The sequence below is a fragment of the Aulonocara sp. 'chitande type north' Nkhata Bay genome, linkage group LG19, assembly GCF_057382095.1.
Source record: "Aulonocara sp. 'chitande type north' Nkhata Bay isolate Kocher_YH1m ecotype deep benthic linkage group LG19, A_spYH_male_GT1.1, whole genome shotgun sequence".
Taxonomy (NCBI): Eukaryota; Metazoa; Chordata; class Actinopteri; order Cichliformes; family Cichlidae; genus Aulonocara; species Aulonocara sp. 'chitande type north' Nkhata Bay.
Genome location: NC_141362.1, coordinates 23,311,189 through 23,383,277, shown reverse-complemented (window position 1 = coordinate 23,383,277; position 72,089 = coordinate 23,311,189). Strand labels below are relative to the sequence as shown.

Here is a 72,089-nt window from a genome sequence, read left to right as displayed (position 1 = left end):
AATGCAGTAAAAAAAAAAAAAAAAAAAATTGCAAGCTAAAATGTAGCTAGAACATAAACAAGGCTGAATTTCTCCAAATAATGTTACTTTAACTTTAGTTTATTGACAAGAAAACTACACACAGCAGCTTCAGTTTCATAATCTTGTTGAAAGTATAATACAACCTTTTTATAAGTCTAATGTTACCAAGTTAGAATCTAGCTCTATTTGAGTAAAGTGATAGTTTAAGTCAAGCTAGTACATCAGTTCCAGTGTCCTATGTAAACTTCTTTAACCTGCCTACAGATGCTGTTGCTCCTGCAAGCCACTTTGTAACCGACTTCTGTTTATTGTGAGGCCTTTCTGCTCATCTGCTTTAGACTTTCCACGCGTATACATAACACGGGGGAAACAACCCAGAACAAAACAGAGCCATATCGTCAAACACAAATAAGCATCCTTTGATTATGGTGATTCTAACTGAAATGAAATGGTTTCAGTATGCATACAGAGAGAAATTCATGCATCTTCATTCAGCCCTATGAAAGCTTATGAAAGCAAGCTGTCAAGCTCTTGTAATGTAAATTGAGTTGCATATAATGATAAACTCAGAAAATGAACATTCATTTTAGGGAATAGCTTTTAGACTGCGTTCCATCATTGTTTTAGTTTTTAGCCTGCAATTTTCTTATTTATTTTAATATTGTACTTAAGCATTTTTCTTTTTTAATGCCATATATTGCTGTTGATATCTTCATATTAACTTTACAACTTCGTATGTTTACACAGATCATCTAATGGTGACAAACTGAAACAGAAACAAAATTACAAACAAAATTTATGGTTGCAATATATATCTACAATATAGTTGTACAAATTTATGCAATGTGCAAAAACAAAAAATCTTTTGGCACCTAAAGTTATCCTAAAGAGAATGAAGCTCGTTTCCAGCAAGTGTCCATCCTTATTTTTCTCATTGATAGCAACAAAATCAGCATTGTGTTTACATTCTGTCTAGGCCCTTAGTCCCTCACAGATGCAGGCTACTGTATATTAAAACCATTACTTAACCTTTAATATTCAAAGAGGAACTGTATTACTTACTTCAACGAGCTCCTAATGACTTAAATGGTTGGATGCTTTGCATGACATGCTACTTTAGGGAGCTCTTGGAATTTGTTTGATTAATACATAATGTGCCATGATAGGCTCTTTGCATAGCATCACTAAAGTTTGCATGGCTGGGAGGGAAACAGTAGCTGTAGCTGTATACAGGAATTGGAGAATACCAGTGAAGTCTTTTGTGGCTGGAAAGGGAGCTGTTCAAACTGATAAATTTCCTTAAGTGATCCTACATCGTCAATGGTGCTCAGGGAGTAAGAAAAAGCTCAATGGAAGCTGATAAACAGCCCTCATGAGCGTGAGCTCTAATAAGACACTATTAACATAAACAAAATCTCCAAAAGAACTTCTCTTCAAGTTACGTTGTTTATTATAAAGACAATGGGTTTGACAAGGAAAGTAACAGGATAAAGAAAGACCTCACATATGGTTTTGGAAATTTTCTCCATGTTCTCCTTCATGACCTGTACACCTCCAGGACACTGCGGCGTGCAGCCCGGATCTCAGCTGACCCTTCTCACCCTGGACACAGTCTGTTTGACCTGCTCCCCTCAGGCAGGAGGCTCCGGTCCATTCGCACCAGAACCTCTCGCCACAAGAACAGTTTCTTCCCCTCTGCTGTTGGACACATGAACAATAACCACATGATTGTCCCCGCCACTAACATATGACCCTACGCTGTGTAACTGCATCATTTCATGTTTGGCACTGATCACCACCTGCACTCATGTATATATCTTTCTACGTAGCACTCATAATTCTTATTCTCATGTATATATCTCATGTATATCTCATGCACATATCTTTCTTTCTACATAGCACTTTAATTCTTATTGTCTGCACTGAAGCACCGCAGCAATTTCCTAATGTTGTAAACCTCAACATCTGGCAATAAACCCATTCTGATTTCTGATTTCTGATTAGCACTTAGCTAATAGCAGCACTAGCTAGCTAGCCAGATTCTTCACTTCCATCCCTTTGCTCTTCATTTTATTGTGTGTCACACAATCTGATTTGCTAGTGGCATCTACAAATTAAAATCTGATTGAAGTGACATTTAATATCAACTTCAAATTTGGTTTGGATCCAGTATGCAAACATTGTTGGGTGCATAAAGAGACGTTAAGTAGATCCTCAGCTTATTAAGAAGTGACCTTCTGGAAAAAGAGGTATTGTGATCAGTGAAACAATCAGCTCTTTCCTGTAACTGCGATCAGGAATATAAAAGGTTATAAAAGGTTGGTTTGAAGGCTGTTAGGCTTAGCACTGAAAAGACTGCTTACTGCTGTAACTGGAGTAGCTGTAGCATTTGCTGTGCTTCATTTCTCTTGCATCAGATATGGTAGAGTTGCTGCTGAGAATGTTCAGAACAGGTTCATTAAAAACAGTGTTTACTTACTCATTGATATAAGGTTGTTATTTTACTCTCTAATTTCACTAGGTGGAATTAAAATTGTAAGTTGCGGTTGAGTTTTCTAATCTCCCCCTGGCCTTGTGATAAGGATAAGAAGACTTATTGTATTTCAGAACTCTCCCATGTGTCTGTTATCCATAAAGCCGAAGGTCCCTCATTTTGCCTCGTGGTTTTGCAGCTGACACTCACTAATTTTTTTTTTCTGGTAAAAAAAAAATAGCCTTAGGTTTATGGAGGTAATGAGGATGTGCATGTTCTCTCATTTTTTAGTAGGAAGCACCATGCAGAAATAGAAGGTACATGTAATAGCTGGGAAAAGCTTGCTTTAGTAGAAATGGCAGAAAAGTTTAGTGCAGGTTCTCATTATAGTTTTTCTGATTGCTCAGGCAATCTCTTTGAAAATATAAGCAATTTTTGCAAACCTTTATACACTAACCACTAAACTTTGCACATCAACAGTGAAATATTATCCAGCTCTTGGAAAATCAAGCAATTGCTGGAAAAAGTGCTCGAGCTCTTGGGGAAAAAAACAAAGCAAAAAAAGCATTGTTTTTGCATCAATATATCACACACAAACCACAACAAAACATGTGGCTTTTGCTTTTTCTGTGTGCTGCAGCTTTTAATAAAGTTTTGGGATACAAAAAGTAACACGCAGGTATCAAAATGTGTGACATGGACATGTGTGAATGTGTATTTCAAAATGACTCAGTATCACTGCAAACGGGGGACAAAGACATCAAATATTTGTAGAAAAAAAGTATGTCAAAATGTTGTAAAACTCCTTAAAAAGGCACCTAAGAAAACCAAATTATGAAACTATTATTATTACATTTTTATTATTCATTTTGCAACAGCGGCTTACTTTAGATAACCTTTAATAAGATTAATGAACTGCTCAGGAAATTTAAAAGAACACTCTGAAAACACATCAGATGTGAGAAAAAATATCATGCAGATATCTATACTGATATGAACCAGGTAATGTGTTAAGAACAAAAGAATGTCACATCACTGGATAGAAATGAAAATGATCAACCTACAGAGAGCTGAATGCTGACAACCAAAGTGAAAAAATTATGTGGCAGACTAGTCCATTTTGCAGCAACTCAAAGTGCCTGATAACATCAGTGTATGCTCCTAATGAGACGACAGATGGTATCCAGAGAAGGGCATCACTGAGTTTCTGGACAGTCCAATGTGTAACCTGATGGCGTTGGATTGACCAAAACATGACATCCCAGAGGTGTTCTATTGGATTTAGGCGAGACAAGCCTGGGAGGCAGTCAGTGCTATCAATTCCTTCATACTCCAGGAACTGCCTGCATACTCTCGCTACATGAGGACGGGACTTCACAAGGAGGAACCAAGGATTCTAGAAATGGGCCCAAAGATTTCATCTTGTTACCTAAAGGCAGTCAGGGCGCCGTTCACTAGCCTGCAGAGGTTTGTGTCTCAATCCACACAGCATCATTAACCCACCACCCAACCAGTCATGCTGAGCAATGTTACAGGCAACATAACATTCTCCACAGTTTCACGTGACCGTGTCTGTCACATGTGCTCAGAGTGAACCTGCTCTTATCTGTGGAAAGCACAAGACGACAGTGATCTACATACCAATTCTGGTATTCTATAGCAATTGGACTCAAAGGTGCCTGGCTGTGAGCCCAGGGCCCAGTAGAAGGTGTTGGGTGCTGTTTCTAATTCTGTTTCTGATTGTTTGATCAGAGGCATTCATACCTGTGGCCTGCAGGAGGTCATTTTATAGAGCTCTGGTAGGGCTCAGCCTGTTCCTCCTTGCATCCTTGTCCCATCCTGCTGATGAGTTAAGGACCTTCTACATCCATGTCCAGCTCTCCTAGAGTAACTGCCTGTCTTCCACATATTGACGTGCTATCCTGGAGGAGTAGGACTACCTGTGCAACCTAGGTAGGGTCCAGGTCATCTCATGCTACAAGTAGAGACACTTGCAAAACAAGTGAAAAAAAACAGTCATAAGCATGAGGAGGAAAACATTTCAGTGGCCTCCATCTGTAAAACCATTTATCTTTTGGGGGTTGTCAAATCAAATCAAATCAAATCAAATCAAATCACTTTTATTGTCACATCACATGTGCAGGTACATTGGTACAGTACATGTGAGTGAAATTCTTGTGTGTGAGCTTCACAAGCAACAGAGTTGTGCAAAATACAATAACATAAACACGCAAAATATACGAATGGCTAAATCTGAAACTAATAAATATATGTACAATATATAATAGTATATGTGCACCTGCTGTTTATTTTTATGAACACCAAAGCAGCTGAAACTGATTAACAACCCCTCTGTTACTTAACTCACAGGATCCAAATGCCAGAAGTTCAACTGACTTGATGCTATACTCTGATTAAAAAGTGTTTGTTTAATTATTCTGAGCAGTGTATATTTAAATGGCTGGTTGGCTGTGGTTTCTGTGCTGGTTTGAAATCAGTTTTAGATTGAAACTGAAAATCACTCAAGCAAAACTCAACGACTTCTTTTCAGACTCTTCAGGAAGTGAACTTTGTGTACCTACATTTAATATTGATAAAGCTTTCCGCCCATGCTCAGAGTATTCTGACTGAGGTGAAGCACACTATATAATAGGTTCAGACCATGCAGAAATGCTGCTCACACCATGCACTGTATTAGACTGGACTGTTTCAGCCAGTAAGAGCAGAGAGAGGAGATTACAAAAGAAGTACAGAACTTCCTCAAATGTCTTTACTTCAAGGATTCTGCTCCCTAAAGTTTCTCTATAATTTTTTTTTAAATCAAAACAATGTGTCACGTTAAAGTAGTTAATAGTGACAAGCCCACAAAGGGCCTTCTGTCTCCCTCCCCACCACCTCAGTTTTTTAGAGTGTCTGAAGTTTGCTTCTTTTATTAGCATTGTTTCCAGCTACAGACAGATGTTTTCAGGATTTAAAAAAAGCTTTTGAAAACCCAAAAGTTACTATACTGGTTCATGTAGCAGCCCACAAGTCAAATATTTTCAGCAGGACTATAGAAGATAAAAAAGAAGTCTAATTAAATAAAAGCCTTTTGGCTCACTTGATCTATGACCTCATGAAACATTTACTGATGTTGCTAATTTTAAGTTCAGTTAAATACAACAAGATATTCATTTTGTTAAATAATGATGCCACTACAGTTAGTGGCATCATTATTTAACAGGCTTTGGAACATGTGCGGACACGGGAAGCAACATGCAAACACCACACAAAAAGGTCCCAGGTAAGATTTGAACCCAGGAGCTGCAACACTGCGCTGCCCATAGTGGATATATCGTTCTTTTATATACTGGACATGATTAGGACTCAGAGCTTAAAAGAGAACTATTACCACTTATTGTCACCAGTGAAATGTATGTTAAATCCTCACACAAGCCTAGAAATGAGTGTGTATTCCATGACCAGTTGGCAGATAGTTGTTGTCACAATAGGTACAATAGATTGAACACCTCCTTGCGATTGCTCCAGTCACTAGTAGTTAGCCCTAGTTTGCATGGCAGGCATCAACTTGGCTATCAAAGTTAAAGTTGTGCTGGTTAACTTGGTCATGGGGGCCTAGAGATGAGTTAGCAACCATGTGGCAACAATCATTGGCTGGTGAAAAATGTTGATTCCCTTGAAAAAGTGCAATGTAATATGTAAAAGCTGCACCTTTTGAAATGTCCTCCAGCACAAGGACCAGCTTTTACTTGAAGAGCAGTAGTTCTCCAGTTTGGTTTGCATCACACTTTTTCAAGTTTCACTACATCTTGGAGAGTAAAATAACAGACAAGTCATTTATGCGAACTACAGTTAGTTGTGGGAATCTGTTTGCAACCAAAGCAATCACAAGGCACAGCACCCTCTTTCCAATCAATTTCGCCCAGCATCAACCAGCAACTGCTTGCAAAAACCCATACTTGCCAGATGGTTGCTAACTGGTATCTAGGCTACTGTAAATGAGGCCTTAGACAGATATGAATAGGAAATCAAATGTTTCCTAATGTTGTATCTGCTGTTTTGCTGGTACGTTAACGTGTTAACATAAAATAAATAGAGGAAATAGCTCTTGAAAACCAGCTCCTTAACACTGTGAGAGTGACCATGTTTTACATGTTATTATATAATTGCTTTTGAATTTTTTTGCTTGTTATTTTACAGTGCTACGGGCTAAATAATAGCTCTAGGCTAAGGAGTTAGTAGAGTTAGTATATAGTGTTCATGTGAAATCACAAACATAAAGCAAAAAATGCATGGTGATACTTTATAAAAATGAAGTTTTGATGTTATTTATAATGTGTTTTGGGATTCAAGAAATGGAGCACAAAGAGTGGCTACTGACAGCATTACATATATTTAAATATGTCAGACAGGAAGACAGGAGCACGGCACAAAGCAAACATATAGTACACGAGAGACATACCTGAGCTGGAAATGAATCTGTGTGCACACATCCTACACATTTGTAGACATTACATATATGACTACTTGGCTCCATGTGAGAAAATAATTGTCCTCTAAATCTGAAACCTGTATTATAAGTGTGACAAATATACAAAAAAGGAAATCAGGAAGGAGGCAAAAACTTTTTCACACCGCTGTATACACAGCCTCAAATTAGGTGCATTCATGATATGATGACGTGGCCCCTTAGTGTTGAGCGTCACCATTTCAAAATCTGGTTTTAAGACCTTAATATTTTTAAATCATATTATGCTGACGGTAAACACATTCACAAATAATGTTCTGTGTAATTAAATTCCCACAAGCTAACACACACAAAAAATTGCTAGGTTTTCTAGCATAAGAGTGCTGGTTATAGTCTCTAGGCAAATAATGAAGCTGCCATTTATAGGTTGCTGTGTGCTCTGTACTAGATGGGCAAATACAAGAATGGGGAACAACAGAAGATTTTCATTCTGGTCCTCCCTAATATGGATAATCCAGTCATGAATGTTTCCTTTATAGTCTTGCAATAAAATTCAGCAGGGAAATAATGAGTGACTTCAAAGAATAGAGGGAATGGAGGAATCTAAGACTGGTGTGGATTCCCAGTTTCATGTGCATTTACAGTATACAATGTATTCACTCACAATCCATCACACAGCTCACATCTTACAGTGGAAATCCACTTTTATGGAATAAGAAATATTTTTATATTTCACAACAAAGATGGCTTTTTAAAGTGCCATCTGCCATCCTGAGAGAGCAACTAACTACAATGCAGCCAGGCCCAGACAGACACAGGAACAGACACGTTATTATTGCTACTGGTTAATTGTTGCTCTTTGGTGACATCTGCTGGTAGAAACAATAAATAAAGAATGAAGAAAACTACAGGGTGGGCCATTTATATGGATACACTGTAATAAAATGGGAATGGTTGGTGATATTAAAGTCCTGTTTGTGGCACATTAGTATATGTGAGGGGCAAACTCCTCAAGATGGGTGGTGACCATGGTGGCCATTTAGAAGTCGGCCATCTTGGATACAACTTTTGTTTTTTCAATAAGAAGAGGGCCATGTGACACATCAAACATATTGGTAAAGTCACAAGAAAAACAATGGTGTGCTTGGTTTCAACGTAACTTTATTCTTTCATGAGTTATTTACAAGTTTCTCTTTGTTCACAGCCATTGAGATGTCGAAGAGGTTAACACGTGAGGAGCGGATCAAAATTGTGTTGATATCTGGTGAAGGCAGTAACCGGGTCATTGCAGCAGATTTCAATGCAAGACACCCATCTCCCATGCTACAGTCAGCAAACTGCTTGCTAAGTTTCGTGAAACTGGTTCAGTGTTGGATTTGCCAAAATGTGGATGCAAGAAAACTGTCACTAATGAAGAAACATCAGTGGCTGTCCTAGCTTCATTCAGCAAGAGCCCACAGTGTAGCACTCGCCGCATGTCACTGGAGAGTGGCATTAGTCGAACATCCCTTCGGCGGATATTAGCTACTCACAAATGGCACCCTTACAAACTACAGCTGCTGCAGCATCTCAACGAGGATGACCCAGATCGGCGCACAGAATTAGCAGAATGGGCAAAACAAAAATTGGAACAGGACCCTCAGTTCACGCAGAAGATTTTGTTCAGTGATGAGGCAAACTTTTATGTGAATGGTGAAGTTAACAAACAAAACCACCGCTATTGTTCTGACACTAACCCACATTGGATGGATCCCTCCAAGACTGTTAGAACAACAAAAGTGATGGTTTGGTGTGGTATATGGGGTACAATGATAGTGGGTCCATTCTTCATCAATGGAAACCTCAAGGCCACTGGATATTTGAAATTGCTACATGATGATGTGTTTCCCTCTTTATGCACTGAAGCTAGATGAACAGTTTCCTGGAAAGTGGATTGGTCGTTGTGGGCCAGTTGAATGGCCCCCAAGGTCTCCCGATCTGACCCCCTTAGACTTTTATTTTTGGGGTCATCTGAAGGCAATTGTTTATGGCAGGGGTGTCGGACTCCAGGCCTCGAGGGCCGGTGTCCTGCAGGTTTTAGATCTCACCCTGGGTCAACACACCTGAATAAAATGATTAGCTAATTACCAGACCTCTGGATGACTTCAAGACATGTTAAGGAGGTCATTTAGCCATTTAAATCAGCTGTGTTGGATCAAGTACACATCTAAAACCTGCAGGACACCTGAGGCCTGGAGTTCGACACATGTGGTCTATGGTGTGAAGATACGAGATGTGCAGCACTTGAAACTACGGATACTGGATGCCTGTGCTGGCATTTCTCCTGAGATGTTGCTATCAGTGTGTGAAGAGTGGGAGAAGAGGGTTGCATTGACAATCAAACACAATGGGCAGCACATTGAACACATTTTATAAGTGGTCAGAAACTTGTAAATAACTCATGAAAGAATAAAGTTACGTTGAAACCAAGCACACCATTGTTTTTCTTGTGACATTACCAATACGTTTGATGGGTCACATGGCCCTCTTCCTATTGAAAAAACAAAAGTTGTATCCAAGATGGCCGACTTCCAAATGGCCACCATGGTCACCACCCATCTTGAGGAGTTTGCCCCCTCACATATACTAATGTGCCACAAACAGGACTTTAACATCACCAACCATTCCCATTTTATTAAAGTGTATCCATATAAATGGCCCACCCTGTAGAATTACTGCCTTAGTTTAGAATTCAACCAATCAGCTTCAACATTAAAACCAAAGCTGTTAAAGTGTGTATTGATCGTGTTAAATGTGTGAGAAGTCTGAAATTAATCAACCATAAAATGCTTTTTTTATTATAAAGAAATAAGAACAACTTTATTGATCCCAAAGGGAAATTCATGCTGGTTTTATTATTATTATTATTATTAGTAGTAGTAGTAGTAGTAGTATTAGAAACTGTATACATACTTCTGATTGCACTACCTATGTTTAACACCTGCAGATACAAGCTATCCTTGCAGTTTCCTTCTTCTAATATAAATGATATATCCAGTAAAGAACTGCTAAATAGGGCATTTCTGCCTTGTTGGCTTGTGACCTTTTAAGGCAAAAGTTGTTTCTTGGTGGTTTTATAGTTCTGCCAAAGACACGGATCCCCTCCAAACTTCTGATGCTTTTATTTGAATCATTTCTTTGGGCTACAAGGACTAGGGTTCCTGGTCGGAGAATAAGAATAAGAGGTTATAGAAAAATCTAAAACTTAAAATCGTGTTTAAGCGGGCACGTTATGCAGCAGAGTTTTGTTTTTGTTTTTTTCTTTCTTCTTCCATACCCCATTAATCATCTCATTACCCCACAAATTTGTCATACGACCCTTGGGGAAGACCAGATCTCAGAGCTGTATTTATCTAACTGCACCTGAAACAGTTCCAGCAGCAAAAGGTTACTCTGACACATCTGTGTCAACAGTGTCTAATTGGCAGATGTTTTGACATGTCAAGAACAAGCATGTTAACCTCCTAGGACCTGGCATCCACATATCTGGACATCATATTCTGGGTTGTCTAGACCACAATACTAAATTTTGCTCTACAAGGGCCTGATATATACTTATGAGGACATTATACTGCCACTGTTCTATCGAAATTTAAAACCAATATCCTCATATGTGGATATCAGGCCCTTGTAGAGCAAAACCAGGTAAAAAGATAATTCTTTGTTTTCCCATTCATGAGCCCAAATAGCAAAGGGAAAATAAAATGAATGCCATGAAAGAATTCAGGTCTCGGGAGGTTAATGATCTTTCCATGTAGATCACAAAAGTGGAATGTTTTGAATTTCAGTTACCTGTCTACGTGGACGTGTGTAATAAACATTAATCAGGGAATCTTTTTTACACAATCTGATGTTAATCAAATTGGTTCTCTTTGACTGTCTTGTACTTTAACAAAGCCTCCTGCTAAAGTCTGTTGATCTGTTCACCTTCCCTTGGTTTTCGACACTTGCCTGCCATCTGTTCACAGGTTTAATGCAAACCGAGTTAAGCGCCTGTGTAGTCAAAGCGCATGGAGTTTACTTATGAAAACTAGTTACTTACAGTGGCTTGACGGCTCTCCCACATTTTCATCACAGTCGCTGTATCAAATATTTCTGTATGTATTAAACGCAGACACATTTTTTTCTCTAAGTCATCGTTATAAAGTAAATGCTCATAGCACAATGAGATTATTTTTCTCAAGACTTTAATTATGAACTCTCTGGAGAAAGTTACGGTTCGATTGCACTGCCAAAACAGGGAATAGCTGAAAAAGTGGACGGTGGATGATTAACTGGAACTCTGCACAAGATGGCAAATGACCAAGCAGCAATGAGACTCGGTCAAATCATAATATTGGCCACATGATAATGCAAACATGTTAGGTAGGGCCTATTTTAAGCCTACTGCTTCTGCAGCTTCAGTTCCAAATGGGAAATTGTGATGATACTGCTAAAGAAACATAAATAGGTACACAGATTGCAATTAATATTTTGACCCCAGTGGTTTATGTCACAGATGTACAATGGAAAAATTTGATTTACATCTTACTGATCTAGAGGAGATGGGATGTGAAATATTATGTTGGCTGTAAACTGTGAGGGACACTGGAAGGTAAAATCAGTTTTCTACTCAGTCCCATGATAGCTCAAATGTCTTGCTATGAAGGGTGCTTTGATTTAAAACAATAATACTAAAACAAAAAGCTTGTGAATGCCTCTTGAAATAAACATTTGCTGTCAAATATCAACTCGGCTTTCTTTTGTAACAGCAGTTCTAACTACACCAGCTCCTCTGATTCACAAAGGAGCACAACCTTTTTCTAATGAAATGACAGACATGGATTGTTAAACCTGATGTACATACACTAGTAAGAAAAGTTAATGACTTGTGTTAAGTTAAATTTTACACACATTATGACCTTTACATAAGTTATGACTTTCATTTCCAGGCAGACAAGCAGCAGTGGCAGGTTTTCACTTGTTACAAATGCACTGTTTTGTTGTCCAAAGCTTAATGAAAACAGGCAAATAACCATTCCTAGAATTAGATCGGAATGTGCTTTCAGTTACTCTTATATAGTTTCTGTCATTGGAACAAGCTCCCAAATGACCTGAGGTCTATTAGAACTGAGCCTGGATTAAAAAACAAACCTTCTTGTTTTTATAAGTTTACATTTAATTATTGTGTGTATTTGTCTGCATGAGTGGCTTATTTCTTTGTAAAGTTTGTTTTGTTTTTATAGCATTAAGACATAAAACACTTACATCGGCTTTTATGTTTTTGTTCTTTAAGGGTAATCAAATGTGCTACATTAATAAAACTGACATTGTTTAGTGATGCAAGAGTGACTGGAAGTGTCATGTATTGTGGAATTGCAGGATGCAGAAACATGAAAGAGTTTAGTAAAACACAAGTTGAGTAAAAAGTTCAATTAGCTTCTTTGACAGCCAGGGGGCACACATGGAGAAGATACTGCTATTTATTTACATGACAGCAGGAGCAGTGGGCACGGTGAGATGGCAGGTGAGGTAAACTAAAGTAAAGTAAAACTAAATCATGCTTTTTATTTGTTCTTGTTTCTAATGTCTCTGTAAAGCACTTTGAATCACCTTGTTGTTGAATTGTGCTATACAAATAAACTTGCCTTGCCTAAATGCAAAACACAGGCAAATAAGAAACAAAAAAGGACTATACTATAACAAGAGCTAACAGCTCCAAGTGTACCTACTCTATTTAACAACAGCACCAGGCTAAACTGAGCAGGAACTATACAATCAAAGCAAAAAGAAAGGACTCTGTGTAAATAATCTTTACAGCTTTTATAGGAATTAGGAAGATAACTAACAGCCAGGTGCTGATAATCAAATGATCATCACATTGATTCTCAGCAAGTGCGGATACAACTATAAAGGCAGCAGTCTTTTCCAGTTTGCTGGTCTGGAACATTCAGGTGTGTGTTAACAGAAAGCCATAATCTTCCCAGTAGTTAATATTTTATAAAGTCTATCTGTGGGGGACCATCTGTTAACAGTTAAAACTTGGTCAAAGTCAAGGTGTTGCAATTGTCCAGACATCAACCTAATTGAAATACTTTAATGAGTCCTTTAGAGAGATGTGCATAAACAAATGCCTGCAAACAGCAATAAAATTATGCATTGTTCAAACAAAGAGTGGGAGATAAAATCTGCCAACATTAAAAATCAATTCAGTAATGAGCATCAATCTACACTCTAACTAATATAAACAGGTTTTAATATTTTTAATATTAGTAATTACTGCTAATAACAAAAAAATGGTAGAAAATTATCCAGCTCTTCTGTTTTGGACTTCAATTTGCAGTCAGGTGGATTTTGTTTATTTAATTTAATTTAAGTTATTTATTTATTATTGTTTTATTCTTCAGCACACTAGCAAAAAATATTTGAAGCTTAAGAATATATACTTGGAAAAATTGCATAAACTATCCAGATCCAAGTGTGTAAGTCTTGTAGAGGTTTACTCAAAAGACTCAGAATTGTTGTTTCTTTTGTGGTTTTCATGCTGGTGAAGTCTTTGGTTCAAATATAGCACAGAGCAAGCGTAGGTTTTAGGCATGTGTTTCTCCTCAGAAATAGCAGAGCGATCTGTTCTGAAGCTGAACACTCTTAGAAATTGATCGGGATTTTGTTTGGGGCCTCGGAGGTTTAGGCAGCCAAACGAATTTTACATCTCAGGTGGAGCTCCATATTTATCCAGCTGCTCTCATGCTAACAAGTCATGTCATGCTGCGTGCAGCTGTTTACCAAAGTCAGAGGAAAGAATCGGATTAGCAGCTGGCCACTGTGCTTTCACAAAAATTTAATATGTTACTTAACAGATATAATGTTCATTTGAATTTTAAAAACTAAGCAAAATATAAACTAAATGTCCATCTGTGATGTTGGAGAGCTCTGTCTGCGGAGCCAAGAGGTGCAGAGGCTCCTGTGTTCTCTGCAGTTTTGCTCTCTCTGTTTTCTTTTTACCCACGTCTTGTATTTGCATCACTTTTGCATCACTGGCTATTTTAATTCCTGTCTTTTTGTCAACTTTGCTTGCCATACTCAGATGTGTTTTCTGGTTGTTACCTTGTGCATTTATACTCCAGTCCTCTCATTTGGTCTTATGGATCCACAGTTTTTCCCACAATAGTCTGATAGAATCCAAACCTAATGGCTTCATATCTAAGTGAGCACTACTTTTCAATAAAGTTGTGAAGGCAACCTAATAACATTTATTTTTGTAAATGCATATATCTTTTTCTGAGCTAATTATTAAGCCCTGCAGCGACATTCGTGTTTGAGCAGAGGCAGTGATTAGTGCAAATCATGGATTAATTATAAGGTCCGGACAAAGTCTGAGTAATCGAAAATTAATTCTATATTAGTGTAGCAGTCACTTTTCAAATACATGCAACACCGATCAGTGAACACTCATTTGTGATGCTGTAAGCTTTTGCACTGATGGAGTCATATTTGGCATCATGTTGGAAATGATGTGAAGATTTGTGATCAAAGAGGATTGTAGTAAACTTACTTTAAGATTATAAAATGTAGTTTACACTGAATACTTAAAACCAGGCTGCACACAGTCCAAATCAGTTTAATTTATGTTCACACAATAAAATACAGTCATTAAATGAAGTCAAGTTGTCTAAATATTTAGCTTGAAGTTTGAACTCAACTCATTTCCACCACAAATCACCAGTCAGCCATACCGGATGTGATCAGTCTTATACGTCTATAACTAAGCTGTCTTTCCATATTTCTTATCTTAATTTGCCGTCAGATTTTGTTCCAGTTTTTTTTCCAGTTGAAGACTTATTGTTTAGTCTTCCTCTACTCACTTTTTATTTAGCCTCAACATGTTTATTAAAGCTCTTTTTGCTTTACCTGAATGACTCCTGCATTACAGAATGTAAGTTCTTTAAAATATTCATTTAAATGTATACATGTAATGTTTGGGGCATTTTTAACAAATGAACAAGTTTGAGTGCGAATGCTTTGGAGAAGATGGGGAAGTCAACAAAAGATTAAATAGAGTGTGCAATTAGAACTATAATAACTATTTAGCAAAAAGAGGAAAAGGCACACCCATAAAATTCACAGTATTTAAAAACAAACTTTTTTTTTCTTCTTTGGACCTTTGCTGCAGATGTGATTGATTGAGGCAATTTTGGTTGTGAGTTTACTCCTGGGCTAGTTCCAGGAGGTGCTGCAGTAAGAAGGCTCGTATTTGCAAAGCTATATGATGATGTATGGACAATCTTGATTCAGTTGTCACAGTTATTTTGGAGGGTGCAGGCACAGCAACAAATCATAGACATTAACTGTTGCTGTATTTATGTTTTTCAGAGCGGTAGGAGGCTCTCTCTCTCTTTTTTTTTCATATTCTATTTGTGTGCATGGCATTTTTTTCATTCGTTAGTAGCTGTATGTTTGACCATGGATGGTCATTACTGCAATGTCATAATTTATTTTATTTTATTTAATGTACAATTACAGGTAAATGCACATATTGCTCACTGAGCAGTTGACCTCGAGATAAGAAATCTATCATTTACCTTTATAGACCTTTTGTACATTTTTGCACAGTAGTGCAATGGTTAGCAATTGCTTCACTTGCAAGCTGCTGGGAGGCTTGGCCATGTTTGATGTGGACGTTTGCATGCTTTCCCTTGTTGTTATATGTTTTTCTGCTGCAGTCCAAAGATATGCATGTTAGGTCATCAGTCTGCATGCCTACAGAATCACCCAACTTGGGTGTGTCCCCTCCCACATCTCAGATAAAAGGTTCATAATAGACACCGCATGGAGCAGAGCAAAATACACTTCAATGTCCACATTGGATTGAATGATTGCTGCTTTGTTACTAAGCTCTTTGCCTCCTTTTCCATTTGTCCTACTGCTTCCTTTAATCTGCCTCCAACTGCCGAGTGTCATTACTGATATGTTTAAACAGTGCCATGTTAAATTTCCTTTATTGTTCAGAGCAGCCTGTCCTGCTCTTACTGCCAGCATACTAGATTTCGCTGCCAGGCCACAACTCAAGCATGATTTTTGCTTCTTCTGCCCAGAAAATACAATTAATTTGTAAATGTATACTGTTAGCTAAAAACTGCTAAACATGAATATTGAATAAACAATGAGAGGAGACTACTTTTCACTAAAATGTCATCCTTTATTTAACACCGAACCATTACTCATTTGCATTAGTTATTTTTAAGTTAACATAGCTACAAATGTCAGTGAGATTTTAAGCAGTTGTCTGCAAACTTTAACAAAGTCAATATGTTTTTATCTTGTCTTTCTTTCCCTTTTCTTTTCTTGGCTTGTCTCTGTTCTCTTGTTCACTATAGGAACTGATGGGTCCCTCTAACCTAGAGGTTTTTATAACCTCAGTTCTGTTTAGCTGTTTCTTGAGATTATCCAGGGTATGAAGGTCCTACATTAAGATTGGCTCTAGAATAAAAAAGTCGGCACTCTCAGAAGAACCACGTTGTTGATCTATTGATAACTGAGATGAAACGGCAATATAAGTAACAGATAACACTTGTGAGACAAAAACAAACTGCCTCTGCTTTTGCTTACAAGAAGTTGAGAAAGTCCAGCCTTCCAGTCATCTCAGCCAGATCTCAGAGCCTACAGTGTCCCTCTGCTTTGATGTTTCTTTGTATTAACAAAGAGAAACTTGACTTGAGATGTTCTGAGTGTTTGTGTTCTTAATCCAATAAGATAAGATAACTCTTTATTGTCATTGCACAACCATACATAGTACAATAGTACAATGAAATTGGAATACTGAGTTATGATTATGATTACCTTCTAGTTCCTCATTGTTTAGTATTTGCAGTGTTTCCTAATTTAGTTATTTGTGTTTCTAGTTCTTAGTCTCTTGTCTTAGTTCCCTCTCATGTCTTTTTCATTTTAGTCTTGTCTCTGTATGTGCTTCTTAGCATCTCCTATGTAGTCTGTCATGTCTCTGTTTGTTTACCTTTTTTCCATGTCCATCTATGTTAATGCTTCCTGTTTTATTTTGGTAAGCTTGTGTTTCTGGTCCGCTATTGTGACTTTTGCTTCCTATGTTGTGATTCTGTCCTGTTTTATTCTGCCCTGCTGTCTTCACTTCCCCTAATCGCCCTGCATGTATATATTGTCTTAGTTTACCCACGTCCTTTGTCAGAGTATATGCCATGTTCCTTTTCTTGTTCTCCATTCTTAGTGATCCTTAGTCCTATTGTGTTTCCTCGTTTTTAAGTTCTAGTCTAGTATTCAGTTCTCCTTTTTAAACGTTACCTGTTTATTTATTTAATAAACAGACCACTTTTTGTTAAATGTATTTCGCCTCTAAACATCTGCATTTGCATCCAGCTTACAACTGATAATCTGCATACCCCACACACACATAAGGGGATGTTGATGAGAAGCAGGTCAGAATTCAGTAATCTACAAACAAGAAAATGATTTATTATGAGCAGTAGAATTTTCCCCGGGGATGTGTATTGTCGTGTTTGTTGTTTGCATATATCTCCTTTTAAATGCGACCTTTTAGCTTCAACCCTGATATCAATCATTGGTTTTTGCTTTGATAATTGTTCTCCTTCCAGATGCAAATGCCGATGCATCTTGTAATTCATTCAAGAGAGCGGCATATTTTAAATTCTTGAAAGCAGCTGTAATAATAAAAATGTGTCAGAGCTCACTGTTTAGCTCTGCAGCCCACAGCCCACTTTAATGTTTTTTTTAGTTTTCACCTCGTAAAAGCCGAAGTGGGAAGCAAGCACAGTTGTTCAATAACTTGTTAATACCACAGCTGTTATGTAAAATGTTACTGATTTTAAGAAAGCTTGAAAAAGTTGCCTTAAATGGAGCTCAGTTCAGTACAAGCAACAATTTCTATGAGAGTTTTCTTGTAAATGGACAAAACCAATAGCTCTGCCTAATATTCAGTCTCAATTATCACGTGACTTTGTTAATCATGACACTTATGGGCGAGCTTATGAATTACTTATGAATTACACTACACTACAGTACTACCCAGTACTGCTAGTACTGCAGTACTAGCGATGTGTACCTTATAAAGATATACTGCACTTTATAAGGCATACATACTTGTACTGAGCTGGATTTCCTCTTTGCCTTCAGAACCGTCTTAATTCGTCATGTCGTAGATTCAACAAAGTGCTGGAACCATTCCTCAGAGATTTTGGTCCATACAGACATGACAGCATCACACAGGATCACATATCCATGAAGCAAATCTCCCATTCATTTACACGCAGCAGGGAAGGGAATGGGAGATTTTGCTCTATTGGATTGAAATCTAGTGACTGTGGAGGCCATTTAAGTACAATAAACCCACTGTCATGTTAAAGAAAACACTTTGAGATGATTGGAGATTTGTGACATGGGGCATTATTGAGCTGGAAGTAACCATCATAACATGGATAAACTGGTAATAAAGGAATGGACATGGACAGGAATAATACTCAGGCAGACTGATAGAACATAGGATGGATCCATGCCGTTACGTTGATTACATTCCCTTCTGATCGCATCATCTGAGCGTCACAATATAAACAGACACTCATCAGACCAGACCAGGAATGATTATTCCAATCTTCTCTTGTCCAGTTTTGCTGAGCCTGTATGACAGGAGCTGCACTCAGTGTGATTATACTGCTGTACTGAAGCCCATCTGTTTCAAGGTTTGAAGTGTTGTGTTGTGAATTCAGAGATTTTCTTTTGCCTATCTTAGTTGTAGAAGGTAATTATTTGAGTAACTGTTGCCTTCCTATCAGCACAAAACAGTCTGGCTATTCTTCTCCTCCCTCTACCATCAACAGGACATTTTCACCTATCCACCTTCCACTCACTGGATAAATTAGTTTCTTCAGAAAGTTCTCTATAAACCCTAGCTGTGTGGGGAAATCCCAGTAGATCAGAATTTTATGAAGTGCTGAGAGCTCCCGGTCACAACCATGTCACATTCAAAGGCACTTAATTCACCTTTTTTCCTCATTCTGAATCTTGATTTAAGTGTCAGCATGTCTTCTTGAATTTCTAAATGCATCAAATTGCTGCCAAGTAAGTAAAGATCATTTTTTATAGTACTTTTGACAGACATAAAAGTCACAAAGCTCTGGGAAATACTATATCAAAAGAGAAACATATTAAAACAGAACAAAAATAACTGATTAAACAGAAAAGTTTGTAACTATTTTTTCAAAGGAGTCCACAGGGTCAGCTAAATCAAGCTGGATTAAATATCTGCAATATCAAGCAGTCGAACAGTTGTACCTAACAAACTGGCCAGTGAGGCTTACATGTGATTCCTAGAGTTATAAAAGTAGAATGGCAGAAGGCCTGATAGCAGGGCATTGTGCTATCAGGCATCTCTGAACCATACCTTAGTTATGTTGCAACAGGCTTCTTTTTCACTCTCATACTCACTACAGAGGAGTTTAGATGAACTCCAACCTGCTGCTGACCTTCTACCGCTCGTCCATTGAGAGCCTGCTAACCTACTGCATCACGGTATGGTACAGCAGATGCACCAAGGCGGATAGAGTGAGGCTTCAGAGTGTGGTCAAGACAGCACAAAAGATCATCGGCTGCCCTCTCCCCTCCCTGATGGACATTTATTCCTCCCGCTGCCTCAGCAGAGCAGCAAACATTATCGAGGACAGCTCCCACCCTGGTTTCAACATGTTCAGCTACAGGTTCATCAACACAAAAACCCACAGACTCAAAAACAGTTTCTTCCCCAAAGCCATAACCACCCTGAACTCACACATGCACCGATAACACAGCCCCCCCCCCCCCTTTCTTTTTTTTCTTTTCCTTTTCTTCCCACTTCCTCTATGGACCGCCACTGTGCAATACCAATTCTATGTGCAATAACCCAACTGTATATATACAACACTATTTATTACATATTACTTTTTTTTAAACCGGCTTGTATATTTGTACATTTTATATATATATATATATATATCTTTTCCCTCCGTTAATACTATCCATATGTATATAGCGCTGCAGAACTGTGCCCCCCCCCCCAGCATGTTTGCACTGAGTAGGAGATGCTCTGTATCTCATTGTACAACTGTATAGTGACAATAAAGGCATTCTATTCTATTCTATTCTATTCTATTTATTGCAGAGTCCACCCACTTCGTGTCGCCAGGATTTTTTTCATCTGTAGTCACTTGAATCTTCCTTTTATGGTCTCTTGTCACCACTCTGTTGTGAAACACTAACTCATTGTAGCATGTTAAACGAATGCGTTTACTCATTACTAATGAGTAAACTCTGTCCTGCCCTGCTACTCATTAGTAATGAGTAAACTCTGGCTCACTTTCCATAGTTTGCCTTTTGTCTGTCTGCTCTTTCTTCTCTTGCCCCTCACCCCCAGCTGGTCACAGCGGATGGCTGCCCTCCACTGAGCCTGTGTCGGCCTGAGCATTTCCTTATCATTGTTGCCAAGTTCTTGCTCATAGGGGGGCGTGTGAATGTTGGGATTTCTTTAAAATGCCACAAGGCAGCTATTATTGTGAATTGGTGATATATCCTTCTGAAACCCAGCCTGTTAATTTATATCATCTTTAACATCTTTAAATATTAGCTACCCTAATACCCTCTTTTAGCTCCAAAGAGGCAGGACATCACAAAAACATTTAACCTGAAAGATGCTTGTTTCCTCAGTTCTTAAGAGGATGATTTGAATTGCCTGCATGGTACACAGATCTGTCATCCACTGTACAATGAAGCGATGTGTTTTTCATTTTTCATACAATACTGCTGAGTATGTTGTAAAACATACAGCATGCATCTGATTTTGTAGGACAGATGTACCTGTGTAATAATTAACCTCAGCCTGACGTCTGTGAAGGTTCTCAGTCATCCAGGTCATCGTAGTCAAAGGAGCTTGCAAAGAAAAGCGTCTGGACTTCTTTAAGTTGCTTGAAGACGTTTCACCTCTCATCCGAGAAGCTTCTTCAGTTCTAAGGTCAAATGGTGGAGAGTCCCAGATTTAAACCTAGTGGGAGTAACCCCCCACAGAGGGACAAAAGGACCCCCTGATGATCCTCTAATCGCCTGAGCCAAGGTGTGAAACTGGGTGTGGGTCCCAATCAGCCAGAGTTTCGGGTGAGTTCATTGTGAAACCTGGCCCCACCTTATCATGCGAATTCCTGAGGTCAGATGGCCCAGGATGTGAGTGGGCGTTAAGGCGTCTGGGAAGGGATCTCAAAACTGGATTATAGATGGCAGAGAGTTGGTGTCGTAAACCACCGCCTCTGTTCAAAGATGGTCGCTCACAGTGGACATAGATGGCTTCTTTCACTCCTCTTTCAAACCATCTGTCCTCTCTGTCCAAAATGTGAACATTGGCATCCTCGAAAAAGTGTCCTTTATCCTTAAGATGCAGATGGACTGCTGAGTCTTGTCCTGTGGAGGTGGCTCTTCTGTGTTGTGCCATGCGCTTGTGAAGTGGCTGTTTGGTCTCTCCAATGTACAGGTCTGAGCATTCCTCGCTGCACTCCATTTCAGACCCAGCAACACGCTCAGACAAAAACTGGTTCACCCGAAAGACAAAACGCCAAAACACAAACTTAACAATGTGGTGTATGCTGTACAGTGCAGCGAGGAATGTATGTATGTATGTAAATGTATGTAAATGTATGTAAATGTAAATGTAAATGTAGCCCAGCACCACGTTGATTACAAGCAGCATTTCACTCTCTGGCTGTATCCCAATTCAGGGTCTGCAGCCTTAAAGTACACATTTCAAGGCCGATTACGTCACAGCGGCGCGCCGAAGGCTGTCCCAATTCAAAGGCTGCTCCTTCATTTCTGTCAAACAAAGCTATGACACGTTTCCAGTGGTTAGTATCATGGTTGCTAGGCAACCTGGGCAGCGCAACGGAGGCTTTTTTTTTAAAACTTTATTGACAAACAACAGTATCAGCGCAACGGAGGCTAGACCGTCCCATTACACAAGCCTCGCACTTCCGGCCTTAGTGGTCTTTGAGTACGCGGCCCTTTGAGGATCGTTGGGGCTGCGTACTTTAAGGCTGCAGACCCTGAATTGGGAGACAGCCTCTGTCTCTCTCAGCTCGCCTGTCTCCATTAGCGATGGTAAATGCGATTCTTTTTACTGAATCGAGCTTTAATGAGTCACTCACCAAAGTGAATCGGGTTTCTTCAGTCATTTGAGTCACTGAGTCAGGTGACCAGAGAGTACAAAAATGTACATTTTCACTCAAACTTAATTTGTTTCTCTTTTAATGTAAATCCTACTGCTGAGATGAATGATTGTAAAAGAAAACAACTATTTTATAGAGCAAAAAAGATCCCAAAAGTTCTAAAGGGAACATTTATTTATTTTTATTTTATTAGTATTTTCCTTAAATGTGTCAAATATATTTTCTCATCTAAATGTCCACTGAGCTGTGAGCCAGGGGGCGGTAATGCACCTTAACATTGGTTGCCAACCAAGAAGAAGAAGAAGCTGTGAGCCAGGAGGGAGTGAGTGATTCGTACTTGCTATGATTCAGCAAAAACCCAAATCCTGAATACAAAAAACAAAATCAAAAACTAGACACTAGAAACAAGGAACAGAAACTGAGAAACTAGGAAAAGGCACAGCAGTGCACACGGGGGATACACAGCAACAGGGGAGTTGTACGACACGACAACAAACAGGGGAAGACTGAGGACTAAAGTACACAGGAAGGTTAACAAGAGGATGGGGAACAGGTGGAAACACAGCTGGGACTAATCAGACATAATGAGACAAAGCAAAACTCAAACCACTGAACACAGGACACGAGACTATCAAAGTAAGACAGGAAACACAAGAGACATCCACAAAGACACAGACCTGACACTGAAACATGACTGACTGGGGAGGCACAGGGAACAAGGAACACAATTACAATAGTTAATACATATTGACCTTCACTAATAATCTACCAAGGCAAATTAGTGCCAGACCTCACCATAGTTAAGCTATTATCCATGTGACTGGCTGAAATTATGTCAAGAATGTGGAGATCCTTTGAACCTTCATGTGGGGTCTCACTGGAGAAATAAAGTCCCCCAACTTAACTCTTAATAGTTTGAAAAAGGATATATTTTGAGCTGGATAATTTATGAATGGGTGGGCTTTTAATTTGGTCTGATCTTTGTTTAAAAAAAAAAAAGAAGAGGAACATTTTTACTGGTGTTTCTTGTTTACAAAAGTGGAAACCTGAAACTACACAGCAAAAACACGTTTTGGTAACGTATCATGCACATTTTGTAGTTTATTTGAAATGAATGAATATACCTCATCATTGACAAGGAAAGGTGATTAGACAAAGAGAATTTTTGAGAAGACAAAACCCCCACTCGGCAGTACCAAGTGTCTTATGACAGCTTACACAGAGCAACGAATGAGGCATTTGGATATGCATGTTTCTGGCATATTTAGAAGGCTCCATCGAGTCCCTCCGCCACCTTTACTGCTGTGCAGGTTATTTAAATAAAACAATTCCAGGTACAATTTTACACTACAGATAACTCTGGCTTTCCCTTTGTTACGATGGATGTCAGACAAACAAAGAGTGCATTTGACCATGCATAACTTCCAATGAAAAACAAAAAGGAACAATGGACAAATAGTCAGTTGTTCTCCTTATAGTGTTAGTAAATATGCTTGTAAATAGTAATATACCTAGTCACTAGTCAATGTTCCTTTAATGCAACTACCCTTATAACTATCTACTAGTGTAGGGCCTTGGAGAGAGTGAGACTACCCTTTTGTGCTCATGCAAATCTAAGAGTGCCAGGACTCGTGGATGACTGGCTGCTGGGAGTCCTGTGCCAGTCTTCTTTTATGCAGATCACAGTGTGCCAGACCTCGCGGACGATTGGCTGCCTGGAGATCCCATGACCACTCCATGACCAATTGACTGGCTGATTGTCTGCACCTGGGAGTATAAAAAGGCTGAAGATCCTTCACACTATGGGGAATTGCTGCTCTGAAGTGAACATGCAGTGTCCTCCTCGTCTGCTTTGCATGTGAAGCTTGTTTGTTAAAGCTGTTTGCTGTGTTGCTCTTTGTTTAAACCTGGTATACAGCTGAACTTAGTTTCATTAGAGTTTTGTGATGCTGGCTGGCTGTTACTCTTGCCTGTTCTTTTCATTGTGTATTAATTGTTTCCCCGGTGGTCTGTTGAACAGCCCTGTCGGTTTTCAGTTTAATGTTTGTAATAAAACCCCTTAGTTACTCAGATTTCGTGAGAGGGCTTGTGTATGTTTCTCCCCTCCTGTCGCCTAGCAGAGGGGGTCGTAACACTAGTCACACAAACATACTGCAACAGTAAGACTCAGTGATTAGACACAGGGGTTACAGGTGGGTCCCCAACAGTCAGCAAAACAAGTCATAAAAAACAATAAAGGTTGTTTTCTTAACAAGAGCATCCGAGGACACACACCCTAACGTTCACATAGAAAGGTGCACACCCCTAACTGTACCCCTATAGTTTCCACCTTTTTCTTTATCTCTGCATGTCAGAGGTCAACTGAAACAAAGTCCACTTATATAAAATCACCCCATCAGACACACGGTATTTTCCTCGTCATTTCACAACTGCCGCAAGGTATATCGTTTTAACTTTTTTTGTCGGACCCCAGACACAGTGGTGTGAGGTAGTTAGCACAAAATTTGCCCATGTAGAAAGCATCGTTTGTTTGGAACGCATCATCACTGTTCATAAGAGTTGAACCCTGGCTCTGGACATTTTCAAGACAAGTGACAGCGCAGACATTTGCTAACACTGTGATGTGAAGCATCGTTAAAGTGTCACTTCAGTAATGTTGACTCATGTTTTTTAATAGATGACTTTAAAACACTAAACTCTAATTTCAGTGGTTTATTTTAAGTTTACATAATATAACATGTGATAAGACGATGAGTTTTACTTCTCACGGGCCGTGTTATGTGTATCTATTTATCATGTATGCTACTTTGCTCTGTGGACTGTAAAATGTTTCATTGTGTTCATGAAATAAACCAGACTTTCACTGTCTGCATCTTTTACTGTTTTTCTGTTTGTGTTCACTCCAAATTGACAAAACCTACAGATATCCAGAGTTGACTCACTAACAATGTGGAGCAGTCTCAATGTATTTAGCTGCTTTTTCCCTGAACACAACCAACTGAGAGAAATGTCTGCAGTCCTCACTTTGGTCGTTGCGAATGTTGAAGGAGATTTGTTCCATAGACACATTATACTAGTGTTTCCTACACTTAATCCAACACCACTATGTTCTATTTAAATCCAGGTTCCTTTTATAGTTTGCAGTGAAATTTGTTAAACCATTGCTTAATGGGACAGAAGTACAAGTCACTCTTTACTAACACATTTGTAGATACGTTTATTGCTGAACAACACAGCTAGCAGTCTCACACACTCTTTGAGTTTTGTGCGTAATGGTTTAGTCTCTTAAACCTTACCCTTTTCTCCTCAGTATCACAACAGTATGACTCCCAAAGTACGGCTCAGTAAAAAACCAATGATTCTAAAGCCGTAACACAAAATACAGTTGGAAGATGAATGATTGCGATTTTATGATGCATAGTAAAACTACCCCCTCTTCTTCTTCTCTGAGTTGCTGTTGCTCTTGTGTGTGTGTGTGTATGCCTTAGAAGTCATATAATACATTAGCAATACCTGAAGGGCAAGCTTTACTTACACAGCCTCACACACAGTAGGTTTTTAAAGTTTTTGGGTACAATGGTTTAGCCACAGATGTAACTTCCACTTTTGATAAAGATCACTCCATCTGCATATTTCTTAAGAAATGAAGCATCTTTATTAAGCTCTTATAAATGTTTACACAATAATAGACACCGTGTGCTCTGTGACATTATAGTCTTCTACTTCTGCTTCCATTGGTTTGCATTTTAAACTCCCAACCTTTCAGGTTGTTATGAACGACTTATATTTCTACCATTTTGTGATATAAAAGTGAACCATGTGGCTTTTTTATTTTCTGTGTGATGGAATGACTTAAGACACGAGTTATTTAAACAATTCTAAATGACAGTGTGATGGCCATGGTACTTTATGTAGGCCAAATATGTTAAGGATAATGTTTATCAATGTAAAATTGCAAAGAACCTTTGAATAGATTATAACATCTTGTAAACAGTTACCTCAGAACCTGTACTGTCAGACCTATGTATGTAAGGTAAAACTTTCCACAGTACTTCCCCTTAAGTAAGTAACTAAACACATAAAGTCACCCTTACCAATATTCAGCTGCTCCTTGAAAAAAGTAGCACAAACAGACAACTGACTCAGCAATGATAAGAAGAAAATTAAAAGTTTTGGTTTTTGTGGCTCAAAAAATTAAAGAAAGTGTGTTTAATAATTCAACAAGACCCGCACCTTCAACACATGTACATTCAGATTTTGGATCAGACTTACATTGCTGTTGTTCAATAGTTTTTAGCCTCTCTCAAAATTTATTTTATGACCTTTACGTTTCCAGCCGATAAGGACAATTACTGCATTTCAAATGCACATCCAAAGGCTTTAAACATCCGCTTTGTCTGTAGCGACAGCATCAAACTACAGAGCGTTGTTTTTACTAAAATTCAACATTTTCAGATTAAAATTTGGTTGCTTTTTTTTTTTCCACTGTAACACCCCCCTCAATTTTTGTGATATTCTTAGAGATTTCATTTTTTATATTTATGCTTTTGGTGTGAGGGTATCTAATATACAACGTTGTCACTGTGTTTTTGTACTACCAGCTGTGAGGGCTCTGCTTTTGCTTTGAGCAGTCTGTATGTATGTGCTCTGCTATAGAAGTCAGCAGTCTAACCAGGTTATGGGCAGAAATCTGTGCCATCAGAAACTGAATTTGATATGCTTAAATTTGAATTTGAATTGCTCAGATTGAATCTGAATTGCAACTTGAATAAATGCTTTTAAAAACTGCATATGAATTAGCCTAATTTGAAATTCAATTTATTGGTTTGAAAATGATCATGAGTAAATTGAAATTGAATTTTATATTTTGAAAATGAATTCATTTGCTTTGAAACTGTATTCAGTTTTTTGGGACTTACATCCGGTTACGGTTCAAGAGTAATGAGCGCAGATTAATAGAACTACGCTTTACTAGCGGACCGAAAGTGTTACTGATGGGAATCTACAGCATCTTGAGTTGAATTAAGACTTCAGAAGTCATTCGTCATGTCGAATGACCAGCGGATAAAATTTTCATTTTTTTTCCACATCTGTTTTTTGGAAAGTTCAGCTTTTTCACCTCTTTTCAGCACAAATTTGAGCTTCTTCATCTCTTTTTAGCAGAATTTTCAGTTTCTTCACCTCTTTTCAGCAGCTATTTCTACATCTTCGGCTGTTTTCAGCAGATTCCACTACACAGCATTCATACTGCATTTTCACGGCCAATAGTGTTTCCCTAGGAAACACTATTGGCTTACAAAAGCTTTATATTGTGGTCTGTGACAAATTGGTTATGCTTGAACTCATTTAATACTTGTCCCCTGATAATTTATTCCTTGTTATTTTACAGTTGACCATAATGCTTTAATTTAGACATTGCTGGTGTAACCTTGCTTAACATACTATCCCAGGTTTCTTTGTGGTACCATTAGTTACATCCATGCATATGTTTTAAAGCAAAAATACTACTAATAGTCAGGTCATTTGAATTTTCTTCTGTTCACAGGTAAATTTCTAATAAATTATGTTTCTTTGTACTTACTTCCTGTTTATACAGGGTCATGAGGTCATGGATTGCATCATTGGGTACAACCAAATGAAGGGTTTTTCATTTTGTACAGTATTGTTTATTTTCTTTAAAGTAACCTTTTGAGTTGTATTGTATGCAGTGTTTTACTTTTCAAACCATTTATCTGAGTATGAGTTTGTCATTTGGATCCATAATCTTAATCCTGTTTTTTGTTTAAAATCGTATTGTTTGGTCTAACCTATTTTTCAATGGTAGACACCAAAGAGGTGTGTGAAGTCCTGTATAAAGCAAGTGAGATTTTGCCTACCAGGTTTGTTTGGTTTTTTTTGGTTTTTTTTATATAACTTTTTATTTTGTACTTTTTCCAATTTTATAGTACATGCAAACAAAAACACGAAAAAAAAAGAACACAAAAGAAACAAACCAAAAAAAAGAAGAAAGGACACCCAATCTGTGGAAGAGGGGAAAAGGGAAGAAAAAAAAAAAGAAAAAAAACAACAACAAGGAGAGGTCCCTGCCCTATGGGGCTGAGTGAGTCTTATAGGCTATCCATTTTGTCCACTGTTTTCGGTGTTTATCAGATTTCAGTCTCAAAGTGTAGGTCATTTTCTCCATTATATATACAGTGGGGCAAAAAAGTATTTAGTCAGCCACCGATTGTGCAAGTTCCCCCACTTAAAATGATGACAGAGGTCAGTAATTTGCACCAGAGGTACACTTCAACTGTGAGAGACAGAATGTGAAAAAAAAATCCATGAATCCACATGGTAGGATTTGTAAAGAATTTATTCGTAAATTAGGGTGGAAAATAAGTATTTGGTCACCTCAAACAAGGAAAATCTCTGGCTCTCACAGACCTGTAACGTCTTCTGTAAGACGCTTTTCTGTCCCCCACTCGTTACCTGTATGAATGGCACCTGTTTGAACTCATCATCTGTATAAAAGACACCTGTCCACAGTCTCAAACAGTCAGACTCCAAACTCCGCCATGGCCAAGACCAAAGAGCTTTCGAAGGACACCAGGAAAAGTAATGTAGACCTGCACCAGACTGGGAAGAGTGAATCTACAATAGGCAAGCAGCTTGGTGTGAAAAAATCAACTGTGGGAGCAATCATCAGAAAATGGAAGACATACAAGACCACTGATAATCTCCCTCGATCTGGGGCTCCACGCAAGATCTCATCCCGTGGGGTCAAAATGATCATGAGACCGGTGAGCAAAGATCCCAGAACCACACGGGGGGACCTGGTGAATGACCTGCAGAGAGCTGGGACCAAAGTAACAAAGGTCACCATCAGTAACACACTACAACGGCAGGGAATCAAATCCCGCAGTGCCAGACGTGTTCCGCTGCTGAAGCCAGTGCATGTCCAGGCCCGTCTGAAGTTTGCCAGAGAGCACATGGATGATACAGCAGAGGATTGGGAGAATGTCATGTGGTCAGATGAAACCAAAGTAGAACTTTTTGGTATAAACTCAACTCGTCGTGTTTGGAGGTAGAAGAATACTGAGTTGCATCCCAAGAACACCATACCTACTGTGAAGCATGGGGGTGGAAACATCATGCTATGGGGCTGTTTTTCTGCCAAGGGGACAGGACGACTGACCCGTGTTAAGGACAGAATGAATGGGGCCATGTATCGTGAGATTTTGAGCCAAAACCTCCTTCCATCAGTGAGAACTTTGAAGATGAAACGAGGCTGGGTCTTCCAACATGACAATGATCCAAAACACACCACCCGGGCAACAAAGGAGTGGCTCCGTAAGAAGCATTTGAAAGTCCTGGAGTGGCCTAGCCAGTCTCCAGACCTCAACCCCATAGAAAATCTGTGGCGGGAGTTGAAAGTCCGTGTTGCTCGGCGACAGCCCCAAAACATCACTGCTCTCGAGAAGATCTGCATGGAGGAATGGGCCAAAATACCAGCTACTGTGTGTGCAAACCTGGTAAAGACCTATAGTAAACGTTTGACCTCTGTTATTGCCAACAAAGGTTATGTTACAAAGTATTGAGTTGTATTTTTGTTATTGACCAAATACTTATTTTCCACCCTGATTTACGAATAAATTCTTTACAAATCCTACCATGTGGATTCATGGATTTTTTTTTTTCCACATTCTGTCTCTCACAGTTGAAGTGTACCTCTGGTGCAAATTACTGACCTCTGTCATCATTTTAAGTGGGGGAACTTGCACAATCGGTGGCTGACTAAATACTTTTTTGCCCCACTGTATGTCCTCGATTACATCAGTCCATTCTTCCAATTTTAAAGGGTCACTTTTCAGCCAGTTTTTTGTTATTACCTTTTTGCTTGACAACAACATAATTTTAAACAATTAATGGTCCTCCTTTCTTACATTTTCCCATATTCCAAAATACATTACTTGTGCCTCACACAGCACGTCATACTGTCACGTGAGCCGTGTGGTGTAGGAGGAAAAGGACCCAAAATGCAGGCAGTTGACTGGTGATGAGAATGAAGTTTTATTTGCAGAAGTGGAGCGACTGAACAGGTAGTGAGACAAGACGAAAGACTGAAAAAACCTAGACTGGGAAAACTAAATAACAAACCTAAGCATGAAACGGGGAGCGGAGAATGCAGAGAGACGTAGTTACACCGAGAAACACAGACGATCCGACGATGAACAGAAGCCAACACACACTATAAATACACACTAGGTAATGAGGAGATGACATGCAGGGGTGGACACAGCTGACACTAATGGACATGATGAGAGGCAGACCTACAAAGTAAAACCGGAAACACCCAGACTGTTTTGCAACAAAAACACAGGGACCTGAACGGAGCACGGAGGGGAGACACAGGTAGGGATAATAAACACGACAACCAACCCAAAGAATTAATACAGAATCAGAATAAACACCAAACACAAGATGAACCCAAAAAGAAACACAAAACGCTGGGTCAACGACCCAGGATCACGACACATACCCCAGCACTTTCGTCATTGTTACCGCAATGCTTTCCCAGTAAGGTTTAATATTTTTACACTTCCAAAACACATGAGAATGACTGGCGTCCCAGTCTCCACATAATCTCCAGCATTGTTGGGGTGTTTTCAGCTGCTTGCTTTTGATATAAGGAGTAATAAAGAACCTAATCACATTTTTCCAGCCATATTCTCTCCATTGTCTAGAGCTAGTGGAATTATGCTGTGTGAGACATACGGATCGCCAGTCATCCTCTGACAACTCAAGATGTAATTCCGATTCCCACTTTTGTTTGATATATAATGTTTCATTCCTATTCAAATTTTGCAGGCCATTATATAATTTCGATAAAATTCTTGATGGAGGATTTTTATATGCACCTGTTATTATTTCTATTATATGGCTTCCTTCTCTCAAGAACGTCTTCCTAATTTCTGTATTGTAAAAATGTCTTAATTGAAAATACCTAAATAAATCTGATTTATCCAGTCCAAATTGTCTCTGTAGATTCTCGAAGGATTTGAATGTTGTCCCATCTATTAATGTACACATTGCTGTAATTCCTTTATTGACCCATCTTAAAAATGTACTATCCCATTGTCCACTTTGGAATTTTCGAGAATATGCAGGCCAAATCAGCAATTTACAGGCTTCTATAATTCTATATTTCTTCACTATAATCCACCAGAGTTTAATAGTGAATTCAGTAATGAGATTTGTGTTCGTAGACTGGATAGTTTCTTCTCCCAATCTTGCTTGTGGATGACATGATAAGCAATAATTTATCTCCATATGCTTCCATTTTGAGGTGTAATCCGGTGAACACCAGTAAACAATATATCTCAGCTGAGCTGCATAGAAATATTCCTTGAAATTCGGGAGGGCAAGTCCTCCTTTTTCTTTTCTTAATTGGAGTATTTTAAATCTTATTCTTGGCTTTGTCCCTTTCCAAATAAATCTACTAACTAATTTATCCCATCTACCAAATTGTTCATCTGGTATATGGATTGGCAATGAAGTGAATAGATACAGTAGTCGAGGAAGCACATTCATTTTTATTACCTCTATTCTTGAGCTAAGCGGAGCCCATTTAATCAAATCTTTTTGGATTGTATTACTAATCTTTACATAATTTGCCTATTTCACTAGTTAGATAGGTTTGTTTTTTAAATGCCATAATGGAGATGCCAGAAATAAAGGACAGTTAAAAAAAACTTGACTATGCTGATGCTGTCTATTTATCACCTTCTTTGCCACTTGGTCTACAGCACCTCACATGGTCCAAACTCCAACATGATACTACTTCATGATCTCTTGCAGTTGCAGTGCCAAGAAGAAAAGAACTTGAATTACATATAAATTGAATATGTGATTCCAGATTTCCCTGGCACACATTAACACCTGAATGTAACACAGCTGTGTTATCCCATGTTAATAGTTTATTTCAGCCCTGCCGTGTCATTAAATTATGTAAATTTATTTATGATGATAAAAAGCAATAACAACAGTCACCAAAAACCACAATTCCACAGTAGTGATCAATCCTGATCCCAGGTGCCAGTGATTCTTCTTCCAGAGACTGCTGTCCACTTTAGCTCACCTGCTATTCACAGTTGCTCACCACACTCCCCACACCTCTTATTCACAGACTCCTACACACGAGAAAGAGCAAGTAAGGTCATCGCAGGCAAACAAGATATATGACAATCACTAAAGTCTGAGTCATTCAACAACCAAATGCCAGCAGGTGTACGGAACTGAAAAAGTTTTGTGGGAAATTCCACTGTACTGCAGATACACACGCACACATGTAAAACACACAAACAAGGAAAAACAGGACTGAGGCAGAGAGGATGAAGTGGAGAGAAAGGCAGAAACAGGGAGGTCAGCAAGGTGAGGATGGGGATCATGACATGTCTTTAGTCTCTTCTATGAGTTTTGATTTATTTTCCTTTTGTTCCTTATACTTTTTTTTTAAGCTATAAGAAGACAGCATGTACGCGACACAACTACATGAAACACAGAGACTAAATACACATGAGGGATGATCAGGGGAAGTGGCCACACATGGGAGCACAGCTGACACACATGAACCTAACGACAGGACAGGAGAGGTGAAACTAAATACACTGACATTGAATGCAGACTTTCAAAGTAAAACAGGAAACATGGAGATTAGACATGACATGAACTAAACATAACCACGCAGACATGACGCATGAACCAGGGAGACTTAGTACAGGGGGAGATGACATAAACAACTAAGGAACAAGACTAAAGAGCAATCTAGAAATTAACTAGGTGAGCTAAACTAGGGCACAAATGAATACAAAAGATACATATAAGAACTCAAACACTGGGTCACAGACCTAGCCCATGACAGCGTCGGTCAATCTGAATAAGCATCCAATTAAGTTATTGTACCTCCTGTTACAAAACCACAGTTACAGTTGAAAAATAGGAATATTATGCACATGATTATGTGATTTGAGTGGATTTTTGTTTTTTTAAACATTCAGTTATATAAGACGATCTTTGCCTGACTTCTGCTGATCTGTTCAAAACAGTTCAAAATCTTACCACAGATATGTAAAATGTCATTTTTGTAATGCACTGCACTATGAGAACACAGTTACAATGGACTGACACAATTTAAATGCACTAGAATCCACTCAAATATATTATAAACGTCATCAAAATCTACCCAGAAGTGTGGAGTAAAATATAAAATATTCGTGTAAAATGAAAGTAGTTACTGCCTGAAAAGATATCGCGAATTAAACGAGTGCGACGTGATACACAGAACACCACAAGCCATTATTTCTGTTTTTTTTTTTTTTTTTTTCCCGTCTACGCGTTGCGGGCGAGGTAGTAAAATCAGTTACTAGGCGCAGTAGGAAAAATAAACGGAGATGCATCTGTCGTCTCTCGAACAACAGCAGGAGGAACGCCCTGACTACACCGCTTCCTCAAGTTAATTAACGGTAAATATAATATTTCCATGGAGTATTAAAACTAATACAAACGTTCTTATAATGCGTGTCCGATTTCTGTTAGAGCTAAGTTTCTACTCATTGCCTTAATTCGATGCTTTAAACTGGATCTATTTCCGAGTCGATACCACTTAAATCTCTATTCGACTCTTCTTTACTGTTTAACACTTTATTTTTCACTGCACAGTCTTTGCCCTTACTCCCAGCAAATGGGCGATAAACCAATCGGTGCCTATGCCATTCCCAATATGCGCTGGCTGACGTCGGGGCAGCATGAGTACGAGCATTTTTTTTTTGTCGATGCCCGTGATGCCGCCCCCCACCACGATGCCGCCCCGGGCAACCGCAGGTGTCGCCCGTATCTAAAACCGCTACTGGTCCTGAGGGTCGCTGTTGATCATCTTAGTCATAATGTGGGGAAAAGAAGAAAAGGCATTGCTCTTGTGGCATCATAACCTGGGCCTGGGGATAAGGATGCAACTGTTTTTGGTTCTTTGTCAGACTGGTTTGAATGTTTTGCCCTCAGGATTAATCATTTTTTGTCTGAGGATAAACTGTAAGGACAAAACTCAGTGACCATTGCTGTTTCGCTAGCTAGGCCCACGTCCTCATTTTATATTTGACAGTGTTTTTATCGATAAAGGCAAAAGGCTTAAACATGAATTGAGCTGCGGTTTGGGGAAGGCCTCAGAGTGGACTGGTGGCAACTCTTGGGCCATGTACTAATAAGAAGTGAAAGAATTAAAAAAGGGAAGGGAGTGTGGTCCACAAAAAGTTCAGTTATGTTTATTTGAACTGAGTTAACTATGGAGTTGAGTTTCTTATTTCTTTTTGTCAATATTGTTTGGTCACAAAAATGGTAAATAAATCGCTCACTACACTGGACAGGATCTGTCTCCTGCCCTTCTTTAGCCACTTAGGTCAAGTTCTACCACAGGGTCCCTTGATTTTGTAAAGGAGCGTCTAGTATGGGTTGTCTACAGAAAACTGAAGGGGGATTCAAAATGGAAGTTAAAGTGAATCTTATTGATATTTGGTGCTGCAAAAGAACTCAATAAGTCAAACAATATCAGGTCATATTCCATTTTCTTAAACTAACTTGTTTAATAGGATTTACGTTTTTTCTTTCTTTCTTTAAGGACACTCTTTAGCTCTATAATGTTGTGGTTTACATGTTTTGTAAAAAGTTAACTTTTGTGTAAAAATCTGCCAAATCAATTATATGGTGAACTTGCAAATAAAGAAATGGGTATCTTGATGCATGCTCAATCATCCAGGTAAGTATATCCCAAAAGGTTGATTCTGTTGATCTGGACGTAGTGCTTTCAGTGGGAGAATCGTCACTCATCCAAGTGACTTCTTTAGTCTCAGCTGACTGCAGGTTTCCCCAACCTTATAAACAGTACATTTGCACAATGACTGAAACTAGTCCACTGAATGAACAATAAGCTGTGAGGTCAGTTCCTTGATCATTAATATGCAAATTGTCATGACCATTGATCAACTAGCACTAATCAAAGCCCATTGATTAATGACCATTCAGTGGGCTGTGCTGGCCAAATGAGTGCCAGTGATACATTGGGCAATAATTTTTACCATCTGGTTTAGTGTTATTTAACCATCTGTGGTAAAATTGTTGTACTACACTGGTATGCCGTTGGTGAGAATGCTCTCAATACTACAGTGGTTGACATTGACTAGTATCCTGGGACACAGGTGAGCTTTCTAAAGGCCTTTTTTAATGGGAGAACAATCAGGCAGAATTCAGTTATTACATAAAATGAGCCTGGAGTTTGGGTCTTACATCTATCAAGAATATTTCAGTAAAGACACCTGTAGAGGTTAAGCCTACGCTTGAAGCCACTGAGGTGTTTGTTATCACTTCCTGTTCCTGCTCAAACACAGTGGTGTTTCTGAGTAGCTTATTTGCTTAGCAAATTAAAAACTTTTAAATACATTCTTTTTTCATAGTACAATCTTCTCGTACTTCATCCGAAGCACACTTTCTGTTATGCTGCAATAGGCTTCCGGGGATTCCCATAATGCATTGAGTTTTTCCTTTCCAGTCACCTTTCTCACTCACTATGTGTTAATAGACCTCTCTGCATTGAATCATATCTGTTATTAATCTCTGTCTCTCTTCCACAGCATGTCTTTATCCTGTTTTCCTTCTCTCACCCCAACCCGTCGCAGCAGATGGCCCCGCCCCTCCCTGAGCCTGGTTCTGCCAGAGGTTTCTTCCTGTTAAAAGGGAGTTTTTCCTTCCCACTGTCGCCAAAGTGCTTGATCATAGGGGGTCATATGATTGTTGGGCTTTTCTCTGCATCTACTGTACAATATAAAGCGCCTTGAGGCGACTTTTGTTGTGATTTGGCGCTATATAAATAAAATTGAATTGAATTGAATTAACGGGGGGTGACGCGATTTCACTGGTATGCATGAATTAATTAAACAGTCCAATAACTCCAGCAGTACTTATCTAGTCCTTTTGGTCTTTATTCCAACATCATTTTAACATAACAGCGCAGTGGTCATAAACTGTGTGCCTTCTTACGATTAACAACACACCTGATGCTGATTATGTGCGTCTACCTTAAATACCTTTACATGAACCAACCATACGAAAACAAAAAAATGTGACCTTTAGCGGCAACATAAGGTATTAACCCAAAAATGGCTCCTACAACATCAAAGTGGCTACTTAAATGAAATATAAAGTTTGAAAACAGGTTTGTTGATGTTCCACAAACATCGCAGCAAGAAAATTTCTAAGGAATTTTTACATTTCTCTTTGTAATTGTGATTCTACACCTTCTCCTCAGGTTGGAAATTAGCTTCATCTGCGCTGGCTGGATGGATGCAGCAAAATCTCTCAAAAAGAAGCTGGCTCTCCCCTTGATTGTTGCATTAATCTTCATTCTTCTATTCAATGTGAATATGCCAAACAACAACAACAAATCCATCCCAAAACCATCTGGGCCTGCGGGTGTTTGCTCCTTGGGAGTATCTGAGCAGACCATCACCCCGCTCAAAAATACCAAGCACTTACTGGTGTCAGCATACGTGGACCAGAGAGTGAAGGATTTGGATATACGTATCATTGGCATATTTAAGAGAGACTCCATACAGCCCCTTCACTGCGTTTTTTGCTGCACAAATGTTTTAAGTAAAACCACTCCAGCAACAATTTTACAACATTCTGATCACTTTGGTTTTCCCTTCGCCACTACGGACGTCATGTGTCAGATTCCTCAGAACTGCAAAGCTACACGTGTCACTCTCTTGACTACACCAGACAAAGAAAGTGCATCTGACTCTACCTGGCTTCCTATAAGAAACCAAAAGAGCGACAGGCAAAAGGAAGAAAACATGAAGTTTGACTTCACAGTCTGCATCTCTAATCTGTTTGGCGACTACAACAATGTGCTTCAGTTTGCAGAGACTCTGGAAATGTACAGGTGAGTACAGTAACAGCACTACAAGCTACAGAGTGAAACCTATGCAGCAAAACCTCTGTGTAACGGTTGCTGTTAATTGTAAAGCTCCTGGATTTCTTCAGTGGTGTTTCTACTTCTGTATTCAAGAGCGGAGGATAACGTTGGCTTGACTTCAGAGTCTTTGACATTCTCACCAAAGTGAATATTTCCAGTATTAGAAGTTTTGAAATGTAGCAGGTGCTGATAGATATTTAAATGTGCATCTGCACATGTAAGTGTGGAGCATAGACTGTATAAAAACGATGGAGTTTTCCCCACCCATGTTTTTTTTTTCTTTTTCTTTTTGTGCTGCCAGCATTAATCTCGTTAAAATGACGTTAACGCCATACCCACATTAATGGGGCAAATCTCCATTAGCCAGTTAACGTGGCTCACCCCGTGCGTGGGGCTGCATGGTGTCAACGTGTTAGCGTGGTTAGCTTGTTAACACGTTAGCGCTGTCCAGGCTCTCCTGACTAATGGAGATTTGCCCCATTAATGTGGGTATGGCGTTAACGTCATTTTAACGAGATTAACGCTGACAGCACAACTTTCTTTATTTTTGTTTTCGGGTTTTTTTGTTTGTCTTTTTTATCCAAATGTGGCCACATTTGACTGAGGCCACACAAAACATCCTAACCCCTAAATCTACCAGTATCTAAACCATCCATAAAGGAGGGTTTAGATACTGTATCATGTATCAGGATATAGACTTCCTTATAATGTTGTGTAAATGTTTTCCTTTCGAAGCTGGCCCCTAAACCTAACTGGCTTTTCTGTGGCTTTAAAGTCAAATGTCGTCTCAAACAAAAAATCTCTGCATTTCCAGTTATTTGTTATATGTATACTTCTTAACTCCTCTGTGTAATATGAATGCATTTTTGTAAGCTAAATGCAATAAATAACAAAGGCATGAGCAAACTAATGAAATATATAAATGTAAGCCTTTAAACCTGTTACTTTGTCCCAGGTTGCTGGGTGTGAACAGAGTGGTGATCTATAACACCAGCTGTGGTCCAGAGCTCGACCGCCTGTTGCAGAATTATAGCCAGGAGGGCTTTGTGGAAATGGTTCCTTGGCCCATTGACAAGCATCTGAATCCATCTCGTGGCTGGCTTCACTCAGAGCACGGAGGAGACGTGCACTACTTTGGCCAGCTGACCACACTTAATGAGTGCATTTACAGATCAATGGAGCGTTCCCGCTACGTCCTGTTGAATGACATTGATGAGATTATAATGCCATACCAGCACAAAGATCTGATGTCTTTGATGAACACGCTCCAAAGTCAGAATCCAAATGTAACATTTTTTTCTAAGCATTTCTAAAAAAAAATTTCAAATGTCCTTCCTGCACCTGTCAAACCTAAACTGTTCTTCTACAGACAGGAGTATTTCTCATTGAGAACCATACCTATCCCAAGAAGACTTTTAATCAAAGTAAATGGGGACCCCTGCCTCAATGGAATGGGGTGCCAGGCTTTGATATTATGGTGCATATCTACAGAGAGGAGCCTAACAGAAATATTTACCATCCACACAAGTTAATAGTTCAGCCAAGGTGGGTTATAATGGGAAAAATGGTTGAGTGTTCGGCACTAGCATTCATTTAACCCTGAGGCATTGTGTGATTGTCCATGTATTTATGCACCTACAGAGCAGTGCAGCAGACCTCAGTGCATGATGTGCTTATGATGTCTGCAACAAAGTTCAAGGTTCCACCAGACGTCTGTCGGATCATTCACTCGCCAATCAGGACTCCGACCGATCCACCACTTGATCGGCTTCATGTGGACACTCGACTGTGGGACTTTAAAGACAAACTGCTCCCCAATGTGATCAAGGTGCTGCGGAGAGCAGAACTGCTGAGATCAGAGACGCAAAACTGATAGATGATGGACAGAAACGCAAATACTGAAGTTTTAGGAGAAAAAAGCTGGTCAACAAAACACAGGCTGACCTACAGGGGTGGCATGTGCCAGCCTGAAATAATGTCTTTCCTTCCCAAGTCCACTCTATTTTTGCTTATCACAATGCTGCATATTAAAATTAGCCATCATTAACACTCTGAGTCTGGCTACAAGTAACATTAAATATCAATATAATTATAAAGCAAACGGTTTTATTTCTTGTTGTCAGTAGCAATCAATGCTTATGATTGTGCCAGAGCACACAATCATAAGCATTTTCAACACATTGGCTATTTTCCGATTTCAACACAGGTGGTTGATTGCTCCACTCTAGAACTGGAATGAAGGCGAGTGTTATTAACCCTCTGGGTTGACAGACAGCCACACCTTCAAATCACATGACCAATTTAAGCTGACATAGCTACAAGCTGCAGTCACGCATCTTCTAGCATCAGGGTCTCTATTTCAGCTTGTGTTGAAAGTCCAGACTTTAAACTATATGCCAGTTTTTACATTTTATTGATAAGCCACTAACACCGGAGTTATGATAAGTGAAAAGAAACGGTAACAACGGCATTTGGACAGCGCAAATAAGGGAAAAAAATGCCACCCTTTCCTATTGGTGGAATAGTGTACCATGTCCACCGATAAAAATGATATGACAACACGTGGGATTTGGTGATTTAGGAACAGGGAAAATTTGGGGAAGTGGCGGTAGCTAAAGAGAGAGCGATATCGACTAGTTTTAGTTTTTAGTTTTAGTTTTTAGTATTCGTGGTGGTTGCAATTTTAGGTAAATGGTTGTATTAACTTAATTGTTTCCAAAGTTTGTACACAGGTTTTTAAAATTTACAATTTATATTTGCATTTCAGGTTATGAAAATAATTCACTAAACGTGTTTGTGGTTTTTACAGTAAACTTTTTCCGTACTCGGTTTTTATCAGGGTTTTGTGTGTGTGTTACCTCTTACACTCATGTGACAACTGTAGCAGTTTACAAAAAGAGATGACTGGTGCTTTTCAGTGTAGCTGGAAGAAGTACAAAAAAACGAAGTCCAGGAAATCTTGCTAAATATTCTGAGTAAGTTGTTACGGTTCGGCGTTGGCAGTGTATTGTTTTAGGCGTTTTGTTTTGGCGTGACTGTTATGTGTTTCCTGTTTTACTTTGAAAGTCTGTGTTATCTTAGTGTTCAGTTTACGTTTCCTTGTCTTGTCAGGTCTAATTTGCCCCAGCTGTGTTTCCCTCCTGTGGTCCATTCCCTAATTGCTCCTTCTATGTATTTAAGCCCTGTGTTTCTGTATGTCATGGTTGCGATCTCCCCCCCCGTTGTAAATAGTTTGGCGCCTTGTGTTTGGTGATGTAAATAAATGTATCTTGCTTTAAATCTCGTCTTGGGATTATTTTTGTGGAAGCCCGTATTAGTTTTTTCTCGTGTGTTTTTGCCTTATTTTTAATTTTCCTGCGTTGCACCCCGGTTGCCTAGGCCGGGGTGTAACATATGGGGGCTCGTCCAATCGCTGAGGGGTCCGAGGACCGCTTCAGCCGTCCGCCGTCGCTGGAGGATCCGAGGGACCGCCCCAGCCTTCGTCGTCTGCTGGAGGGTCCGAGGGACTGCTCCAGCCTCCATCCGCCTTCGCTGGAGGGTCCGGGGAACCGCTCCAGCCTTCTGCAGCTGGTGGGCTGCGTGTCCGTGTTTGCAGCTGGTGGGCTGCGTGTCCGTGTTTGCGGCAGAAAACACCTGAGACACCGTGGGCTCTCTCCGGTTTCTAGAGCTTCCTGCCACAGTCCAAAGACATTAGCCTACCACAGCGATGCAGGCCTCGCCCTACGACAGCGGGTACAGGCTCCAGCACACCTGCAACCCTGATAAGGATAAGCGGAAGAAAATGGATGGATGGTACTGTTTACATTTCCTCTGCTATGTGTTAGTCACTTTGATAACAAATTAACCCAAGGGGGGGGTTTAGCCTTATGAAGGAGTATCAAAGCAACATTAAGAAAAAAAATGATCGACGATCTAGAGATTAAAGTCGTAATTCTATTCTGAGAAAAACGGTCGAAATGAGCATTCTGAGTTTGTGGAATCGTACCTCAGTCAGTTTTAGCAAAAAGTACAGGAAAGTCTTTCTCTTTCAGCCCATAAACACAGTGTGGTAATGGTGCAGAACGCTCTATCTGGCCAGAGAAAAACACACAAATGTGGAAGAGTGGGTTTGCACAAAAGGAAATAGCCTGTAACTGACAGATTTCGACTTTATTCTCAAAATGATCAGCAATATGTTTTCTTAATGTGCCCCTAATACTACGTCGCAGTTAGCTGTGTGTAGTTGGCATTGCGCGATAAAGCTTAGACCACGATCAGAAGCGAGTGCGTCAGTGCACAACGCAAAACAAACAAATAAAACAAAACAAAAAAAGCCCAGTTCTCCAAAACGTTTTGTGCGATTTTACGAATTCGTTTTTTCCTATTGACTCGTTTCTTCCCCCCGGATAATTCTGACGTATGACAATGACTTGGTCACGCCCGGATAGAGCAGGAGAGAAGAAGACTCCGAGTGCACTTGCAGACCTACGAATTCAAAGTTTAACTCTTTCTCGACTGGTGGGCACAACCGGGGGAACATACTGACCACAGTTCAGCCTCGAGTGAGTTACCTGCTGAATGGTGAATAGTGGCTTTAAGTTGATGTTTAAGTTAATACAAATATTCTAATTCGACCACTCCGAGTATTTATCTTCTACTCCGATTTCGATGTAACTTAAATAGCGTTTTCTTGTGCTTAAGGAATAAAGTATGTCAGTAAGAATTAAGCCATTTTTATGCTCAATGCCTGCCCCTGTCAGGTGGTGGTGCATGCTAAAAATGAGGGTGCAATTTGTGGTGTGTGCTGTCATTTTGAAAGCGATTTTTGCAACCTGGAGCATTGCGCAATGGCTGCCCCAGTTGGGTTGATGACATGAGTATGATTGCATCACTTATCACCATTTTAATCATATTCTAGTACAGAAGCCCTGAGCTATATAGCTATACAGAGGGAGAGTTTGCAGCAATCTTTTTTTAAAAAGTGACTTTCTGGAATAACTTTGCAAAAAAAAAAACTTGCCAAAGTCTTATCTTCTGGTTTTGACTTCTTCTCTTCCTATATCAGTGCTGCCATGATACTTTCTTGGGATAAAGGCGGATTTATACGGTGGCTGGGAAGTGCAAAGCGCAACAAATTAAAAAACGGCAACAAATTAAAAAACGGCAACAAATTAAAAAACGGCAACAAATTAAAAAACGGCAACAAATTAAAAATTCGCAACAAATTAAAAATTCGCAACAAATTAAAAATTCGCAACAAATTAAAAAACCGCAACAAATTAAAAATCCTTGACGGAAAGGGATTGTCTGAAATACCGGAAGTGGAGAGTGATGTCACGAGAGGGGGCGTGGCCAGAATTTTTGGTTGAGGCGCCATGTTTCTGGGCCGAACAAAGCGCTAGCGAAAGAGGAGCGAAAGTACACGGATAACACCAGTTATGGTTCGTACTTGCTGTGCGGTCGGTTGTAAAGTTAGATCGCACGACCGGCAAGGGAATAAGGTTGAAAATGGTTTATCTTTTCATTCTTTCCCCACCTGGAAGCAACATGAGGCAGCTCATGTATCGGATGTTACCAAAAGAAGGCGTCTAGTCTGGATAGCAGCTGTGAGACCAGCTGATATCCAGTTCGATTCCATCTCCAAATATCTGTTGGTGTGCTCCAGACATTTTCATTCCGGTAAGTTATAGATATGTTCATATCACTCTTTATCGGTCTTTTAAGTCTGACATCACTAGCCGTGTCTTGGCTCAAACTCCCAAGAGCACCTGCAGGTCCATAAATCACACGATCACTGTGGCATCACTGAGTGTTGAAAAACTATCTAAAGTCTTTCATCTGTAATAAAATGATCCGCGTTCTGCTCTACCATGTGTAACAATTGAGTTTATCATCCAGGCATCCATGAAGACGAAATTAGCAGGAAGTTAGCTCGCTAGATTCCATCTAAATACAATATAGCATGTCCTAACTGAGGGATTTTGGAAACAAAGTCAAACGTACAGCTCTGCTATCACTTCCAACATAAATGAAGACAGAAAACTAAACAGCAGTGACGTTTGTAGGGTACTGAAGTTTGGCTAGCTGGTGTAAAACGATGTGCTACGTGACCGTTAGCGGCACAGCTATGTTAGCATAATATAAACACTAACTTTTTCCACTTAATAAAAGTTATCGTGAGGATTCTCGGTGGTCAGGAACAACGGCGCTTCGTGTCCATCCCGTGTAGATGTTAGTGAAACTGTTGGGAAGACAACATGAACATTTTATTTATACTGTATAATCTGCAGATTCTGACAGAAATCTGCATATCCTTTGAAGCACCGCTCCTCTCTAAAATGGCAATAAGGATAATTATTAGGCCATATGTAAATAACAAAATAATTTAAAGCAAAGTCTGAAACAAATCTTTATACTTAAGGGGCATCAGTCAAACAATACTGTTTGGTCTGGGTCTAAACAGAGCGTGTTGTGTGTGACATCTGCTTTTGCATATGTGGGCCACTTTGAGGGTTCACAAAGGAGCGTGTTTGCTGTCACATTTTATTTGTAGTGTGAACAAGCAGACAAAAAAATCGGAATTGAGCATTAAGACCTGTAGTGTGAACGTAGCCATAGTGAGTAGAGTGCATTGATGTGACATTGTTCTGAAGGATTTAGTTATTCTCAGTGGTTAAAGAAATTGCAATTATTTATTCATATTTATTAGAAATAATCCTAATTACATATCTTGCTTCCGTGTTTGTGTCCTGTGTCACAAAAATACATTTTTTACTATAATACATTGATTAATGACCTGCAGAATCTCCTTATCATATTACGTGTCCATAATTGTCACCTAAAGTCAAACTTTATGCTTTCTCCATAAAGTGATTACATACTTTAGTTTCATTTTCTGAAGTCAGGTTTCTGAAAGAGAACAGGCAGATTTGGAATATAACATGCAGCGTTCTATAGATGGATACATAAAAAAATGGAAAATTACATGTATGTGCTAACTTTCTAAACACTTTGTTACATTTATGATAAATGGATTTGAAAGTAGATAAAACACATTTATGTTGGCCTTGGCTCATTAGTCTTTGTCTTTAAATTAACTTGTAACTTGTATGTTTCAGGTACTGCACTCTCAAAGACTGAATGAACCAGCATTGCAGCCATGGGTCATTGTGAGCATCACAGGGAAGGTTGAAGCCGCCCACTGCACCTGTATGGCCGGAGTCGTGGAGACCTGCAGCCATGTCGCTGTTCTTCTTTTTAAAGTAGAAGCAACAATGCGGATCTGTGGCACAAGGGCTGTTACAGATGAACCTGCATACTGGGTTTTGCTGGGTAATATGACCAAGATACAGCCAGAGGTTGGCCATAAGATAGACTTCTCCTCTTCAGCTGCCCAAAAACTGCTCTGGATCAAAACATAAACAGACCATCCGTATTGAAAGGTAAAAGGAGCCGTCCTCAAAACAGAAAAATCCCACCTGCTACTGTGGAGGAGTTGTCACTGCTATTGGATACTTTGCTGGAGCACAGTAAAGCTGTGGGTTGTGGGAATGACCCATAATGTTTTATATAAGGGTCTAGATTTATGCCTGAAGTGCACTGCCATGTAAATAATTTGCATTTACTGAATATGTACTGACTGAGTACCACTGTTCAAAAGTTCAATAAAGAAACAAACTAATTTTTGCCTCTTTTTTATTATAGAATATCACATCAGTTACAATGTAGAATCCATGTCATTTATAGTTTATAAAAGACAAAATGTTTACACAAAATCATGACAGCATTTACACGATATCACCCACTACTAACACTACTTAATTTACTATCAATTACTTCAATTTATCTTCTGAAAAATTACCGCTATTTATACAGCACAAGACTTAAGAATATTTAACAGGAGCAAGTTTCATTTTCCACTGGTTTTACTACCACACTGTTCATCAAAACGGCAGCAAACCTTCACCATCTTATCCAGAAGGGTCACCTCTTCACCCTCACATGGAAGAAGTATTGGCATGGTGGTATGTTTGAAGCAGGTCCCTTGTGTAGCGCTGGAACCCAGTCACGATGTTTCATCCATTTCATTGGCTGGTCTGCTGCAATAATGCCAAATAATTAGCAAGTCTATAAATAGCACGTAGTTCTGCAAAATCACTCATTAGGATGTTTTTTTTTTCTAATTTGCTATGACCTCAGAGTGCATCGAAAAGAAAACTAATAGGCTATCTGGTCTTTAAGTGGTGGTGTGACAAATCCTGCTTCCAGGCCTAAAGTAGTCTGCGTTTAATATGGATTTTGTGTTGTTAACATGTTTAATGTTTTGTATTGTCTTCTATTTAATCTCAAAAAACTCCTAAAAACAGTCAGTGATCACTGTTGGCTTCCCACTGCTTCTATCACCACTAATCATTTGAAAGCTCAGTTTTTAAAACCTTACGATGTAGCTACAGCCCAGCCCATGCAGCAGTATATGAATGACTAATCCTATTCATCCTTGTGGATGGATTATCTCAGTTGTTCTCCTGGCTGGAGTTTGGTCCGTTTACAGCATCCTGCGATGCGATTACATTTGTTTCTGACCACCGAGAATCCTCACGATAACTTTTATTAAGTGGAAAAAGTTAGTGTTTATATTATGCTAACATAGCTGTGCCGCTAACGGTCACGTAGCACATCGTTTTACACCAGCTAGCCAAACTTCAGTACCCTACAAACGTCACTGCTGTTTAGTTTTCTGTCTTCATTTATGTTGGAAGTGATAGCAGAGCTGTACGTTTGACTTTGTTTCCAAAATCCCTCAGTTAGGACATGCTATATTGTATTTAGATGGAATCTAGCGAGCTAACTTCCTGCTAATTTCGTCTTCATGGATGCCTGGATGATAAACTCAATTGTTACACATGGTAGAGCAGAACGCGGATCATTTTATTACAGATGAAAGACTTTAGATAGTTTTTCAACACTCAGTGATGCCACAGTGATCGTGTGATTTATGGACCTGCAGGTGCTCTTGGGAGTTTGAGCCAAGACACGGCTAGTGATGTCAGACTTAAAAGACCGATAAAGAGTGATATGAACATATCTATAGCTTACCGGAATGAAAATGTCTGGAGCACACCAACAGATATTTGGAGATGGAATCGAACTGGACATCAGCTGGTCTCACAGCTGCTATCCAAACTAGACGCCTTCTTTTGGTAACATCCGATACATGAGCTGCCTCATGTTGCTTCCAGGTGGGGAAAGAATGAAAAGATAAACCATTTTCAACCTTATTCTCTTGCCGGTCGTGCGATCTAACTTTACAACCAACCGCACAGCAAGTACGAACCATAGCTGGTGTTATCCGTGTACTTTCGCTCCTCTTTCGCTAGCGCTTTGTTCGGCCCAGAAACATGGCGCCTCAACCAAAAATTCTGGCCACGCCCCCTCTCGTGACATCACTCTCCACTTCCGGTATTTCAGACAATCCCTTTCCGTCAAGGATTTTTAATTTGTTGCGGTTTTTTAATTTGTTGTGGATTTTTAATTTGTTGCGGTTTTTTAATTTGTTGCGGTTTTTTAATTTGTTGTGGATTTTTAATTTGTTGTGGTTTTTTAATTTGTTGCGGATTTTTAATTTGTTGCGGTTTTTTAATTTGTTGTGGATTTTTAATTTGTTGTGGTTTTTTAATTTGTTGTGAATTTTTTATTTGTTGCCGTTTTTTAATTTGTTGCGGTTTTTTAATTTGTTGTGGATTTTTAATTTGTTGCCGTTTTTTAATTTGTTGTGCTTTGCACTTCCCAGCCACCGTAGATTTACGTTGACAAAGTGGTAAATTGCACCCTGTTGCAAAATATCCCAGATGAGCAAAGGGCTAAAGACTTGAAGGATCTAAATCTTGACAGAGAGAAACTGTGAATAGAGCTTTGGATTTAAAGTGGTGTTTTGAAACTGTTTCATTTAACCTAAAAAATAGATGTGCCAAAAAAACCTGTACTAGACATGGAATGTGATCAATATTTATTCTTTTTTTTGGGGGGGGTTGCACCAGTTCTGCTGCCTGACAAAATTAAAGAAAGAGCTTTGCAAAACAAAATTTGGATGGGATGAAGTAATACTAGAAAGCATGTTTAAAGTAAAATTTTATTTATATATCACCTTTCAAGATAAAATCACAAAGTGCTTTACAAAGGCAGAAAACGGACATTAAAATCTAAAACAAAACAAAATCAACCAAAATCAAGTTTAAACAGATACATTTTTAACTGCTTTTTAAAAGACATGACTGAGTCCACAGATCTCAAACTCAAAGGGAGCGAATTCCATAGTCTGGGAGCCACTGATACAAACGCTCTGTCACCTTTTGTTTTTAACCTTGTATGCTGGACAGCCAGCAACCCCTGGTCACAGGACCTCAGGGACCTGCTGGGGTGATAAGGAAGAAGAAGATCACATATGTAAGTTGGAGCTACACCGTGCAGGGCCCTATAAGTCATGGTTATGATCTTAAAATGGACACTGAACTTGACAGGGAGCCAATGCAGATGAATCAGCAGGGCAGTGGCATGGGAGTATTTGTGGTGCTTTATCAGAAGCCTAGCAGCAGCATTTTGAACACCCTGCAGTCGTTCCAGGGAGGCATTACTTAAGCAATTAACAAGGAATTACAGTAGTCTAAACGAGAGGAAACAAAAACATGAATAATCATTTCCAATTCGGAACGTGACACAAAGGGACTCAGCTTAGCGATATTTCTTAAATGGCAAAAACAAGAGCGAACCAAGGATTTAACGTGTGTGTCCAGCGTCAGAGCTGGATCAAATGTAACACCAAGGTTCCTAATGGAGGATTTAATATAAGAAGCAAGAGGGCCTAGATTTTTAACCATGAGGGGAACAAATTTCTCAGTAGCAAAGACAATGACTTCCGTTTTATCAGCATTTAGTTGAAGGTAATTACCAGCCATCCAATCTCTAACGGAAAGCAGGACTGCAAGATTTGGAGCTTAGAAACATCAGGTGGCTTAAAAGAGATATATAGCTGAATATCATCTGCATAACAATGATATGAAATATCAGAGAAAGAGCTAAGAAGTTGCAGAAGAGGGAGTAAATACAACAAAAACAATAACGGTCCCAAGACAGAGCCCTGAGGCACCCCATAGGCAAGAGAGCTGATGGAGGATCTGAACTTAGAGGTAGCCACAGAGAAAGATCGATTTATCCAGGGCGAGGGTTTTGTAACAGGGGCTAGTCTAGTTTTAAAAGGGCAAATATTATCGATAATAGAAAGACAATAATTATTAAAAAGATTTGTTAATAAATCAACATCATTTGAAGCAGGTAGAACCTAATTAAAAACGTCAGAAAAAGTAGCAGCAGTAGAAGAATCTAAGCTAAAAGCACGACTCTCAGGAGGAGGAGGCAAATAAAAAGACAAATTAAATATAATACAATGATGGTCCGAAATAAAAATATCCTCAGAACTAATACAGTCAATGGTTAAGCCAATAGTAAAAACAAGGTCCAGGGTGTGCGCTTTGGTGTGGATGGGGCCAGATACATGCTGTGTGAAGTGAAAAGAGTCCATGATGCTAAGAAAACCTCTGGCAAAGAGGTCAGAGTCATCATCAATGTGCATATTAAAATCGCCAATTATTAGCAATCTGGACAACTTCAAGATGGAAGATAAAAAGTTACTGAATTCCTTTAAAAATTGACCGTTAGGTCCATGTGGATGATAGACTACACCACAGTAACACGGATCTTTATTTCCAATTTTAACCAGCTGTAGTTCAAACGTTGACATTTTTTTCAACCATCAATGAGCGACAGTGAAACCAGTTTCGATACACCACAGCCAGTCCTCCGCCACGACCAGAGGTCCGCGGCCTACTGACAAAGGAGTAGGGGAGACCAGGGACAGTTGTAACGTGGGTCAGTTGTAACACTTCCAATTTCTCCAATCAGGGCTAAGTTTCAAATGATGTGATTCATCCTGTGCATGCCCAATTCAGTTCTGCTATCACATGTAAAAAATCAGCACATTTTGTCAAACACAGACAATTTACACGAAAAATAAAAAGTAATTTGTATGCCAAAAAGTAAGCTTTTCTACTTTATTTCAATTTCTAATAGCATTATCTGCTTTGCAGTTAAACTCATCAAACTTAAATTATGTTATTTGTATGCCTATGGGGATATATTCTGTGTAGGTCTTTAGTGCTAATGTTTTAGCCGTTGGCTGTAATGTTAGCTAGTTCATGGCTATAGGAGTCTGGGTCAGTTGTAACAGCAACAGTCTGGGTTAGTTGTAACAATAATGCAGATGTTACAACTTACCACACTATTACTTTAACTTATATTAAACAACTTGGGGCAACAACATCAGCAGAGAGAGGTTCACTGGTCGCTTTTGTATATGAGGTTAATGACATTGGCAACACAATTCCTCCACTGTTTGTGTTCCCACACATACATTATGCAGACCACTGTGTCAGAGATGGACCAGTAGGAAGTATTGGTAGTGGAAATCAGGATGGGTGCAAGAAACAGATTTCCTCATCTTTCTGAAGCACTTTGCAAACCACACCAAGGTAAGCCATGAAAAAAAGTAATGGAATTGCGATGCTGGTGCACAACTAAATTTTTTCAGCTTCATTGTTATGTTCAAAAGTTGGTGCAAGAGTTGTAGGTAGGTTATAATGCCCACTGAGCCAATGAGGCCAAACTCAAGGAAGACCAACCAAAATTAATGAAATATTCAGTTGCAGAAAATTCCATAATTTGTCTTTTTTGGGGGGTTGGAATATGTTCAAAAGCTAAATTTCTGCATTCTGTTACACACACACGTAGCTAAATAAATGGCTCTAAGTACATTCATGTGTTGAATAAAAAAGATTACATGTTAATGTTTTGTCAGTACCCTTATTTCATTGTGTTCCATTTCACCCCAGACTATGGGGTTAATTGTAACATTTCACTCTTTGTGTTTGAGACCATACCATCCAATGGGTAATTGTGCTGCAGAGACAATAGCTGCACTATTTAATAGCAGAGACATGTAAATACTTTGAACTGATAAGAAAATGAGCTGTAGGTAGCGCAAAATCCTGATATGAGGAAAGGAACAGAAAGGACCTACAGCCCACCAAAAAAAAAAAAAAATGCGAAAGGGGGAGTGACGGTTGTATAGAAGCACAGGGCTGACTCTGGGCGCAGGTCCAAGAATTTGGAAATGGGGAAAATCACACTGCCAAAGAGGAAATACAAGGAGAACAAACAAGGTAAGGAATGGTTTTGAGAACAGGCAACGACGAAAGTCGAGTAAAAAAAAAAAAAACAAAAACATGCGGATAGTATTTGAGGAGCAAGATTTAGGAAGCTCATAAACATTTACAGTATTACTACTATTTCATTTAGATTGCTACTTTCTTTAGATATTTATGTTCACTTTTTTCTTTTTAATTGGGTTCTTTTTCTTTCTAATAAAGGCGTATAGGGCCACGTGAGGAAAAACATTGTAACGTTGAAATTTGAAGTCGTAATTCTATTTCCAGAAAAACGGTTTTAGTACCAAGTAAGGAAATAATTTCTCTTTCAGCACACAAACGAACCACCTCTCCGATCTGATTTATTTTTGCGCGTTTTTCTGTTTGCAAACCGTTTTATTCGATTTTTTTTCCCCGAATGATTTCCGCTAGTATTCTGACGTATGACAATGACTTGGTCACTTCCAGACAGCAAAATCAAGTAGAAAAAGAGCAGCAGAGGAGAAGGCTCCGAGTGCACTTGCAGACGCACGGATTCAAACTCTATTTCTCGACTGGTGGGCACAAACGGGGAACATACTATGGCCACACTTCAGCCTCGAGTGAGTTACCTGCGGAATGGTAGTGGCTTTAAGCTGATGTTTGAATTAATACAAATATTCTAATTCGAACATCAGCTCAATGTTTATCTTCTATTCGGGGAGATTTATATAGCGTTTTCTTGTGTCCTAGCGTTTATACCATACACACATTTGTAACTTCATTGTATTTGCATTATAATTTCGCCGAGCTATTTTGCACCACAGAATACCGTTCTTATTTTATTGTATTTATTTTTTCTCGGGACATTATGTAGTTCACCTATGAATTGCAAGAAACATATTATGGCAGTAACATGAAGTCTGCATTCACTGCTGAAGTTCAGCAGTTTGTGAGACAATATGCTGACGGTACTTAGTTCAGTTTAAAAACTTTACCAGCCCTGGCCTCATAGTTTTTGCTTTTATTACACCATAATGGCCCCTCTGTCAATTCTTACTTATGTTTTTTATTGCTCCACCCTTCAACTTTCCTGCTCCTTTGGTGTCGCACCCGACTGCTGTACTTTTCCTCTCCTCTTGTTTCATCTCTCCTGGTTATAAGAAGAATGCCGTCATGTCTCGATCAAGCTTCATCGAAATGTATAATGTGTAATTTGATGTGATTATTAGGTATTTAAGACATGCACCAACTTAATTAATGTATAAAATTAGCATCTATTATTTAACTTCTTTATGGAATGTTTTGAAAAACAAAATGACATCAGTGGCACAGTGCACACATCATTTTCTATTGAATCATGGCCTTGTAAAAAATACGTCAGTGTTTTAAAGGTTGCTATAGTAATGCACACTATTTACACATGGTGCAAATCCACAAAAATGTGGCAAAGATCATGTTCACTAAGAAAACCTACTGAAGCTCACATCAGAAATTACTATGAGGTGTGATTTATTTCTTTTTATCCCCCTATGCTGAGCCATGTACTATTGTATACTGAAAAAATAAAATAGTAAATTAGTTTATGATATTGTAAGTTTAAAACTCTACAGTAATACACCAAAGGTTCAGTATAACTGGCCTTTTTTGGAAACTCACCAGGTTGGAAAAGAAAATGAAGAGACTCTATGCCATGTTTTCTTTCTCTTTTTTTTAATAACTTTCCAACTTTCCAAAACTATTGTTTATATTTCCCACAATATTTGTGTGACCAGCAGGATGTAGTCAAAGGATTGCTCATATGCAGGTTTTCACTATGATGCTTGCTCTGCAAAACTATGTAAACTGTTCAGGTTTCAGGCTCATAAAAGGGGGTAAAAACACAGCAACACTTTAAAAGGTATAAAATGGTCATAGAGCAATGCAGGCTGGAAGGAAAAGATAAAGAAATGAGGAGTGGCTCACAGTACAGTATATCTTTAATGGGAACTCTGCTCTTGTTAGGTTTATGTATTACATCTGTGGATGTCCTGCTATGACAGTTCAAAATTTCTGCCATGATAAAGGTTTATACCATTATATATAACTTTTACCTGTGCTGAGCATGGAAAGGTATCCCATTCACCTCTACTCTGGTCATCTTGGTCTCCAGAAGGCTGATAATTTCTTGATCCTCTAGGGATCTAGTTACCTGGTTCTCACGGCGGTAAGTTGCCATAACTTTTCCACATTTCTCTTAAGATCTAACGCCACAGGGCTAATGAAGAGGAAACATTGTTGAAATGCATGATGAGTTTGCATAAGCTGAGTTGGCCTTTGTGACACCTGAGTGTCCTAATATGGTTGTCATTGTGCAGAAAGAGCTAGATCAGCTTTAGTTCCATTGCTTGTATGTGTGCTGATTAAAATACTAATGTACCTTGTGCAGACAGAATTCAGCCACGACGTTAAAATTTTCCATTATAGCTTTAGAAACCATTAAATGTTCCATTAAAGTGCAAGATTTCACACCTTTTAAATGATCATTTGAGATATGACCTATTGCAAGTTCCTGTTTTTATAGTTTAGCAAAACGCTCACTTCTGCTGTTTCAGCATGATACACATTAGTTTATGAAAAGTCACACTCTGTATGAGGGCGACTGGAGAGATCGATATCATGCTTAAAATTGTCACGTGGTTAACTAAATTATGTGTAACTTCTGTTGTCAATAAAACAGTTGCTTGGACAGGCGAGTGCAAGCACTGCCCTCCTTGAAACCCTTGCGAGTGAAACGTGCACTGGTGTCTGTGTGGTTGCTTACAGTAACAGTTTCTGCTTACCAGCAGGATTGACTTGAACCCAACAACACCCATCCTAGGCGAGTCTTAGTGGCAGCTAGACCCCCGGGGTTCCAGGACAAACTGGTGCTGTAGATAAGGTCAGTGTGATCAGCAACAATGAGCACTAATGGATGTTCAAATGATTACAATGGAAGATCTTTGAGGTACTTATGTTTTGTCAGAATGAATGCAGGAAAGGTCAGTCGGGTCAAGGCATTTAGCAGTGAGTGCTGCACTAATATCAAAGGTCATTTGAGGAGGCTGCAGGTGACCAATAATGATATAGGAGAGCCACTGATGGTTTGTAGACCTTGGCGGTTTTCGTCAAGTTCTTATCTGTGCCTTAGATACTAAGTGGCATGGCAGGGTTAGATAGGAGAATGGTATGCTACAACTCATCATCAAGTGCTGCATAAATTTTGAGTCTGACTTGTCTGTAATCTGTATAGGATTTCTGTTGCTGAGCTCAGCAGGCTGGAATAATCCCAAAAGTGGTGCATTGACTGAAGTAGTGATCATCTTTGTTTTAATAGGGACGAAGGACCTTAAATGATTCTGTATTGGGATAAGGAAGGATTTGCGCTGACAAAGTGGTAAATCCCACCCTGCCGCAAAATATCCCACATCATAACAGTCCCTATATTGAAGGACCAAAGGTTTTGCAGAAGCCGGAAAGTGATTCCCCTCCAGTCTAATGGAAAGCTCCATAGAACCAGTTGACCCTGAAGTCAAAAGTGAGTCCACAGTAAATTTTACTAAAGTAAAAGACTTGCCAGATGCTACATGTTGATTGATGACATACTTTTCAGGCTCCCGTTGAGTCTGAGAGGAGGCTGTTGCTTAGTTCCTTAAACTGAAAACAATCCTTCGTGAAGTAGGATGTAAGAGAAGAAGGCTGGAACCCTACTTAAATAATCAACTCTGTATAAATCCTACAAAAGAAAAGGAGGTAAAGAAAACTTGTATGTGTGACCTTTCTTGGCTCTTGACAGAGGCGGTTGCTTATTTTCCTTTCCCCTCTCCCTCCCTTGTCTTTCCTGCTTGGCTTCTCATGTCTTTTGGATTGTTTTTTTTTGTTTGTTTGTTTGGTTTTTTTATGATTTTATGGCTTGCCGACGTGATAGATGATGGCAGGGCTGTGAGTACTCAGACTGGTGGCATTTCATATGGTCAGAAAGATTTTGAGATCAGTTCTTCAGCAACAACAGTTCAACAACAATGGATTAAATACAGTTCTGTGTGAAGTTGAAGCAATTGTAATTGATCAACCCATAACAAAGCTGCCTGATGATCCAAAAGACCTAGAGTCATTTACTCCAAATCACATCCTCCTGATACGTGAATACCTGCCTTTGTTACACAAGAGACAAAAAGACAACCAAAAGAGGAAAAATCTAAAACCAGGGTATATAGTTATTTTAATGGGTTCTTCTGTCCCCCGAGATTCTTGGCCCCTTAGACGTGTTCGTGAAACCATTCATGATAAAAATGGACTTTAAAGACAAAGACCAACATTCTTGAAATCCCTGTAACTAAACTTTGTCTTTTACATTAGACTGTAGTTTAAAAGTGTATTTAAGTGCTTTTATTTTATTTTATTTTTTGTGTGTGTGTCTAAAATGGAAGTACTTTATTTTTAATTTGGCTCCTTATTTGCTTTATAATTAGAATTGTCATGTCTGACAGCCATTGCACTTAGGGCCTGGTGTGTAGGAGCCATTTTTGTGTTTTGCTTATTACCTTATGTGTGCCTCTAGGTGTCACTTTTTGTATTTGTAAATGATTGTATGGAAGGTAGAACATTTAATTAGGGTCAGGTGTTGCTGGTTGGAAGGACCAAACAGTTTGTGACTGCGGTGATTTATGTTGGATCTTACGATCAATTGTGAAATATCAAATGCAATCAACGGTGATTGCTTAGACTGCTTAAACTGACAAGGTAAATACAGCTGGAGTTATTGACTGGACTTTCTTGTCAAGTTCACCAGTCATACACCTCAGTGGCTTCAAGCGTAGGCTTAGCTTGTACACCTGTTATATGGTTGACTGTATATATATTTGACTATCACATTAAGGGGTTTTGGGGTGAAAAAGTTAATGTTCATCCTCAATCTTCGTTCTGCAAATTTGTTTGTATTATCTTAACCATAGCTCTGTAGCTAGCCATTCTATGCCAGCTAGCCCAACTTCATAAACCATACAAACACTGGTGCTGTTTAATTTAGTGTTTTTAGAAATCCGTCAGTCAGAAGGATGATCTGATATCGTAGTGTTGGTGTTGTTCCCAGATCATCATGAAAATGTTGTTCCAGGTTATTCTTTTGCGCGCCAAGCCATTCATGTATTTATGAAATTCCAATGTTGCAAGGACAATATCAGTTCTGCTTACCATTTATTAAAGGGTCAGGGTCAGGGTCCGTTGATCGGTGGACAGAGGCGGTTTCTCGCAGCTTAAGTACAGTTTTTTGTTTTACGGCGGTTTTTCTCGAAGTCGCAAAAGTATGACGTCACAACATTGATTGGTCACTTGCAATGTTGATCCTGGAACAACATTTAGTATGATGATCTGGAAACAACACCAACACGATGATATCAGATCGTGCCAGTCGGATCATGGAATTTCATCTTTAGATGGAAACTGGCAAACTAACTTCCTGCTAACTTCAAACTCTCTTTCATGCATGCCTGGATGTTAATGTTACTGTAACAGCTGGGAGGCAGCCACACTGATCATTTTATTGAAGATGAAATCATTTGGGCCACTTTTAACTCAGTGATACCACAGTGTTTGTTTTGGCTATGGAAATCAAAGAAGAGTGGACCCAGGAATGGATAATGATGTTGTTTTTATGCTTGCTGTGCAACCTGTGTCATGGGTGTCGCTCGCTGATTTTGATATCACATCATGAGGCATTCGTCACAATATTTGCGGCCGATTGTGTGGCTCTCGATTTCTCGTAACGTGGCGGGTTGTGTCACAGCTGGGTTGAAGACACAAATGTTTGAGTGTGTTCGTTTTTAATGATATTCCAGTACAGAAACTCGGATACAGTTATACAGAGGACAATGTTGCAGCTGTTTAAAAATTGGAGACTTTGTTAAAAACACTTTGGAAAAACTATTTGCTTCTGGTTTTGATTTCTTCTCTTCCTACATCGGTACATTTGTGCCCAGCACCTATCATTCAGGAGAATACTGCAGCAGGTTACCACACCTTAATAGTGGCATTAATATAAGTGACTGCATGATGATGTTGTGGCAGTAAGCAGAGTGATCAATGCGGAGGGTATGCTGGTGCCCGTAAGAGGCAAATTAAAAAAAAAAAAAAAGGTTAAAATATAATACATCACAAGCCCACGTGGGGGTTTTGAAAGAAATTTAACACTGCCAGCTTTGCACAGATCCACAGATGTAAGCTACATTCATGTCTGTGTTTTTCCTCCATATTCCCGTGGGCATTTTTTTTTCTAAATAAATTTAACAGCTCGTTACCTCTCTACTAGAAAATGTACACTACCAGTCAAAAGTTTGGACAAACCTTCTCATTAATGTTTTTACTTTATTTTTACTATTTTCGACATGAAAAGTATAAAGCAAGATTTATGGAATTATGCAGCATAGGAAAAATTGATAACTTTAAATATCTCTTATACAGTCCCGTTCAAAAGATTAAAACATCTTGAAAAATGGCAAAAAACAATCGTATTTTGCATGATTGGATCTTAACAAGGTTCCAAGTAGAGCTTCAACATGCAATGAGAAGAAATGGGAGTGAGACAAAACATTTTTTGATGCAATTAAAACAATTAAACTGAAACAGGCGGTTTTACAGCTGATCAAAAGTTTAGGATCACACCTCCAAAAAAGCCCCCCCTCCTAAACTGAAGTCAAAGTTCCAAACATGAAGTCAGTAATGAGTAGTTCCACGATTATTTTTGATCACTTCAAAAATTTGTTGCTGCATGCTTGATTGCAAGCCTTTCCTTGAGGCAACTGAAAACATTTCTCCAAGTGGTGAAGATGCCTTGAACTTTTGTCCATTTTTGTAAACTTCCCTTGTCATCCATCCCCAAGGTTCTCAATTGGATTTAGATCAGGGGAACACGCGGGATAGTTCAGAAGAGTGATGTTATTCTCCTGGAAGTAGTCCCTTGTTCTGCGGGCATTGTGTACTGTAGCGTTGTCCTGTTGAAAAACCCAGTTGTTACCACAAAGACGAGGGCCCTCAGTAATAACGGATCCTCTCGTCAACATCTGGACATAGCCAGCGGCCGTTTGACGTCTCTGCAACTCCCGAAGCTCCATTAGGGAGTTGCCTTGCAACTCTGCATTTCTGTCCATTTGATTTCCAACTACACACAAGAACAGTTAATGTGATTAAATGAACAGATGAGACAGTTGTTGATGACAAACAATAGTATAAAATGATTAGGAGAGGCTAAATCAGTGCACTAATATACTCAGTTTAGGTGTGCTTGATCCCCCGTCTGAGCTCATCTCATATGTTCTCCAAAGGTTGTTGGTTTTCCATTATTCCCATCAGCAATTCATCCAACTGCTCCATGTCCTTATTTGCAGGTCTTCCGCCAGTCTTAAACCACTCTTTTCTGGCTTCTGCAACAGTCTTTTTAACTTTTTTTAAATATATATTTTTAAGATAAGATAATGCTTTATTGTCAGAGTCATACCTAGTACAATAGTACAAACGAAATTGGAAATTGTCCCACATCAGCACTATGCACACCTGAACACAACACAGTAACTTAAAGTGGTTTTTTTTTAAAAGTGCAAAAAAGGTATGAGCAAAAGAAAAATGAATGACTTAATAAATATATAAATGAATGGGTGAATGTTCATTGCACGTGATGGCCAATCAGGTCAGCTGTTAGCATTGCTTAGGGCTATTGCCCTGTTGTAAAAGCTGTCCTTGAGTCTGTTTATCCACATACCAGTACCCTGAATCTCCTGCCAGACAGCAGCAGCTTAAACACCCGGTGCCCTGGGTGTGTGCAATCCTGTAGGATGCTGCCTGCCCTCGTGAGACAGTGAGTGCTGGATAGGTCCTTCAAGGAGGGAAGAGGATGTCCAATGACTTCTTTTTTTTTTTTGGCCCATATTAATCACCCTCTGTCGTGCCATGGTGCAGCTGGACAACCATACACACCACTAGTCGTAGGTGTATTAACTGTTATTAAACATTTCTTAATTGCATGGATCAAACAAAGGAAAAAAGCATGGACATACTTTTTCTTTTTAATGTACTGCTCACAGCATGTATTAGTTGTAATGTTGTGGTTCTTTCTTTTTGTTTCTATTTGCACATTTTTAAGCAAATACCATCACAAGAGCTCATTCATTTCAGTTTAAAAAAATTTTTTCTAATGCCAAATCACAACTAAAGTCACCTCAAGGCACTCGAGTTTTGGAAAAAATTTGACTTTTCTGCCAAACATTTCTAGACAGCCACCTTTGCATTGAGACGATTTTTGTTGAGGCTTCACTGAACAGTAGATCGATCAACTGGAGGATTAGATGCATCTCAGCTCCTGTGCCAGGTCTTTGCTGGATTTTTTGTTTGTTTATTTGTTTGCCTTTTAATAGATACTGTTCATCTGCTGTAGATAGTTTTTTTTTTTTTTAGGCCTGCCACTTCTTCTTTTGCCCTCCATTTGTCCAGTTTCCTCATATTGTTAAGGATACACTGCACAGCATGCTGAGATATGACAAGGTTTTGGTTAATATTTCTTCAGGAATGACCTTGTTGGTGTAGATTCAGCTGAATCAGGCTGCATGTAACAAGGTGCTTTAACATAAAATTTATGATTGGTTGTTTGCTAAGTTGTCTGTGTAGACACAACACTGGCTCATTCTTGATTTAAGTGCCTTTTCATGTTTGAATGATTGACAGGTCAGTGTTAAGGGATTTAATAAACAACCCAAGAAAATATCCCACTGAAAATGTTTAGGGTTTCCTTTTTGAAAGCCTGGTGAAGTATTGCTCATGAACAAAACTAGTTTTGAAACTAACCACAATTCTGTGTTCTGGTACAGGTTGGGAACTGGTTTCATCTCCACTGCCTGGATGGAGCTGTTAAAGCATTTTAAAAAGAAGTTGGTTCTCGTCTTCATCACTGCACTCTTCCTCTTTTTGGTCTTCACTGTGAAAACGCCCAGCACATACAACTCAATCCCAAAACCATCTGGGCCGCCAAGTGCTTGCTCCATGAGGATATCCGAGCAGACCATCACGCCGCTTAACAATACCAAGCACTTACTGGTGTCAGCCTACATGGACCAAAGAGTGAAGGATTTTGATATACGCATCATTGGCATATTTAGGAGAGACTCCATCCAACCCCTTCACTGCTTTTTCTGCTGTACTGGTTATTTGAGTAAAACCACTCCAGCAACAATTTTACAGCATCCAGATAACTTTGGTTTTCCCTTTGTCACTACGGATGTCATGTGTCAGATTCCTCAGAATTGCAATGCGACACATGTCACTCTCTTGACTACACCAGACAAAGAGAGTCCATCTACTGATCAATGGCTCCCAATAAGAAACAAAGACACAGTTGGACAGAAGGAAGAAAACATGCAGTTTGACTTCACAGTCTGCATCTCTAACCTCTTTGGTGACTACAACAATGTGCTTCAGTTTGCACAGACTCTGGAGATGTACAAGTGAGTACTGCAACACCACCACAAGCTACAAAGTCAAAAATGTGCAACAGCAGCTGGTCCTGACACAGAATGAAACCTAACAAGCTCTGCAAAGGCTCCTCTTCAATGCAGTGTCTGGATTGTATCACATTGCACAGTTGTGTCTGTTACTCCTGTTGCTGCCAGAGTTTTTTTTGTTTTTGTTTTTTTTTAAAAGTGTAGTTGGACAGTGTCTTACCACTCAGACGTCTATCACTTGGTGTTAAACATTTACAGTAGCACTGTTTAAATTTCTGCAGGAGCTGTACGTCTTTTCAGACACTGTAGGAAAATGGATTTTTAGCCCTGTAAACTGTGGATTTCCAGCTGTTCAGAACCAGTTAGGAATAGACAGTGTCCCTCCTACTTGAGAAACACCACAGACTACTCTTAATGATTATAATATTATTTTTTGTCTGTGTATTTTATCAGTCACATAGCTGCAAGCTATTGTGACAGGTACAGGCTAATACAGTATAAATAGTATAACACAGTATAAATATTATACTAAGGATAGAAAAATGACCAACTGTTTGCTATATAAACCACAATTGTTTTTAGTAATCTGTTTTGTTTGCTGACAACGATGAACTAATTTGCCTTATTTTGTCCCAGGTTGCTGGGTGTGAACAGAGTGGTGATCTATAACACCAGCTGTGGTCCAGAGCTCAATCGCCTGTTGCAGAGTTACAGCAACGAGGGCTTTGTGGAAATGGTTCCTTGGCCCATTGACAAGCATCTGAATCCATCTCGTGGCTGGCTTCACTCAGAGCATGGAGGGGATTTGCATTACTTTGGCCAGCTGACCACACTTAATGAGTGCATTTACAGATCAATGGAGCGTTCTCGCTACGTCCTGTTGAATGACATTGATGAGATTATAATGCCATACCAGCACGATGACCTGATGTCTTTGATGAACACGCTCCGAAATCAGCATCCAAATGTAGGCTGTTCTTGTAATAAGTTTGAAAAAAATAACACAATTACATTTCATCAAAAATTCAGTATCCCATACAATAAGTTGTATTTGACTTGTTTTTATCTGATTTGAAGGCAGGGGTGTTCCTTATTGAGAATCATATTTTCCCAAAGAAACACTTTGAGCCAAGCGGACGGTTTCACCTGCCTCAGTGGAACGGGGTGCCAGGAATTAATATTCTGGAGCACATCTACAGGGAGGACCCCGCCAGAAACATATACCATCCACACAAGATGATAGTTCGGCCAAGGTAAGCTGAATTTGTCAGATGGAAGATTTACTCTATTTAGGATACAGTTCTTCGGTTTACTCAATAATACATATACTGTATGACTGCTATTAAAAAAAAATAACTACAACTAAATAAAACAGTACCTTAGTTATTGAACTTCTCCAAAACCATGATAAACATACAAGAAACATCAAATGACCGTTTGCTACAATAAGTCTCAAGTACAAAACATATTTAAGAACGTCTGAATAACTTGAGGGTTATTTTTCTCCAATCTTTCCTTAACAATCTCTTAAGTTGAAGTTATTCTGTGAAACTTTCCATATGGAATGTTCTCTGAAAGTTATTGCCAAAAAACCCAGAACAACCTTGAGGGAGCATTCACTATCCCCCAAGGCTGATTTGTGAAACTTTCAGAGAACCTTCAGGGCTCTTCTAAAGAACAGGATCTTCAGTAATCAATGCATTTTAAAACCTTAACTCCAAGCAGTTAACTGTCTTGTGTTTTGTGTCACAGAATGGTGGAGTGGACTTCAGTCCATGAAGTGATCAAGAATTTTGGAGAACGCTACAAGGTTCCACTCGATGTTTGTCGGATCATTCATGTCCGTGTGGCTCTACAGGGATCATTAACCCTGGAGCAGCTTAATGTGGATAAACGACTGTGGGACTTTCAGGAAAAACTCATTCCCAACGTGGACAAAGTGTTGAAGAGGGTGGGGATGCTGAACTTGACATAGAACTAATGGATAAGATGTACAGGCACTACGATGGACACTTTTTAAACACAGTGAATCAGATCGTGAATGTGCATCTTTGAATCAGGGGCATTTGTGAATTCATTGTGTCATTGTTTTCTGAAAACATATTTTGCACCTGGTGCCAGTAAAATCCCTACATTTCAGTGAATACTTCTTAATTGCCATCATTGAATAATTACAAGCTTTTTGAAGGACACATTGGTTCTAATACTGTGTGATATGAGTGTGACCATTTAAATAGTCCTTAATATAAAACTGTTGACTTGAAGAACTGCAAATATTTTAACTGCCCTGCCTGAAGAGAGAAAAAACATTTACTAAATCCACAATATAACATACCATAGAATTTCTCCAGTGGTCAGCTTCGAAGAACAAGAGATGGCGAAAGTGGGGGGGGGGTTTCACCTGGGGTGGCTGTAGCTCAAGAGGTAGAGCAGGTCACCTACTAATGGTAAGGTTAGTGGTTTGATCCCGATCGAATCACCGTAATATGTGATATATTATATGGCATGGCACTAACCCCAAGTGTGTCTGTGACGCATACACTGGATTATGAATGTTAGATAGAAAGAGCTTTGGGGAAAAAGGTACTTTTGTTTATGAGGGAAGCTGTGTAAAGAGCTTTGAGTGCTCAGAGTAGTAGCAGCTGCATAAGAACCACTGAATCTACCTTGTTTTTCGATCAGATTTGGACTTTTCAAAATAAAGCTTAAAGACTTTTCTGGGAATAAAGGCAACATCTCAATATAAAGAGACGAGGCCCTGCCTCTCAAGGCCTTGTATATTGTGAAGTTTGAAGATGATCCACAAAAAATGTGGGTAATATAAAGTTCTTAATCATTATTAACATTTGGTGTGACCTTGAGCCAATTTTCACCAAAATGAATGTCTCGCGCTGTTATTGGTATTTACCATCACATACAACTTGAAAATGATATCTTAGACTTGTATTAGCATTCCAAGCTTTACATTGACTACATATTTTACATTTAATAACTATCTGAGAACTTGGAGTAGCCAACAGCAGATGATCCTTTAAGTAAATTGGCATCCCACCAAACTGAACTGCTGACATGATGATGGCACTAGTTAGAGGATCACCAAAGCATATGTCCAGCTTTGAGGTTTTTGGTAACTCGTGATCTTCTGTGATTTCACATACATCAGTATGGATCACATAGCATATGATGACCGTTTTGGCCACCTGGTATTCTCTGGGAATCCAACCTTCTTGTCGTTGTGTGTATTATTTAAATATTTTTGTCATTTTTTTCCCAGCCACCATGAATCACGAAGGTCCAGGGAATTTCTTGACTCTTACAGCTGGGTATGTTTTAAGTCAAACTGCTGTGCTAATACTGTACTTTTCTCTGAGGAAATTCTTGATATTTTTATTATTAAGTTTGACTTTTCAACAGGTATGTTTTTTTGTGTCTTTGGGGGGAGCAGGTTTAAGTTATAATGGCAATAATTGTTACTGTCTGCAGCTTGGATGATGCCTACAGTTTAAAGGTCATGATCCGAATGTTGCCTGTTAAATGTAAAAGTTCGATTATATTATGATATTATAGATGTTTTTGTTTCACTTCCTCAGGTATACCTTCCTAGCATGAGATTGGACCCATTGCCTTCAGATTTACCTTAATTGTTTTGAGGCATTAATTACGGTTAAACTGGATCCATGTGGTTATTTGGTGTTGGGTTGAGAGGATTTGCAGTTTGTGAAGTGTGTTATCCTGTTGAAAGCAACCATCAGACGGTGATTTTGATCATAAAGGGATAGACATGGTGAGCAACAATGATCAGGGTGGTGTTTAAAACAGTTTGCAGTTTGTAGAAAGTGGTTCCAAGAGTGCCAAGAAAGTGTTACTCACACCATTACACCACCACTAGCAGCAGTGTTGGAGAGTAACTAAATGCAGCGTTATGTATTTAACCTCCTAGGACCCGGCGCCCACATATTTGGACATCACATTTTGGGTTGTCTAGACCAAAATACAAAATTTTTCTCTACAAGGGCCAGATAAACACTTACATGGATATTATGCTGCCACTGTTCTATCAAAATCAGTAAAAATAGCAAAAAATATTAAAAATGCATGCCATGAAAGAGCTCAAGTCTTAGGACGTTAAAATACAAAATATGAGTAACTGTATTCCGTTACAGTCACAGTTTAAATGGATGATATTCAGAATAAAGTTACTTTGTTTAAATAAGTGGAATATAGGGCAGTCATTTTGTGTTTCATAGGCTATCCCCTCTTTATCCCTTCGCCAGTTTTGGTGATTAATTGCAGTTGGTATTAAATCTAGTTCTTTATGATTCTTTTACTGAATACAGAGAACACGACTCAGTCTTCAAAGTGTTTATAATTATTTATTCAATCAAATTCCGGAAGAGAGAGAGACGTGCACAGCCCAAAGCCATTTTGCAGATCTCTAGCATTAGAAGCCAAAAAATGTGTATCATACAGGTGTTATTTTGGTCCTTTACACGTCACACATAGTTGCGATAAAAACAACTCCTTCCTTGTTATTTAGTTCCGCTTTTTCTGTCTGGTTTCCTGCATTTTATTAATATGCCTCTGTTGCTAAGTCGACCTGTCACCCTCTGACCTAGTTCTCTCTCACAGCTGGCCTTGCTTTATACAGGCCTTTATTATTAAAATACATAAAACAATACAACCAGAAAAAAATCACTAAGAATATATATTTGTTCCGTAACATTGGGCACAGGTTTAGCTCGAATGGATGAGCGTGCACTTATATGGCCCATGGCCGAGAGTGGCCGACCAGGGTTTTCAGTATAACCTGTGGGATCCTTTTTTTTTTTTTTTTTTTTTTTTTTTTTTTTTTTTTTTACCCTGGGATGAATACATTTTCTCTGATTCTGAAACCCAAACAAAACGCGCAATGAGAGGCTCTAATGTTGATGCTGTCAGTTACACACTGGACCTGGCACCAGCAGAAGGGAACCAGCAGTGCATGAGCAGGAATGCGTTTTTTTACTTGGAAATTCCAACACCACTTCAGAAGAAGAATAAGATGGGCAAAACTTCAGTACCTTCGATGTGCTATTGCTGTAGTTTTTAAAATATTGATCTGTACCACACTGTTGAGATGTCCGTTTATGGTAAAATGTCATGCAAATACAAGTACATTAGATAATGCAGTTGAAGAAAATCAAATAAAGGGCCAAATTATAATTAAATTAATAACAAAAACTATCCCGGGCATTGGATACAGTTTATTTATAGTAGCATGCCAGTGAACATTCAGTTGATGGAATGAAAACAACAACAAAATACATAGTTTTTTCATCTGCAAATGTGACAAATGTGCTACAGCACAAAATACTCACATTCAGACCACTTTGTTCGAATGCTACTCTGCAAAATCAGTTTTGTTTTAAAAAATAAAATAAAATAGAAAAAGTGCAAATCAAGCACATCTGCTTGTGGTTTTGGTCGTTGGGGTCTTAGAGTGTAACATTTATTCTGTGGTCTTGGAGAGCTGGATCATGGTTGTCCAACTCTAGATGCTGGTTTGTTAACTTGGTTCAGACACAGCCAGGTGGAAACCTTTTGAGAGCCATTGGTTTCTGGTCCAGTAAGGCACAGTCCATCTTGTAGACCAGGTATTCAAGTCAAGGATGTACCTGAAAAGTGGAATATGCCATCTCCTTAACTTGTAACTTATAACTTGTCTTATACGGGTGTAATAGCACATCAGAAAGTTTAATTCCTCCCATATGCTAATTATATACAGGGATGAGTGATGGGCATGGAATGGTGATCTTTGCATTGGACTCTTTGCTCCACCGTTTGACCGATGAAAGAAGCATGAACAGACAGGCATTGTTTAGGAGGTTGACACATTTCTTGTCTAACCATTTCATTGCAATCAGACCTTCATCAGACCTGTAATAACAGGCTCCATGGCCCTTCTTCATCAGGTCTTTGTCTGCCATCAGGGGAGCTCCACCGGTGCAGTTTGATCATACAGTACCAATGCACCTGACACCCAAGGAGGTGTGCAAGTTCTGGACCAAGCAGAAACCTGTGAAGAGCTGGGGTTCTTTTATGGGTTTGCATAGTGTTTTTGACAACTTTGCCCCCTTAGATGGAGCTTCTGTTCCTTTTCACTCAGGGGAGCATTGAAGAATGTGGACCCCCCTTGATACAGCAGCAAGTCGTGGATGATGCCAGATGAACTTGCTTGGTAGAACAATTTAAAGCCACACACATGCACTCCCATACTCTCACTGAGTATGCCAGTTGCTGTACCACTGGCCTGGTGTTCAATCAGTTAATGTTCATTAAAGTATATCTGGAAAGCGCTCTCTGTGCCCCACTCTCTGACTGGAGTCGTGGTCCTGAGGGAGCTATCACAACGGTATCCCAGAACTCTCTAACAGCAATAGAATATTCGCGTAGTTGTAAAACGCATGACAATATATTAAGTAATCCAAAGTATTTAGAATACGTTACCCTCATTGAGTAACTTGACAGAATACTTTACAAAATACATTTTGGGGTATGTATTTGGTAATACATGGGCAGTATGGGGGCGCGGTGGTTAGCACTGTTGCCTCATAGTAAGAAGGTCCTGAGTTCAATTACTTTTTTTTTTTTTTGCTTTTTTGCCTGTCCCGTTCGGTACTTTAGCAATCAGAATTGTTGTCTGAAGGCCAGGAAAGATGCAAAGGGAAAATATGGCAATGCCATATTGGTCCACTTTATTGGTAAATGGCCTGTATTTGTAAAGCGCTTTACTAGTCCCTAAGGACCCTAAAGCGCTTTACACAGCCAGTCATCCACCCATTCACACACACGTTCACACACTGGTGATGGCAAGCTACATTGTAGCCACAGCCACCCTGGGGCGCACTGACAGAGGCGAGGCTGCCGGACACTGGCGCCACCAGGCCCTCTGACCACCACCAGTAGGCAACGGGTGAAGTGTCTTGCCCAAGGACACAACGACCAATATTGACCAATATTTCAGGCCAGGGTCTTACTGTGTGGAGTTTGCATCATGTTCTCCTCGTGTTTGCGTGCGTTCTCCCCGGGTACTCCGGCTTCCTCCTATAGGAAGTCCAAAGACATGTATACAGTCCAAAGACATGTACTTAGTGGGGTTAGAGTAACTGGAAACACTAAATTGCCCATAGGTATGAACGCATGAGTGAAATTGGTTCTCTGTCTCTGTGTTAGCCCTGTGACAGACTGGCAGCCTGTCTAGGGTGTACCCTGCCTCTTGTGCTAAAACAGCTGGGATAGGCTCCAGCGCCCACTGCGATCCTGAAGAGATAAGTGGAAGTGAATGGATGGATGGTATTCTGTAATCTGTAGTGGAGTACATTTAATTAACCTTCCCAACACTGAACAACAGCCTGAAGAGCTTTAATGCTCAATTCTAACCCTACTATCCAAATGTCACAGCAAAAATCGAGACTCTCCAAACCAGCAATGTTTTTTTTTTTCAAATTTTCTTGTCTAATTTTGATGAGTTTGTGCTAATCTTAGCCTCAGTTTCCTATTCTTAGCTGACAGGAGTGGCACCTATGATTTTCTCCTGCTGTAGTTCATGTGTTTCAAGGTTTGATGTGTCGTGAGTCCAGAGCTCCTTTTCTATGTGCTCAAATTGTTGTCATAAATATTTTGTACTTGCAAATCAGGATTTGTATGTGTAAAAATAGTGTGTGTGTGTGTGTGTGTGTGTGTGTGTGTGTGTGTGTGTGTGTGTGTGTGAGAAAAAGATTTGTGTGTGGACTTACTGTAACTTGAGTGCAGAGTTTCACACGTATTTTTTTGGCTAAGTCCACACACAAATCTTTTTTTTATGCACACACAAATTCTTTTTACACATACAAATCCTGATTTACAAGTACAAAATATTTATGACCACAATTTGAGCCCATACTTTTCTGCATCCTTTGGTTGTAACGCTGGTTGAGTTGCTGTTTCCTTCCTATCAGCTCAAAGCAGTCTGGCCATTCTCCTCTAATCCCTGCCATCATTTAGACTTTTTTGTGCAGCTCACTGGTATTATCTCTCTTCCAGACCTTTTTCTGTAAGCACTAGAGATGGTTGTGTGGGGAAAATCCAAGTATATAAGCATTTTCTGAAATACAGATTGGCACCAACAACCATGACAGGTTCATTAAAATCACCTTTGATCACCATTCAACCACTCAGTTTTGTCTTCAGGGAGTTGTCTTGACCATGTCAATGAGCTGCTGCCATGTAATTATACCCTATCAGCAAAGTTTTAGTTTATTATCCTTCTTTATCCTTTCTGTCAATGCGCCCCAGGGTGGCTGTGGCTACAATGTAGCTTGCCATCACCAGTGTGTGAATGTGTGTGTGAATGGGTGGATGACTGGATATGTAAAGCGCTTTGGGGTCTTTAGGGACTAGTAAAGCGCTATATAAATACAGGCCATTTACCATTTTACCATTTAATTGCATATTTTGAAATAGATTTTTATGGTTTTTTTTAATCTAACAAACTGTGATCATTACTTTTGCTGTAACCATAAATCTTTATTTTTATTTTTCCTCTTTGTTTTTGTGAGCAAATCAGGTGCATTGCAAAAGGTTAATTTTCTAGGACAAGGAAAGAATGGATGAAAATGTATTCCTCTGGTTGTCCAGTTCTACCCTATAACCTATAACTACAGCAAAAGATTATTTTAGGTTTAGAGCTATTTAAACCAAATGATTACTTTTACTTTTACTGTTTTCCACCAGTAACATTTAATGTTTAAGTGTGTATAACAAAGACAAAAGATAATTACGATTCATGTAGGAGCTGTGTATATTTCCAAACACTATAGGAAAATATTCTGGTAGCGCTTTCTATTACAGATCAGTAAAAAAGAAGTTATAGTAGGGAAACAAGGGGGAAATAAGAACGTAATAATGTGGTAATTTCTAAGTTATAACTATGCATTTACCCAAGGGCGTAGATTTGGCATGGACGGCAGGGACATGTCCCCACCAATATCCTGCGATTATTGAATTGTCCCCACCAATAATTTGATCTCTTCGAGTAAAGAACAACAATCCCGATAGTAAGAAAAAAAACAGATCTGTCAACATCATTCACCCAGCGGTGCAGAAAGAGTTAAATTACGCCCTCTACTGGAGTCCTACGTCATGTGACAAATATGGCCAGTGTGATTGGCTGTGCCTTTCAGGGAGCTCTGTTTAATTCTAGCAGCGGCGATGACCTGCAGGGAGGAGAGGAGGACGGCAGCAAAGAGGAAGAACCTGGATATAAGAAAGTATTTTTCAAAGAAACCTGTAAGTCACTTAAACTCAAGTTCACTCATAAAATGTGTCCGTCACAATAACGTTACAGGCTATGCTAGGCTTTGGCCCACATCAGTCTAAAACTGTATGTAACCATGAATGACGTGTTTTGGAAACTAACTGCACAAAAGGCAGCACTATTAGTTCTCTCAGTCTCAGAGCAGCATTTCTAATTTTGATTGGAACTGTCAGAGAAATCAGCAGCCTTGAGCAAGCCAGGATATTAGTTTACAGAGGCTGTTAAAATTATATGTCTAACGTTAAAATGTTGGTGACACAATAATTTCATCCTAATGGCACTGACGTATTCATAGGGTTAATTTTTGAGACAATATATTATGAGCTAGTCATGATTTTACAAATATTCCACCTTGTAGTGCAGTTTGCACAAATTGTTTTAAAAATGCACTCAGCCTACAAACATTACAGATGAGTCAAGATCTGCACAAATTGACAGAATAGGCTGATGATTTGGTGCTATGATTAACTAGTATTTATTATCATGACAATTGTTAGGCTGCTGATGTAAACTGATTCAATATGGTATGTTTGACAAAGAATCTGAATTGACATGTCTCACTTTTTATATGGCACGAATCAATGTGTTATTTTATCAGGTGGCAATATGTCCTAGTGCAGTCAGAGGGGAAGAGCCAGGGCCAAAGGTGAGGCACATCAAGCACAGAATAATAATTGTAATCTGAGGATAAAACGCAGGTACTGAGGCCAAAAGAAGCTTCAGTGCTCTCAGAAGACTAACATGGGTAAGGGTTAACAGTGACTCAAATGAGATTAAACAATGCTGCTGTATGTCGACCAGGAGAGACTGGACAGTATAGATGTAAAACCAATATGCCAGCAGTTTCTCAGTTAACGAGAGGAGAAGGCATGTGTTTGGCTCCTTCACATAGAGGACGTTGAGTTGTTGTGTGGGACATGTAGTCCATGTCTGTTGCTGTAACAGTAGTTCATGTTTAGAATAAAACATCCCAGCTCACTGACTTGATCGGGGCAGTAGTGCCTAAAGTGTTGCATAATTTTGCCGAGAGATCTTTTACTTTGTGGTAATCTTAGATGAGTAGTTTTATGGACAAAAAACAGCAGGTCACTGAGTGTTCCCTTAGTGCTAATGTATAAGAAATGTTGGTGTAGTATAACTGAAGTAATGTTGTTGAGTCCTTAAAGTCATATTCTTTAATTGTCATGACTGTATTTTAAGCTATTTTTATTTTAGCATGATACCTGATTTATACGGAATATGACTGAAGTAAACTAAAGTCTAAAATACTTAGTCATTTGTTTAATAGTAATTTAACATTATATAATTCACATATAAAACTATGAATTGTAATTTTAAATGGTTTAAAAACATGCAGAATAGCATATGTAGGCAAGTATATTTCTCCTTTTTTATCAAGAAGCAAAGACAAAAAGGACAAAAATAAGAAACAGGGCAGGGTTCAGTGGTTGAATCATCCGTCCCCACCAATGCCAAAACCAAATCTACGCCCTTGCATTTACCACAGTAACAACCACTTAATATCCATATCAACAGAAATCACCTCAAAGAAAAGGCTGCCAGTAGATGGCAGGCTGCTCCCTACCGAATGTGCACTTTCTGTTTTATCCCTGAATAAAATCAGAGGAAGTGGGGGACCAACTGCTAGCTTTGGCACGTACAAATTCCAAAACACTTAGAAAGTTTGCTTCCTTTTTGGCTTGCCTCATAGAGCCATGGTTGCATAAACCAATGAGTTATAACAATAGATTTGGAATCAACCCATATTCTAGCTACTGCTGTAGAACTGCAAGGGAAGTAAAACATTTTTTATTCCTTTAGTTATATTTAGGAGCATGTCTCTTGTAGTTAACTTATGCCACATACTGTCAACTTACACCACTAACAGAGTAGCTAACCGTAGGTTAGTTGGTAATACTTAGAGTAGTCATAAAAACCAAAGTTGGATAAAAGTAAGGTTGTCGTGAAATAAGCTGACCATTATTGTAAATATGAATAGATGTAGTCAGTTGTACTTCTAAAAAAAAATACATACATTTGCCCAAAAATTGAGCACTCCAGTTTTAAACAGTTTAGGTGAGTGGGTTCGAGGTTTGGTATTCTCGTAATATAGCTATCCACCCCCAGTATATTATGTAGTGGTTTATTTTTTAATGATAGACTAAATATTCCAATATGTTATTTTGTGCATAAAAGGAAAAAGATTAATTTATTATATAACTTTGTACACAAATTATAATGGTGCATTTTTTTTTCCAATAGAAAAGTCTGTATCTGGTAAATAGATGCTGAAAGAACAACAAATTTCATCATGCTTGCTTTAACATTGTTTTTCTTCCAAAACGTCAAATTTTTCGGTATGCAAGTGGTGCTACTCGCTGCAGGACAGGATATTTGGATGATTAGGGGTCAATGAATGATGAAGGCAGTGCAGGACACTGGTGACCAACCCTGAATTAACAAGCAGGGGAACATGAATGGCATCTTATTTTTGTGTAGTGGACATTTTAAAAATGTGCTCCAATTATTATGTATTGTCATCCATGTATAAAATATGCTGTGAAAAAGGGTCCTCTACACGCCTATGCAAATTTAATGTATTTCTGTGTATTGTTCTGAGTCAGAAAAACAGGATCTCACCATCGGCATAATCCCAGCACACATTTCCCCATTACCAATATCATCCGTGCACCATGATCAGTCACGCATCAGCATCCTGAATTTGTATTTTCTGAGAAATATGTTCAGAGCCTGCAAATCTGTGAGCAGTCTCTTGTGTCTCGCTTGTGCTGTGTGCCCAAACACTTGTGTTATTTCTAGAGTACGGCTG

At 39.1% G+C, this 72,089-nt stretch overlaps 2 protein-coding genes across 10 annotated transcripts; both read left to right on the top strand.

Annotated features, from left to right (window-relative positions):
* Positions 1-33,624: 33,624 nt before the first annotated feature.
* On the top strand, positions 33,625-39,093 carry LOC147307045 (beta-1,4-galactosyltransferase galt-1-like). Its single transcript, XM_086274078.1, has 5 exons — positions 33,625-33,708; positions 36,540-37,175; positions 38,164-38,494; positions 38,578-38,753; positions 38,850-39,093. The coding sequence occupies exons 2-5, from the start codon at positions 36,571-36,573 to the stop codon at positions 39,079-39,081; spliced, it is 1,344 nt and encodes a 447-aa protein (XP_086130204.1). The 5' UTR covers positions 33,625-33,708; positions 36,540-36,570; the 3' UTR covers positions 39,082-39,093.
* Positions 39,094-40,867: 1,774 nt separating this feature from the next.
* Positions 40,868-65,381, top strand: LOC147307044 (uncharacterized). Of its 9 annotated transcripts, XM_086274070.1 has the most exons (7): positions 51,060-53,342; positions 53,778-53,978; positions 54,054-54,193; positions 59,296-59,928; positions 60,562-60,892; positions 61,003-61,178; positions 61,678-65,381. In XM_086274070.1, exons 4-7 carry the CDS (start codon positions 59,327-59,329, stop codon positions 61,898-61,900), a joined length of 1,332 nt encoding a protein of 443 aa, XP_086130196.1. In that variant the 5' UTR covers positions 51,060-53,342; positions 53,778-53,978; positions 54,054-54,193; positions 59,296-59,326; the 3' UTR covers positions 61,901-65,381. The 9 variants fall into 9 exon arrangements, with proteins under 9 accessions (XP_086130194.1, XP_086130202.1, XP_086130201.1 ...); XM_086274071.1 differs by lacking the exon at positions 54,054-54,193; XM_086274072.1 differs by lacking the exon at positions 51,060-53,342 and having other exon boundaries at positions 53,375-53,978.
* Positions 65,382-72,089: the final 6,708 nt, after the last annotated feature.

Coding starts and splice junctions, on each gene's coding strand:
- LOC147307044 (XM_086274068.1), top strand. CDS start 40,915: ATGCAGGCCTCGCCCTACGACAGCGGGTACAGGCTCCAGCACACCTGC. Junction 59,929..60,561: donor CAGACTCTGGAGATGTACAA/GTGAGTACTGCA, acceptor ATTTTGTCCCAG/GTTGCTGGGTGTGAACAGAG. Junction 60,893..61,002: donor TCCGAAATCAGCATCCAAAT/GTAGGCTGTTCT, acceptor TCTGATTTGAAG/GCAGGGGTGTTCCTTATTGA.
- LOC147307045 (XM_086274078.1), top strand. CDS start 36,571: ATGGATGCAGCAAAATCTCTCAAAAAGAAGCTGGCTCTCCCCTTGATT. Junction 37,176..38,163: donor GAGACTCTGGAAATGTACAG/GTGAGTACAGTA, acceptor ACTTTGTCCCAG/GTTGCTGGGTGTGAACAGAG. Junction 38,495..38,577: donor TCCAAAGTCAGAATCCAAAT/GTAACATTTTTT, acceptor GTTCTTCTACAG/ACAGGAGTATTTCTCATTGA.